Source organism: Meles meles, chromosome 7, assembly GCF_922984935.1.
Source record: "Meles meles chromosome 7, mMelMel3.1 paternal haplotype, whole genome shotgun sequence".
NCBI classification, from domain to species: Eukaryota; Metazoa; Chordata; class Mammalia; order Carnivora; family Mustelidae; genus Meles; species Meles meles.
In genome coordinates, this window is record NC_060072.1 from 85,144,182 (window position 1) to 85,209,341 (window position 65,160).

General features: G+C 38.7%; 1 protein-coding gene across 3 annotated transcripts; it reads right to left on the minus strand.

Annotated features, from left to right (window-relative positions):
* Window positions 1-19,861: 19,861 nt before the first annotated feature.
* Window positions 19,862-60,273, minus strand: RPAP3 (RNA polymerase II associated protein 3). Of its 3 annotated transcripts, none has more exons than XM_046010935.1 (17): window positions 60,174-60,273; window positions 57,166-57,349; window positions 55,874-56,014; window positions 52,806-52,928; window positions 51,863-51,990; window positions 41,388-41,509; window positions 40,524-40,594; window positions 38,810-38,935; window positions 37,693-37,820; window positions 34,642-34,763; window positions 33,029-33,099; window positions 32,808-32,909; window positions 25,543-25,778; window positions 23,555-23,741; window positions 22,643-22,740; window positions 21,927-22,027; window positions 19,862-20,027 (listed from the first exon to the last, which is right to left on the minus strand). In XM_046010935.1, exons 2-17 carry the CDS (start codon window positions 57,316-57,318, stop codon window positions 19,942-19,944), a joined length of 1,995 nt encoding a protein of 664 aa, XP_045866891.1. In that variant the 5' UTR covers window positions 57,319-57,349; window positions 60,174-60,273; the 3' UTR covers window positions 19,862-19,941. The 3 variants fall into 3 exon arrangements, with proteins under 3 accessions (XP_045866891.1, XP_045866893.1, XP_045866892.1); XM_046010937.1 differs by having other exon boundaries at window positions 21,923-22,027; XM_046010936.1 differs by lacking the exon at window positions 60,174-60,273 and adding an exon at window positions 59,960-60,167.
* Between the last annotated feature and the right edge of the window lie 4,887 nt (window positions 60,274-65,160).

Here is a 65,160-nt window from a genome sequence, read left to right on the forward strand (position 1 = left end):
TAGCCTTTCTGCTTTCACATCGCTTCTTCTCTCTGTCTGGAGAGCTCTTATCACCCCTTCTGCACCTGGCAAAATCCTATTCATCTTTGAAGGCCTTGCTCAAATGCTGTATTCTCTGTGAAGCTTTTCAAAATCTTCATCCAACCATCCAGCAAAATCAGTCACACAATTCTGTGTTTTGTTCCTACCTTGAGAATAAGGCTTACTAGTTTATTCACACATCATATTCCAATACAGTTACTGGTTTGTGCTCTGTCTCCCACAACAGACTGTGAGAAATTGGAGGGCAAGAGCCCTCCTTCCTTCATGGGATCACGTATTTTGCTGGGCATATAGTGGCCCTCAGTATGTGATGGTAGAATTGGCTCCATTAACTTTGGGGAAAGTACTGAATCTCCTCAAGCCTCAGTTTCCTCCTTCATAAAAGGTGACCAAGAGATCTACTACAAAAGGTCAGGGTTCAGAGTCTTTATGGCAGATGTGAAAAATTATCTCATACCCAACATAGACTGCTAAATATAATTAGCTCACTAGGAGTTTATTAAATTCATCTAATCAGAAGAAAATATTTCGATACTGTATCTCTAGGGCATCTCAGTAAACAAGATAGGCATTAACCCTGATCTCATGGAGTTTATATCTCATAAGAAGACAACTGATGACTAATTAAAAAATATACCAGGAAATATTAGGGATAGATGTTTTGAAGAAAATTAAACAGAGTGTTGATACAGAAAGTGAGTTAGGTGAGAGAGGTGGTAGGGGAAATCTTCTCAGAGAAGGTGATGTTTAGCTGGAAGCCACATAAGCAAAGGAACCCTGTGAAGATCCAGAAGAACACTCTGGGCTCTGCAATAGCAAGGGCAAAGGCCCCGAGGCAGGTACAAGATAGAAGTATTGAGGAGGAAAAGTGAGGTCTAAGATGGTATCATTTCAATTTAAAGGAGGAGTAAAAGAGATGCAGTTAGAGAGGTAGGCAGGGTGTAGATCATTGGACGCTTAACAGACTAGGGCAAGGAATTCACATTTTATTCAAAATGCAGTGAAAAAAAAACATTTAGAGGCTCTTTTTATTTTAAAGATCTTATTTATTTACTTATTTGAGAGAGAGAGTGAGAGAGCATAAGCAAGGGGAGAAGCAGACCGAGGGAAAAGGAGAAGCAGGTTCCCCACAGAGTGGGGACAGCCTGATATGGGACTTGATCCCAGGACCCCAGTATCATGACCTGAGCCGAAGGCAGTCACTTAACCAACTCCAGCCACTTAACTCCAGTCACTTAACCACTCCAGCCCCCAAACATTTAGAAGTTCTTTTTTTTTTTAAGATTTTATTTATTTATTTGACAGAGATCACAAGTAGGCAGAGAGGCAGGCAGAGAGAGAGAGAGAGAGAGAAGCAGGCTCCCCGCTGAGCAGAGAGCCCGATGTGGGGGCTCGATCCCAGGACCCTGGGATCACGACCTGAGCCGAAGGCAGAGGCTTTAACCCACTGAGCCACCCAGGCACCCCCATTTAGAAGTTCTTAATCAGGGTAGTGACATGAATGATTTATGTTTTTAAAAGTTTACTGTAACAATTGTGTAGAGAATGGGTTGCAGAGGCAAGAATGGAAGCAGGGAGACCTGTTGCTCTTACGTGTAGTAGTCTAGAAAGGAGATCCTGACTTGACCTTGGCTAATGAAAGTGAAGATGGAGAGGAGAGGATCTGAATGTGTTTTGGAGAGAGAGCCAAGAGGATTCACGGAGGGAAAATGAGGGAAAGTGAGAAACTAAGCATGATGCAGAGATTTTGACTTAAGCTTCTGTGAGAGATTAAGTTAGAAAGTACATAAAATATTTTAAAACTATTAGTAGTAGGTATATTTTCCCTAGTTCTCCTGCTAAATACAAATAAAATCTCTGGACATTACTAATGAATCAAATATAAAAAGACTGAAACATAGAATGAGGCAACCTCAGACCAGCTAGGGAGATTAGGACCCTGAGAACACAGTGGCGAATACCCTGGACTTTCTTTTTGCCTCATTATCTCAAACATGTTGCTGAAAAGACCAGCAACCCAGAAACACCAATGGACAAAGACCAAAAGAGGCCCCAAAAGTTTGCCAAGGACTAGGAAAGGAGCAGCCAAACAAGGCAGAAACTTCTAGATAATAGCTGTTTTGCTCCAGACAAACACCACAAAATAATCTGTGGCTCCACCCTCACCCATATCAGCAAAAGCCAAGTAGAGAGCCTAGGCTCCCACCCTAATGAGCCTATAATGAGGAGCTCCCAACATTGAAGGGGACTGGTAAGATAGGACAAATAGGGAGCCAGGAATTTCATCCCCACTGGCCAGTAACAAGCATGCCCACCCCTCATGGTATCAACGGACACCACAGAGCAACTGAACTTCTACCTCCCCCCAGCAATAAGGAGGTGCCCACTCCCCTTCCCAGATGGGATGATGTCAAAGGAGACCTAATGGAGAATCAGGACTTTGACCTCATTCAGCAATAAGGAGACTGCCCCAGGGTGCTTGGGTGGTTCAGTCAGTTGAGCTTCCAACTCTTGATTTCACCTCAGGTCATGATCTCAGGGTCCTGAGATCAAGCCCAAGTCAGGCCCCATGCTCAGGGGGAATCTGCTTAAGATTCTCTCTCCCTCTCCCACTGTCCCTCCCCCAAGCCCCCACCCATGCACACTCTCTAAAATAAATGAATAAATCTTTAAAAAAGAGCGAGAGAGAAATTGCTTCTACCAGTGTCACTACATGAGGAAAACAACACTCCTATCTCCATCATCAGTAATAAGGAATCGCCGCCCTCACCCAGGTGTCAACAGTGGAGAACCCAGAATTCTACCTCCACCTGGCAGTATCAGGGTGGTGGTACCCCCCACTCACGTCCCTACCAGAGAAGTGCCAAATTAAATCAGTTTTTAAAATAAGGTTTAAATAAGACCCAGACTTTCATACATTATATGAATATCCCCAGGTTTCAATTAAAAATCACTTGTTATATGAAGAAAAAGGAAGTGCTCAGACTGAATGAAAAAAGGACTAAATGCCAACCCCAAAATGACAGAGATGTTGGAGTGACCTAACAAAGAATTTCAAGCAGCCATGACTAAATGCTTAAATAAAAAACATGCTTAAGACAAATAAAAATGAAGAAACAGAAGATGTGAAGAAGTGGAAATGGAATCTGAGAACTGAAAAATACAATAACTGAAATGAAAATCTCAGTGGATGGGCTCAACAGCAAGAGGAAACATAGGGGAGAAACAATGAACTGAAAGAACATTAGAAATTGCAGAATAAATGAATTAATAGATTAGAAACCTTGAAAGCAGCCAAAGAAAAATGACAACTTGTCTAGAGGAAAATTACAATGACAGTGGATTTCTTATCACAAACCACAGACACCAAAAAGAAGGGACACAATACTTTCTAGTTCTGAAAGAACTACCAACCAAGAATCTAACAGACTCACTGGATTCTAGTAAAACTACCTTTTAGGAATGATGATGAGATCAAAAAATCCTCACATGAAGGAAAACAGGCCTTACCAGAAGACCTGTCCAAAAGAATGGCTAAAGAAAGTTCTCTAAACAGAAAAAAACAATAGGGTTTCCTACATTATTTTCTTCCACTTTTTCTACATAACATTATTTACTACAACAGGCTTTCTAAATTATGTTTGAAAGTTTAAGCAAAAGTTATAACATTGTCTGATATGGTTCTAAATATATGTAGAGAAGAATATAAGACTGTTACAAATATAGGAGGATAAAGGGACATAAAGGGAGGTAAGATTTCTACACTTAAACTGGTAACATGACAATACAAACAGACTGCAATAAGTTGTGTATATATAATGCAATACTTAAAGCAAGCAATAAAAATGCTATATTAATAACACATACTTTAAAAAAACATATAAATCAAAATGGAATTTTAAAAGATGTTCCAGTAGCACATAAGAAGGCAAGAAAAAGGGCGCCTGGGTGGCTCAGTGGGTTAAGCCTCTGCCTCCAGCTCAGGTCATGATCTCAGGGTCCTGGGATGGAGGCCTGCATCGGGCTCTCTGCTCAACAGGAAGCCTGCTTCCTCTTTCTCTCTCTCTCTCTCTCTCTGCCTCTCTGCCTACTTGTGATCTCTGTCAAATAAATAAAATTTTTAAAACTTTTTTTAAAAAGGCAAGAAAAAGAAAACAGAAATGAAAAACAGTAAGGACATAAAAAAAATAAAATGGCAAACTTATATTCTAATGTATCGATAATTACATTAAATATAAATGGCCTAAATATACAAATTAGAAGAGAGAGATCAACGGACTGGACTATAAAACATGACCTAACTACAGCCTGTCTACAAGAAACTTACTTCAAATATAATGATATAAGAAGTTTGAAAGTGGGGCATCTGGGTGGCTCAGTGGGTTAGGCCTCTGCCTTCAGCTCAGTCATGATCTCAGGGTCCTGGGATCAAGCCCCGCATCAGGCTCTCTGCTCAGCAGGGAGTCTGCTTCCCCCCCTCTCTTTGCCTGCCTCTCTGCCTACTTGTGATCTCTGTCAAATAAATAAAATCTTTTTTTAAAAAAGGAAGTTTGAAAAAAAGGATAGAAAATATTTTATCACACAAACATCAATAAAAGAAAAGCATCAAAGGAGTACTAATATTAAATAGACTTCAGAACAAAGAAAATCACTAGAAACAAGGAGATTACATAATGACAAAAGGATCAATCCCCCAAGAAGACATAGCAATCCTAAATGTGTATGTTCCAAACAGCACAGCTACAAAGTATGTGAAGCAAAAACTGATAGAATTGAAATCAGAAATACATAAATCTGCAATTATAGTAGGAGACTTCAATACTCCTCTCTCAACAATCGACAGAACAACTAGACAAAACAACAAGATATAGAAAAACTCAACACCCTCAACCAACAGGCTGAGCATTTATAAAATACAGATTATTTTAATTTTCACAAGAATCCAGCTTTCTCAAGTGTCCACAAATCATATACCATAGACTGGGCCATAAAACAAACCTAAAGAACTTTAAAATAATTGAAATTATTTCAAGGATAATAAGAGAATGATACAAACAACTCTATACATACAAATTTAACAACTTGGAAGAAATGGATCAAAATGCAAACCACAATTATGAAATAGATCACTTGAATATCTCCATAATACAAAGGAAATTTGTTATCTAAAAATTTCCAAGAAATAAATATACAGACCAAGACTGTTTTACTGGATAATCTGATCTAATGTTTGAGGAAAAATCAGTACCAATTCCACATAATCCCTTCCAAGAACTATTAAGAGGAGAGAACATTTCCCAATTTGTTTTATGAAATCAGTATTACCCTGGTTCCAAAACCAAAGACGATACAAAGACAGACCAAACATTTCTCCTGAATACGAATGTAAAAAATTCTTAACAAAATATTAGCAAATGGAATTCAGCATGATATAAAAAGAATTCTATACCATGAATGGGCTATAACTCCAGGGATGCAAGCTTAGTTCAATATCTGAAAAATAATCAATTGTAATCCACCATATAAAAAGGCTAATGAGAAAAAATTACATGATCTTATTAGTACAGAAAAAGAATTTGAAAAAATTTAATATCCATTCTTGATTTAAAAAACAAACTTTCAGGGGCACCTGGGTGGTATGGTTGGTTAAGCCTCCAACTCTTGGTTTCAGCTCAGGTGTTATCTCAGGGTCAAGATTGAGCCTGCCCACATCCCTTGGGCTCCAGATCAGCATGGAGTATACTTGAGATTCTCTCTCCCTATCGCTCTGGCACTTGTGCTCGCTCACTCTCTCTCTCTCTAAAATAAATAAATCTTTAAAAAAAATAAAATTAAAAAAAAAAAACAGGATAGAGGGGACTTTCCTCAGCTTGATAGAGTATAAACAAACAAAAAGCAAACAAAGCACACCTAGCATTATACTTAATGATGAAACACTGAATGCTTTCCCCCTAAAATCAGGATCAAGGCAGAAAGTTCCCTTTACCACTCTAATTCAGCATAATTTGAGAATATCTGACCAGTATAATTAGCCAGTGAAATTTTCACAAAAACTTAATCAAATGGATCATAGACCTAACTATAGAACACAAAACTTCTAAAACTGAAATACAAAGAGAAAAAAGGAAGACAAAATAGAATATTCCAGAATTGCGGGACAATTACAAAAGGTGTAATACCACATAATAGGAATACCAGAAGGAGAAGAAATAATTTGAATCAATAATGACTGAGAATTTCCCAAAATTAATGATGGACACCTACCCTGCCCTTTCCCTGGTCCCAAGCCTCTGAACCATTCCAGAACACATTCCAGAATACATTCTGATTAGTTTGCTAGTGCTACCATAACAAAGTACCACAGACTACGTGGCTTAAACAACAGAAATTTATATTCTCACAATTCTGGAAGCTACAATTTGGAGACCAAGATCTCAGTAGGGTTGATTTCTACTGGAGGGCTCTCCTTGAGTTGCAGAGAGCTGTTTCTTCCATGTTTCTTCATATGATCTTCCTTCTGTGTGTCCTAATCTTTTTTTAATAAGGACAACAACCATATTGGATAAGAGTCCAATGACTGCATTTTAACTTAACTACCTCTCCAAAGACAGTCACACTTGGAGGTACTGGGGGTTAGGACTTCCACATATGAATTTGGGGAGAATGCAATTCAGCCATAACACCTTATCTCCTTCATGCAAATTCTTTCTATAACTCCCTCCACCTTCATCTTTCCAAAAGATATCCAAAATGATATCTCATTTCCTAAAGCCCTGCTGCCTTTCTTTTTGTTTATAGCTTATTCATTTGTAATCCTTTACTACTATTTTAGTAGGATCTGAGGAGAGAGGGGAAGAAAAAAGAATGTGCTTAGGCCACATCTTTATCCAGAAGTCCCCACCCATCCCTTTAATTACCACCTCTGAGAAGTCTTCTTGCTGATATCAGACCACAGCAATCTCTCCTTTCTTTTTACTCCTAATTCATTTAATACAAGACTGTCATGTTTCACTGTTATTAGCCTTGTGAGTCCACATCTAGGCTTTAAGCTTCTTAAAGCAATGATGGCTTTTTATATTTCTACTCTACCCACTGAAAATCCAGCACAGAGATTAAGCATTCACTATTTGCTTGATTTAAAAAAAAATAAGATTAATTTTATGAATTTAAAATACGACCCCATTCCTATGACTCCAATTCAACGTTTTACTATTATTTTAATATAGTGAATCAATGAACACATTACATCATGGATTTCACAATGCACGACTATATTATATATGCCAGCTCATGGGAGAGGGAGGTAAAAGATGTCACATCCAAGTCCAAAACAAAAAGCATACTGCCATCTTCTGGATCAAAGTTAATAATGCAGCTCTTTTAAAAATGACCATAATACAGCTCTAGCTAAGAAGCGGATCTACAAAAAGTAATTATACATGAAAATGAGACTCTGCTTTCCTTCTAACAAACATTATGGGCAATGTCATTAAAATCAGTATTGATTGGGTGCCTGTGTGGCTCAGTCAGTTAGGCACCTGCCTTTGGCTCAGGTCATGATCCCAGGGTCCTGGGATCGAGCCCTCATCTGGCTCCCTACTCAGTGGGGAATCTGCTTCTCCCACCTCCTCTGCCTCTTCCCCTGGCTTCCGTTCTCTCTCTCAAATAAATAAAATCTTTCTTAAAATATCAATACTGAGGGGCACCTGGCTGGCTCAGTTGGTTAGGTGTCTGCCTTCAACTCAGGCCATGGTCTTGGGGTCCTGGGACTGAGTCCCATGTCAGACTCCGTGCTCAGTGGAGAGTCTGCTTCTCTCTCTCCCCCTGCCCCTCCACCCTGCTTGTGCTCTCTCTCACTCTCTCTCAAATAAGTAAATAAAATCTAGAAAAAAAAATTATTGATCACTATAGTAATGAAAATCTTAGTCCTGAATTCAGATCATTTATGGCTAGTTAAGTTGACCTGTTAACCTGATCTTCCAAGTTCATTTAATAGCCTCATTCCCTTATATCATTTATTCTTTTCCTTAATTTCTACCAGGTCTGGATTCAAAACGCTCTTGTGATGATGCCGTGTGTTCAGTTAGTGACAGCTTTGTTCTGCTTTGCTCTATCAAAAGCAATAACAAATCAAGAGAGATAACGAAAAGGATGGCAAACAGGCATCTGAAACATTTCAGACTGCAAAGACTCAAGTTTACTTAACAGATGACACACTTAATTCGAACATTCTGACTTACTTTGCTTACCTAAATCAGGATTTCTTGGATGCAAAAGAAGGTAAAAAGAGTGAGTAAAAGGGGCTAAGTCAAATTCTAGGTACCCTATGTTAGATACAAAACTAAAAAAAATAAAAATAAAGCCAACAGCCAACATCTGGGGGGAATTACAAGCATTCTCTGCATCCTGTGTATACTGGATTTTTTTCCCTCTTTGGGAAGGTTCTCCTACTGCTCTGAGAAAGACAACTGGTGTTTTGGTCAAGCAGATCTAAGGTTAGGTGCCTACACGCTTCTCCCGGGAAGTCCTGAAAGCAGGCATGGTCCAAGTGCAGGGGTAGAGGCTGCAGACTGAGAGGCTGAGCCTGCGAAGGGAAAAGCCACCTCTGAGGAGGGAACCTGTGCAGAGACTGTAAGAGGAGGGCACCTGGTCTTGGCTTCACCTGGCTTAGGCCAGCTGGGAGAGAATTCTGGCTGGAGGAAGGGTACTGTGCAAGGAAGCAGTGGCCTCCAGGAGCAGGGATGCCTGCTTTCATGTTCTCTCTCCTGTACGGCTCTGATGGCATCCCCAAATGTTCAGTGAAGGCTTGTGTAGCTTTGCCCTCTAGTACCACCTAAATGTTTGGGAGGCTAACATCTCGGTGCCCACACTTGGGGTTGAACAGGCTTTGGGAGGAACAGAAGACAGAAGAAGCTGCAAAGGCCATGGCAGGAAGTCCTGCAACAGCTGTCCACGAAGAGCCAAGGAGGAGAGGACAGGATGGGTTTGCGCATGCGTGCACCCTCCCTGGGTGGGGGCTGCTGGGAACCACTGGAAGATGGTGTCTTCCAGGGACACAAGTAGGAGGCTCAGGCTATGTTTAGGGGAAATCAAAGAAGTGGATGACCTACTAGAGCTGGAACCCTTGGAGATATCGTGGTGACAGGTACCCAAGTCTATTTGAATCGAATCTGCAGTGTGAGGGCTTCAGATGGCCTTGTTCTTTGGTTTCCAAAAGGGTTGAAGGCAGATGGGGGCCACTTACAGCACCCCACTGAACCTTACCTTCCATTAACCTCAGTCTAGTTATTACTGGGGTAACAGAGTACCTAATATTGAACTGACTCAGGAGAATGCTCACCCTGGAGACCCATTACACTTACATCAAGGTTGGGAGCCCAGGACCCCAGTGTCCTGGGGCCCCAGGGAAAACTGTGAGCCTAGGGGAGGTGGACAACATGCATGTGCCTTCCTCTTCTCCTCCATTTCCCTACTTAGGTCACTCTTCACTTCCAGATTACTCGGAACTCCACCGGACTTTGGCATCCCAAGCCTCCCTTTGGATTCCTTCATCCTCTCCAAGGCCTGAGGGTAGTATGGATTTTACCAGATTAAATCATCTCTGCTAAGGGACCAATTAGCTCTTTCAAATGACAATGCTTGGGCCAAGGTAAAACTGTTTCCATGACGTCCAGAATAGGTTTCTCAGGCACCACAGCAAGCCAGTGTGGGGATGTATTTGGCAAAAGGGGCCTTCTGGTGCCTGTTGGTAGCCATCTAATCCAGGCCCAGGGCCGAGGACATGATCAAGCCTATACCCAAGCAGAGTTTGTACCACTGTTAGACTCTAGGGAGAATTATGCCCTGGGTCTCAAATCAGAGGCTCTTAGGGCTAAAATTGGGTCAGTAGCAACTTCAGCTAGAGAAATGGACTGGCACATCACTTTGGTGCTAGGCAATAAATGAATGAGTCCTTCCCTTTGGTCCTCTTGCCATCCTAATAAGCTAATTCCTGCCCAATGAGCAGTGACTAATCACAAAGAATCCAAGGATGTTTAGCACTCAGAAAAGGCTTGATACAAAGTGTAGAAAAGAGGGTTGTACATGGTAGTCTTCAGGATATTGAACCAATTACCACAAAACTACAACAACTTCTCAACTTGGTTTTCTCCTATGGCAAATGCACCACTTTACCATAACGCAGGATCGGCCTTGACTTCATAGTGATCACAGCTTTTGCTTGATGTTTTAGAACACGCATATACCAGTGACAAATCATCCAGTGAGAAATAAATACTCAAATCACCATATATTATTTACTCAAATGGACTCCTTAAAGCAAAAATCAAAACAATTTATTGATGATGGAAAATGGGAGGCAAGGAAACTAGAAGAGAAACAGACCCGAGTATCCTACAGAGACCCTTAGCCATATCCCACATGTACACACACACACATGCGTGCACACATACAAACCCCCCCCTTCACTGTCCCAGGGAAGAACAGACATTTCTACACACTCCCTTCTGATTGTATTTTGTGACATCTCTTCCCTTCAAAGTCTAGTCTGTTATATTTTTTAGATCCAGGTCCTCTGTACTAGAGTTCTGAAGGGAAGAATACCTGCCCCCACCCCTTCCCAGTCAACAGAAAGACTGTGACACTAGAAAAAGGGACTCTACTTGGTATAGGAAGATGGGAACTTCTGATGTGGCCAGAGCTGAGCACTGACTATGATAGATGCTCTCCGGCTCGACATTTGCCTAGGGACTTCACAGAACTCCTTGCATGACCATACCCAGGGATGCCAGACAACTATGGCCAGGACAGTGAGTCCAATGGCTCATAATGGGGGCTAAGTAAACACTAACATCCTTTCCTGTGTGCCAACTACCCAAGCCGACCACCATGGTGCCCAGCACAGAGGAGGTCTGGTCTGCAGGACCTATGTGTTAGTCAAGAGAATTAACTGAAGAACGCATGCAAGACCAGACTCAACAAACTGTTGGCCAAACTCCATTCTTTCACCCTATCCTCCTCCCAGGTTCCAGTACTGGACAACACCATCAAAGCTTAGACCTTCACTTTTGCTAGAAGTATGAGGAGACTTCTACAGACACTGAGGAGTCAGTGTCTTGCTAAGAAATTAAAATTCACTCTCATTCGGATTCCTATCAGCATACTATGTCAAGTTTGTGCTATTTTCCGAAGCTACAGTGGCTGGCAGTGATACCAAAGAAAGGCCAGCGGCCAGCCTGCTTCTCCAGCCACCTACTTTTGTGTTATCAGCAAGGTTGCTTGGCCATGACTGAAGTGTACAAGTGTCTCAGTCAGACTAATCTCCATGTGACTCCCAGCTTTGCAGAACCACCTCTTGTCAAGCCTGTTTCTAGGACTGAGATAATATGTGCAAAGCCCCTGGTACGGTGCCTAGCGCACAGGAGTGCATATAAATGGCAGGTAATATTATCAGTAAGCCTGTTGGAACTGTGAAGAACAATAAGAGAGTTCCCCATGAGAAACAAAATTCCTATTCCCTTTCCACACTCATTGAGAATTCAAAGAACATGGGGGTGAGGTAGAGCTCTCTGAGCATAATCCTATGAAACAGAATTAAAATAATCCCCACTGATGATGAAAAGGTCTTTAATGTTCTAGCAAATACTTTGAGCCAAAGTTAAAAGGCTATTCACTTGGCTACTTCATCTCATTCCACAGTGCTTCAATTTATTCATTCATTTATTCAGCAAATACTTATTAACCTCCTATAATGTGCCAAGTAATGTGCCGTGAAAACACATTGTCTATAATCCCACTGATAGGCAGACTGAATCTAGTTCTCACAGAGTCCACATTCAATGGTTTGTAGTGCTAAAAGTTGAGTCATAATATCACAATATCAGTCATAATATCACTATCACAGTCATGATATCACTATCAATATCATAATATCACTAGATTCCATGAGAGGGGACCCGATAGAAATTTCTAGAACCAACACAAAGTCTTGAGTTATGTTGCTATTCTCATGACTTGGGGCAAGTAATTTAACCTAAGAGCTATCCTATGTATAGTTTCAAGCGTCACAGAGGATAACTGAATGTTAAGAAGACTATGCTGCACCAGAACCCGTTGTGATAAAACAAAAACAAAAACAAAAACCTCTTACCTTCTACCATGGCCCTGATCCTTTGGGACAGAGATCCAGATGTATTCTAAATGGTATTACAAATTCCATTCTGGTACATGATCAGCAGAATGACTGTGAGTCATCTACCCTTGTGTGTTTCCCCCACTCTGGCCATCTAAGGATGGCCATCTTAAAAATTCTCCTCTTGTAAGATCAAATTAATTTAGATTCACTTCTGCCTGCTGTTGGTGGACAAGACACAGCAACAACTGTCTGGAGCTTTGCTCACCTCTTATTCAGTGGATGTTCACTGAGTGCCTACTCTGCTCTGCTCCACGCAAACCGGTTTTCTTCCTGAGGGAGGAAGCAGGCTCATGTAGTGAGACTCGTTACTAAGAGAGCCAGACCAGGTCAGAAAAGCATTTGATATATTCAGGAACTTATGGGCAGCTGAGAAATCTTTGATAATTACGTACATTTTTATATATTTTTCATTACTTCTTCCTGTCTCTACCCAACCTTTATTAATCTTATTCTACCCTGTTCACCCATCCCACAATATCCCCGAAGGATGCCCTCATTTTATAAAACTGCTTTTCCCCCACCAGCGGCCTCAGGGTCATCACCAATGTCAGTCAGTAAGGCAAGCAGTAGGAGTAGATTAAACCAGAACTCAGACACTTCTTCCTCATTTATGCTATTCCCTGAAGAGATAATAAACCAAAAGGAGGATTCTAATGAGGCCTAAATGTATAGTTTTACCCATGTCAATTGCATGACTGTCTGCTTCCTTTGATTTTTCTCTTTGACCCCTCAGGCTGGTATTTCAAAAGGGTGAAGTTTAAATGCTACAGCATCATCAGAGAAAATACAGGAACTTCCACAAGACACACCCGCTGACAACTCTATTACTTATTGTTCTCCCCAAGCCATCTCCGGAGGGACAGGACCCGGCCTTGCTGTGCCACTGGGGAACTATCACTCCCTAGAACTTCCATTCTGCCACTTTGTTGTCCACCTCACTCCCTTCCACCTAACCAGACACTCCGTACCCTGCCCAGCCGCTCAGACCAGCCCCTCCACAGTCTTCCCTGCCTATCCCCGTACCTCCAGCTCCAGAATCATCAGTCCAGTCCCTCCACTGTGTCACATCCAGCAACCTTTCATCACACCCAGCCCTGCCTGCTCTGCCTCCAGCAACGTGGCACCAGTCCCTGCAAGAGCACAGTCCTGAGTCCATGAGCCTCAGAGGATCCACTGTCCTTCCCCCTTCGTTTGACTGGCTGGTTGCAGTCAGAGAGGTCACAAAAACTGAAGAAGTATCTTCTTAGATATGCCACCCGCAGCCCTGTGTCTGGGGAGACACAGAGACCAAGCCCTGCACCCTGCGCCCCGCAGTCCCCAGCAGGGCTGCATCCAGTGATGTTAGTCCCCCAGGGCAGGGCTGTGCACACACACAGGCTTTACCTTGTCGGCAGGGTGTGGGCATGTGTCTTTTTGTCCGTTATTAAATATGGATATTCTAAGAGAAATACAGACTAATAACACTGATTTAATAAAATCATCCAGAGGTTTTTTTCAAACTGCAAAGAAAGCATCAGCCACTGAAGGTTTCCAGATACTTGAGGTGCTCCTACTTTAGAAGCAGCCATTTTCAGAAGAGGGATGGCAAATTCAGACCCCTCGTGAGCAGATTAGAAGCAGGAGTGCACATGGCCTGCTAGATATATGTAAAAGAAGTGATCCGTCTTATTAAGTCTGGCCAGATAGGCTGCTGTTAGGGCAAATTCAAAGCGAGGCTTTCCATCCTTGTGTCTCAGGGGGAAATAAGTGAATTTTTAAACCTACATAAAATTCAAAACAATCATGTTAAAAAGGATTGCTAATCAAGTTCTTTTGTTGCCCCAAATTATTATTTGACAAAATATAATCAAACTGATTTTGGAATAACCTGTACCATGGATAGCTTCATTTTTCTTCTTTTCAAGTGATTACTCTGAAAAGATTGCGAATAGTGCCATTCACCAATAAATTAGAAATTTTGCTCTCTGTTTTAATGTCCCCTGCTTTATAACTCACTTCAGGAGAACAACGGAATCTCTCACATCTTTTTCAAAAGGCAAAAGCTCCTGAAAGCCAACTTTCCACACCATTTCAGGTGTTTAAAAGCATGAAAAGAAGTTTTATTCAACTACCTCTGTAAAGATTAGCTGTCACAAAGTACCTGCCGGCCAAGCCACACCAGGAGCAGCCCCAGAAGAAAGGAGGAGACGGTATACAACAAACTAGATTCAGAGTTTCTTCATGGAGTTGTTTCAGTGTCACTGAATCTTACTAAGGAGAAACCCACTGTTTAGCAAACGGTGTGACACATCTGTAGCAACCCAGGGCCAGGACTTGTGCGACTTGAGCGTCCTGCATTAAACAATCCCAGTGAGAGAAGAAACGCACCAATAACAGTAATAAGGCAGATCCATCACCAATAAACATTAACTCAGCCTCTGTCTTAAGGCCAATGCTAGCAATAACAACATACAAAACCACATCGGGACCTTCACATAGCTTAAAATCTAGTACGGAGTCAGGATATGCTTGTATGAAAAATGAGTAAAAAATGGAAGGAAAATGTAGGCAATCACTCAGACTCTCCCCCACTTGCCACCTCCCATGATGTATGGAACTCCCAAGGCACCCCAGGGCAAATCAAGATGCTCATGACCATGTCATAGGAGTCTTCAGCTATGCTGATCCTTCTGCCTGGACACTTTCCCTCCCTTCTGTGCACCTGGACCATAGCACTCTTCTCTCAGGTCTCCTATCACCCTCTGCCTCCTCCTGCCCCATCCCACCCCATCTGATCCAGAGCTGCCCTCCCCGTGCCCCTTCCGGGCTCTCTCCAAGCCTCTCCCAGGGCCCCAGAAACACTGCACTGTAGCTGTTGCTTAATGACTCCCTAGCTACGCTGGGAGTTACCTGAGGGTAGAAAGCTCTGTCTAGTCTTCCCCACTGCTTAGGCCCCTGTATCACCCTCTGTGATCTCTATTTCAGTGAATGAAACCAACACCCTTTGGGGGAAAAAATCTGGGAAAGTGTTTATTTTTTAAGATTTTATTTATTTATTTGACAGAAAGAAAGACACACAGAGAGAGGAACACAGGCAGGGGGAGTGGGAGAGGGAGAAGTACGCTTCCTGCTGAGCAGGGAGCCCGATTTGGGGCTTGATCCTAGGACCGAGACCACGACCTGAGCCAAAGACAGACACTCAGCGACTGAGCCACCCAGGTGCCCCTCTAGGCATGATCTTCAATGCTTCCTCCTGCTTCTCAACTTGTCTCTCACCTGAATATCCAACCCACACAGGATCAAGAGGTTTCACAAATCAAGAAGCATTCACATGGTCTCCAGAGGGGCTATTCCCTAGACAGCGTGAACAGGTGCTCTTCAGCGTTAAGCCCTGAATGTGGTGGCCCTGACTCCACTACCAAGTCTCACCTATTCTACTTCCTAAATATTTCTCCATTCTTATTACTTCTCTCCCTCCTTATGGCTAGTTCAGAATACTCTCATTCAGAATACCATAATCGTTTGCTTTAATTACCTAAAAAGTCTTCCAACAAGTGTCCCTGACTGGAGTGTCCCCATGCGACTGTTCTCCCACAGCAGCCAAAGTAAACTAGTCACAAAATACAAACCTGACGGTCGCTCCTATCAATCATCACTAGTTCCCCAGCTACCTCGTGATAAAAGTCCGATGTCTGTTATGACCTTGGCCCTGCTTTCTTCTCTAGCTTCATTTCTTACCATTATTTGGCTCCCACTCCCTCCTCCAAATTCATTTGCCAAACATGTCTTACATTTCGCATCTACTATTTCCCATGACCCCCCAGTATTACCTGTCATGGCATTTATCATACTGTTTATTTGTACGTATCCCCCATGCCACTTTCAGCTTTGTAGAGGCAAAATCCATTTTTAGTGCCTGGCATTATATGCACACTCAATAAATACTTGTTAAATTAATAAACGAATGAATGAATGAATCAAACCAATGTTTCATTAACTTTAAATTTTTTAATGTCACTTAAAACAGAATTCTCTGATAAAGGTCAAACATTAAGAAATTGTAAAAAGGTAATCTGAGGTTTGGTACTGTGTTCAGAAATGCCTTCTGTTAACACAGATAATAGATTTATAGGTCAGGAGTAAAATCTTTCTCAAATGCATAAGCACAAATTACTGAAATAGGATTTGTGTAACTCTACTCATTCGTTGAAATTAGTGCAAATAAAAAAGACTGGGAGAAGCCAACAAATGGTAGGCATGGTATTTCTATCAATAATACAAGATTATGATTTAAGTGATGCTATCAAGTAAGAAGGTACTATTAACAGTGAAGAAATACATTTTTAGAAAGAAATCACTTGGGAAACTTCTGCTTTTGTGTCTTTGTCAATTAATGATATTACTATTATTAACAAAAATAATTCAGCACTACATGGCAGGCACTGTATTAAATGCTTATATGTATTAGCACATTTAGATAATGTCCAAGAATGTTTGGAGTAGGCACTTATTATTTTTCTAATTTTATGTGACAGGAAACTGAGGCTTAAGGAGGTTCAGCAATGAGTCCAAAGTCACAAGCTAATTAAGTGCAAACAGGATGTCCACTCAGGTCATGTGACTATTCAAAATGCCTCTATTTACCACCATGCTATTTTGCATGGTGGTAAATAGGCGACAATATGACATTCCCTAAAGACTACTTTATTCCAACAACTTTTAGGACAGGAGGGTAACTCCAGTAATAATAACACCAGTAACTCAGTAAGTGCTTACTACATATTTGGGCACTGCTGCAAACACAAACGTGTCCATTCCTTTAATCCTAGCAGTCGCCCAATGAGGTAGAAACTATCAGTATGCCCACCCAGAGCTTAGGAAACCAAAGCACAGAAAAATGACTGGTCCAAGGCCCGAAAGCCAGATGAAGCCAGAATTCAAATATGAGAAGCCTGATTCCAAAGCCTTTTGTCTTAACCACTACATGAAATTGTCTCTGGGGAAAAACAGGTTAATATTAAAAAAATAGTAATTAATGCAAATTCTAAAGTAAATCTTGGGATCTATACCTCTTCAACCCAGTCTCTACAGAAGTAATACAACATAAATATTGCAGCAGGGAGTAGTTCAAGAGCTGTAGATTATAAGCAGAAGACAGCACATTCTGAACCTGTTCTGCTATTTTTTACCTCTGTAATCATGAAACCATTTACTCTCTGAATCTCCTACTCTTATGTTAAAAAGGGCAATCAGGTGCGCATGGGGATTCAGGTCATGATTCCGGGGTCCTGGATTGAGACCCACATCAGGCTCCTTGCTCAGCAGGAAGCCTACTTCTCCCTCTCCCACTCCCCCTGCTTGTATTCCCTCTTTCACTCTCTCTCTCTGTCAAATAAATAAGTAAAATCTTTAAAAAAAAAAAAAAAAAGGCAATCAGCCAGCAACAGATGAATAGATAACAAAGAGGTAGTATATGTATACAATGGAATATTACTCGGCCATCAAAAAGAATGGAATCTTGCCATTTGCAATGACATGGATGGAGCGAGAGAGCATTGTGCTAATAAGCAAGGAAGTCAGAGAAAGAAAAATGTCTTATGATCTCACTCATGTGTGGAATTTAAGAAACTAAATAAATGAGCAAAGGCAAAAAGAGAGAGAGAGAGAGAGACAAACCAAGAATTAACTATAGGAAACTGATGGTTACCAGAGGGGAGGAGGGTTGGAGGGTGGGTAAAGGGGATTAAGAGTACACCTATCAGGGGCGCCTGGGTGGCTCAGTGGGTTAAAGCCTCTGCCTTTCGCTCAGGTCATGATCCCAGGGTCCTGGGATCGAGCCCCGCATTGGACTCCGTGCTCCGCAGGGAGCCTGCTTCCTCCTCTCTCTCTGCCTGCCTCTCTGTCTAGTTGTGATTTCTCTCTGTCAAATAAATAAAATATATTAAAAAAAAAAAAAAAGAGTACACCTATCATGATGAGCACTGAGTAATGTATGGAAGAGCTGAATCACTATATTGTACACTTGAAACTAATATAATGCTGTACGTTGACCATACTGGAATTAAAATAAAATACTTAAAAAAAAAAAGGCAATCATACTACATGCCCTGACTACTTTGTAAGTTTCTTCTAAGGATCACATAAGAAAATATATGAAAGAACATTTTTGCCTTTGGAAGGTTTTTCTGTACAAAATTCAATACTTGTAGCTCATGTAAAAGCTATACATAAAAGGCTCAATTTCATTACCTTTTCATATGCCACAATACAATTCATTTAGCAATGTATAACACTAACAAACTCTATCCTAAGTGTACTATAAAATACTGAGGCTATACAAGTTATGATTATTTCAGTAATTTATACCGTGAACTGGGGAAATTATCTTTGTAAATAGATTATGATTATTACTCAATATTAAGCATATGTATGATACAACAGAAATAACAACAGTATGAAAGTCTTAAATTGGACAGTCTTACTGATGCTGATAACAGCTAGAGGCTAGTGACTTAATATTTTAACAACCTGGTAGCCTCTAAAATTCACTTGGTTTTAACAATGTTTACAGCACACCCAAAATTTGCTAGGGTGCTATTTTAGACATTTGCTAAAGATGGTCCCTATGGTAAAATTCAATTAAGTTGTATACACATCAAAAGAGCACCTAGCTATGTGCAAAGGACTGTGCCAGGTACTATGCAAAACTAGGAAGAGAATACCAGCCCTGCTTTCAAAACGTACAGACACCACACTCATACACAACACATATACACAAGATACATGCTAATTACTACTTTAGACATTCCTAGTTTTTTAAATTTTTACACTTTGCTTTAGCTTATTACCTGCCTTTAGATGATATACAATGTGGATATTATGAGGGAAAAAAACTGCAGCATGAAAATTTAAGGATGTTGTGACTCTTCAAGTAACCTTCTTAAAGAGTCTAGTTAAAACAACCTGAGGGTTTTGAAGGGTCAGGGGTGGGAGGTTGGGGGAACAGGTGGTGGGTAATAGGGAGGGCACGTTTTGCATGGAGCACTGGGTGTTGTGCAAAAACAATGAATACTGTTATGCTGAAAAAAATAAATAAAATGGGAGATGTTTGGGTGGGTTAAGTGGGCATTTTGACAACATGGCTTCTCTTTTGGCATGTTTAATTGTGATGTTTAATGGACATCCTTGCAGTTTAAGATGACACTTTTAAAATAAAACTCTCCTAATGATGAAAAAAAAAAAAAAAGTCTCCTTTCACTGTAAATACTAAAAACACACATCCTGTAAATAAGTATTTTGGTCAGTGAACTAGCACAATATTAAAACTATAAAGAAACAATCTACTTAACATCCTCTATATAACCATAACTTTATTTGTATGCTAATGAAGCAACCTTAGCACGTGGCTACTAAAACTTATGAAAATGTAATGTTAAAATTACGGGCGACTGAAGAATGCACCTAGATTTAGAATTTCAAATGACATAAAATATTGATCTTTACAAGTATAAGTCATTATTTTTTTATTTTTGGAAAATGTCTTATAAATAGCTCACCTGAGTACATTCTCATTACTTAAGTCACAATTCACATATAGTTAATTAACTTATGTCTAAAGATAATCTTTTCTTGTATGATTTCATTTTCTTAAAAAGCAAAATACTTTATTTTCAATAAAAAAATTTACATATGAAAGTCAAAGACAGTAATTTCAGTAAAAATGAAAATCAACCACCATATCTTTTCTTGAGTTCTTCAACAGACTTATCCTTCAATCCTGATTTGTCTATGTGATTGAACAATACAAGTGCAACTGAAAAAAGAAAAAAAATTCATTTTAATCTCCATTTTTTAAAAACTAAGTGAGACGAAATTAAAGAGAGTAATCTGATTTATCAAATAAAACTTCTCATATTTTAAAGCAATACCCATTATATTTGTAAATTCTAATCCAGATATTTAAAAAGCTAATCTGAGAAAGTTATACAGAAATCTAATAATGTTTCTTACCAGAATATTTTGTAAAAAATATTAACTTAAATTTAATTCATTCTGTCCTACTTTAAACATTTTGCTCTCTGTAACAAGGACAATTTATTTACTTAATATTTCAATTAACTTTTTCAAACTGAAACTATTCTAAAAGAAAATTTTGTATCCACTACTGTAAATTGAAACTTAGCAATAACATCTACAAAATGTTAGCCATACATTTTTATAATATGCAATAAAATACTTAACTATTAAAAATTAAAACAAAACTTGCCTATAAATCATATAAAATCATCTTTTATACCACTGAATGGTCCACACTCAACACTTCGGAAAACTCTGTATAGTTCAACATCAACACTGGCTACTGGTTGTTACTGATAAAAAAAAAGTAACACCAGCTAATATTGATCAAATGCTTATTAGGTACACTCTAGGAACCATTCCAGGTGCTCCCCATGTTTAGCTTAGCTGACAATGGTGACCCAACCAAGACAGGACTGTTGGTAGGGCAGTGTAAAGAACCAACTCACATTCTTTGAGTACATGTCTACTTCTCACATTACAGTAGCAAGAAATTCACTTCCTCAATGCATTTATACGGACAGGCTGTTGCGCTCTAAGAAATGTTCTATGCCCTGAGGCCTAGAGAACAAGGTATACACAGTTCTTGCTCTCTTGGAGCTTTCACTCTATTAGGGAGAGAAACATCATAAACAAATACATGAAATATTTTCAGCTAGTTACGTGTTATGAAGAAAAATAAAGGAGGGTAAGAAGCCAGAGGATGGGGCGCCTGGGGGGCTCAGTGTTAGATTAAGCCTCTGCCTTCGGCTTGGGTCATGATCTCAGGGTCCTGGGATCGAGTCGGGCATCGGGCTCAACTTGAGGAAAGCCCAAAACTCTTACCTAACTGAAGTTCCTGCATAGTCTGATTCTACTTAAGGTTTCCCTAAACTGACACTTCATGGGAAGAACAGAGAAGTAAAAATAAATAAGGAATAGAATTCTGCAGGTTCATCACCTGCCAATTGTCCCCCTGACTCTACAGTCTGCACTGTACTTCTACTAATTTTCTGAAGACAATTTGCTCTTTCCTGCCTCAGAACTTCCACATACATCATTCTCCGGGTCTCACACTCTTCCCCAGCCCTTTCATCTGATTGACTCCCGCACGTCCTTGAGGATTCAGGTCCCATCAAACAAACACAAAGAAACTGGCTCTCACAGAAGGGACTGGACCTCCCTTGTACCCATGCCCGGTGACATGCATCTATGGTAGGAGCCCTTTACGAGTCCCACCAAAGCAAGCTCTCAACCATTATGCTTTACTGAGTTTTCAAGTAGAAGAGTCCAGACATAAAGTCAGACTGCCTAACTTTAAATCCTGGGTCTGAAAAAAAAAAATGAATAAAAATCAGTCAATCAATCCTGGGTCTGGCGTCCTACCTAGATAACCTTGGTCAGGTTCCTTACCTCTCTATGCCTCAGTTTCCATCTCTGTAAAAAGGAATTGATAATCACACTTAAAGCTCACAATGCTGTTGTTGGGGTTAAAAGATTTGATTTTACTTAACTGTAATTCAATTTAACTTGTGATTAATTTAAATTTAATTATATGTATCTTAGAGTAGTATCAATAAATGTCCACTATATTTGTTGAATAAATGAAGGAACATGTCAGAATAAAGATCTGAAGAAGCTTTCTTTACAGACTTACTTTTTTTCTCAGGTTCTGACATAAACATCACTGCCATATCAAACCTTTTTAGTTCGGAAAGTTTTTGTAAGATTTCAAAGATGAGTGATGGCTCTTCTTTCCTGAAACAATCCAAATATAAAACAAATGATTAATTAAAAGTAGCTCATGTAATTCTGTTTTTCTAACACAGTATTTCTAATTATACATAAATAAGGTTTCCATTTATCTTTTTTCCCTGGATGTGGTCTACATTTTAAGTGCCCAAATGAAGAGATTTATCAAGTAACTGAAGAAATTACAATTTTCTTAAATGTGAGGCTTAGCACAGACTTTTAAAAAATTTATTTATTTAAACTCAGTTAATTAACATAGTATATTAATAGTTTCAGGGGTAGAGTTCAGTGATTCATCAGTTGCATATAACACCCAGTGCTCATTACATCTCATAGCACAGACTTTATTAATTTGCTATCACATTTATCACTTCTACACCTCCCCTTCTTTAAAAAAAAAAGTTTTAAAGTCCTTTTTCCTCCTACCTAAACATTTCCCATATTATTGCTTGCACTTGTCATCTCTTCACAACTTCTGCAATGGTGAAATTTACCAGAAAGCTAATTTTGCTATACAGAAGGCAGTAAGTAATATGACATCAAGGAGAATGATTTTCCCAAACCACTACAAATAGCCTAACATTACAATATGCAGGTATAACGAAAAAAAATTCCACTTACTCAATATAAAAGTCATGCAGAATTTTAATGATCTGGTTGAATACATCAGGATCCAGATTTTTCTGAAACAACTTAGGATACATGGATGGTTCAATTTGCTTGGAAAAGATATAAAGAGAAAATTATATCATGGTAACATTCATATATCACAAATTATGTATATAACAACTGCTTAGGTGAATATAGGGAAGAATACTGTTTATGCACTATAGCAGACTGAATAATAATGGGATCACAGCACAATGTAACTACGAGTGAAGAACAAAAGTCGGAGGAAATGTTAGATAAATCGCTCTGTTCGAGGCAGAGAAAAAAAATCCATGAACATAGAGATGTTCCCAAAGACAGACAGGAAACTTGAAGAGAGCTCTCAAGGAGCAATAAAAATAACTAATTTAAAAAACAGAATTACATGAGATAATGCACTTAGAAGTAATTGTATACTAGAAAACTGTAAGGGATTATTACTATAACCACACTTGAAAAGACAATGCTAAAATCCATTATTTGGTAAACTTCCTAAGATGGGATCCTTTTTCTTGGAGCAAGTAAGAGCTCACTTAAGAAAATGATTGTCTAAATATTGCAAGCAGTGCTTGGGGCACATGGAAGGCACTCAATGTGTTTTAACTTCTTTCCCCATCTTGAAGAATGAAGAATTAAATTTAAGTTAGGATTTCTGAAATAAGATCAAGTTATTTTAAGCCACAGAACTTAACACAGAACCTATTTCCAAAGGTTTCCCAGTCGCGAACATTTAAAACAGTCTGGCTGAGGTAATACGCGCAGGCAAGGAAGGGTTCTACAAGCACATCCTACGAAAAGCAGATACAGTACTATTGTACAGTACTAGTGACAAAATAAGTCCTATGACCTTCTACTTAAACTAGAACTACTAGCTTCCTTTCTTACCTTCAAATACCGATACAACATATCCGGAGAATTTTTTAGTTGTCTGAAATCAGATTCAAGCTGGAATGAGTTTGCAGGAACTGGAGGAAGAACAGTTGTGACAAACTTCGCAGGTGTCTTACCTATCTCTACAGAAATCTTCTCACTGAAAGACTGACATACATCCTGTTTCAAGTTGACTGGAGGTCTGAAATATTTCAGAGGCATCAAACAATTAGAAAAGAACCACAAATAGTTAAAGCTTATGCAAGGAAATGTCAATGGAGATTTTCAATTCCTGACTTTATTAATGTAGTATTGTAACTATTTATATTCCACATGTAGTGAACTCTTTCGGCTAATAAAAATACACCTATATTTTGGCAAGGCAGATAATGCTTTTGCCAATTTTTTAAATATTTATTTATTTATGTTCAGTTAGCCACTGTGTAGTACATAATTAGTGCCTGATGCAGTATTCAATGATTCATTAGTTGAGTATAATACTCAGCACTCATCACAGCTCGTGCCCTCCTCAATACCCAACAACCTGTTATCCTCCCACCCCCTTCCCTTTTCACATGCTGGCTATGTAATGACTATTCTCATCTGCTGGGCTAATCTAGCCTGGCCACTTTTTGAAGCACACCATTTCTATATACTGCAGTACTACATCACATGTACTCACAACTTCGCCTTTCAGAAATCCAAATTATGACAGTTTCAGGAAAGATAGTCCCAGACACCGAGAAATGCTTCCTCCTTTTAAAAAAATCTGTCTGTTCAGTGTTTTCCCCAAATCACTAAATAATCACTATCACTTTAAATAAAACCACTAAAATTCAACATTAAAAAAAAAAACTTTTAATAGGATTGCGGAGTGGCAATACAAGAATGTTATGAATAAAGTTTCAACATCCCCTGGGGTGACTGGGTAGGTCAGTCCTTAAATGTCTGCCTTCAGCTCAGGTCATGGTCCCAGGGTCCTGGGATGGAGTCCCATAACCGGCTCCCCGCTCGGCAAGAAGCCTGCTTCTCCCTCTCCCAATTCCCTTGCTTACATTCCCTCTCTCACTGTATCTCTTTCTGTCAAATAAAAATCTTAAAAAAAAAAAAAAGTTTCAACATCCCCAAATAAACCTAGTTAATCTAGATCTTTTATATTCTCACCATTAAGCAAACACATGACTTTTTTTAAAAATTCCACACATCATTTAAAGAGCCCACAAATAATCTTAGATATTAATGGCTAGAATAATGATGACTAATTTCTACATTTTTTATGAAGCTTCCTTTTAAAGATTTTTTTTTGACAGACAGATCACAAGTAGGCAGAGAGGCAGGAAGAGAGAGAGGGGGAAGCAGGCTCCCCACTGAGCAGAGAGCCCAATGCAGGGCTCAATCCCAGGATCCTGGGATCATGACCTGAGCTGAAGGCATAGGCTTTAACCCACTGAGCCACCCAGGTGCCCCTGAAGCTTCCTTTTAAAAAGATTTTTTGCTGAATTACAAAGTGAAATGCAAATACTAACGTTCTAGAATAAAAATGCAGAGAATCAATTTGTTAAGATACTTTCTTACTTCTGAATTTCCCACTATGGTACAGGAATAGTGATCACACCTTAAGCAAAACCTCTCTTATGATTTAAGTACAAATAAAAATCTAGAACATGAAGCTGGGCAGTTCAAAGCACTATGGTAATAAGCATATACCAGAAGTTTCATCAGTAATACCAATTTTCTAGTGCATTATTACCACTCTAGATGAGTATCAAGTAAGAGTATTTCTTCTGGAAAGCCTGGGTGGCGCCATCAGTTAAGCATCCAACTCTCATTTCAGCTCAGGTCATGATCTCAGGGTCATGAGACCAAGCTCCACATGAGGCTTATGGTCAGCGCAGAGTCTACATAAGACTCCCTCTCCCTCTCCCCTTGCTCTCACTCCCTTTCTCTCTCTCTCTCTCAAAATAAATCTTTTTTTTTTTTTAAAGAGTATTTCTTCTACTCACGGCAGGGCTGAAGTATCACTGATTTCTTCTATTTTCAATACTTTTGCTTTCGGAATATCAAACGTGGGCAAAAGGTCATCTTGGCTTGAATTCTTCTTACTCGCAGCGCCTGCACTTGCTATTCCATCTGCCAGGTGACTAGGGTTGTTCTGTGGAGCGGCAGTAGTGCTACCCGGCACGTCAATGGTCTGGATCAAATTACCGGTCTCTTCAATAGTAACTTTCTTGAGTGGTTTCTACAATGATTAAAATCAATTCTTTAAATCAACATTAAAGGTTTCCTATTTTAGGGTCACCAATTAAAAGGCTGCAGTGTTCTTATAACTAGTATCTGCTCCCTATTTAGAGAACGTACTTAGATTTTAAGTTCACAGACTAACAGTTATAAGTCAGTTCACTCTGATGGCAAGATAGACGGGATCATACTCCGAGAATACGAAGAATAAAAAAAGATGCACAGCACCTAGAGTATGTAAGTCTGAATGGGAGAAAGAAGAGCTGTACGTATACATAATTCCAAGGCAATGGGATGCATGCTATAAAAGGAGAAAGCACCACATGCTAAGAGAACACAGGGAAGGAAGACAAACAGTGGCATCAGGGGAGTCATCACAGATAAGTACACATGAATGGCAATGTGGAAGGGCACAGCATGGTTAATGGAAAGACGAGAAGTCCAAAAGGGCTAGGAGCAAGGGGAGGAGTGGGAGGGAACAAAGCCTGAAAGGCTGTTTAAAGACAGCTTATAAAGGAATTGTGTGCCATGTCCAGGAGTCTGGACTTGACCCGAGAGGCAACAAAGCCAAGAATAAGTATGGCCAAACCTACAGTGAACTAACTGAAGGCAAACAGAACAAGGCCAGACAATAACCAGTGCTCTGTATGAAACAGACTAACATTAAAATCTAAGTAGATTTTTAAAATAAATAAATAAAAATAAAAAAACACCTAAACAGATTTTTTTTCTTTTTTTTTTTTTTTAAAGATTTTATTTATTTGACAGACAGAGATTTCAAGTAGGCAGAGAGGCAGGCAGAGAGAGAGAGGAGGAAGCAGGCTCCCCACTGAGCAGAGAACCCGATGCGGGGATCCATCCCAGGACCCTGGGATCATGATGAGCCAAAGGCAGAGGCTTTAACCCACTGAGCCACCCAGGTGCCCCCCTAAGTAGATTTTCTAAACATGCAGTCGCTGGATAAAACCAACCCAGGATTAAAGATCTGCCAAATATGTTCACAAAGTTGGTAAGACCTGACCATAATTAGTTTCTAATGTAACAAAATAAGCAGGATTCACTGTTTATTTCAATCATTACAAATGTCAAACATGTTCAATTTCTTCTTAAGTTTACATATAATACTCTGTTATTTTTAATTTAAAAAACCCTCAATTTATTCCAAGTGTTCATTTCAACTGTATGGGTGAATTATAAATCAAAAAGTTTTAAATATAAAAATTTTAGACATACATATTAAACTCAGTACTAAACCCAAACATTCTATTAACATAGCCAAGATAAGACCTAACAGTTATAACTGAGTGTTACTGGATGAACAAACATAAATTTTAAAAGCTATTAGCAAAACTGTTAATAGAATCCCAGCAGCCGTTCTATTTAAAGTACAATCATGTTAAGCTGAAGCCTTTGCCTTGCTGAGAACTCTCAACAGCAACAGTTTTCTCTGAAGATATTAACCAAGAATGGGCACATGTTAATGCTGCACAAGGGACTATGATTTCTGACAGGCAATAAATCACTGGATTAAATCAATACAGTCCCATTTAAAACAAAATCCTTTCAAAACTAACAACAGATGTGTAAACATGATCCTAATTTAAAAATTCCTTAATCAGTAGTCTCTGTGAAGTGTAGACCAATGAGTGTGTACTAGAAGTCACTAGTGCTGAGGGCTGATGGTTGGGAGCGACGGGGGGGGGGGGGGGGGGGGGGGGGATGACAGTATGGTGGTTAACAGGAGTGAAACACAAAAGATATCACTACAGAAAGATTTAAGAAAACATGAAAGGTTCAACTAACACTTTCTCAAAACTAAGATTTCGATGCATTTTATTTAGCTCTATGCTATGGCCATTTCAAGAAACGGAAGAGAAAAATAAAAATAAACAGGGAGAAAGAGAAGGGGAAGGGCCAAGTAGAAAGATGAAGTTTTGCTATAGGAAAACAGAAAAATGAAAATAAAACAAAATAAAGTATTTCAGCACAGACTATGAGATCAGGAGACCCTTCATTTACTACCACCTATCCAGGAACCCCGGGTCCCAGGAGATCTACATCACTGCTCTCCTAGATGCTCTCTGAAGAAGATTCGCTAAAAGTACCCCCAGGCTGTCAGCCCGTGAAACGGACTTCCCTGGCCTAGGCTCTTATTTGACTCAAGTAATGCTAGGACTCTCCCTCCACTTCCTGGACCTTCCTCTCTTCCCTGACCTTTTCCCCAGTGGCATGGTTCTCTCACAAATATGTGACTGAGAAGGATATTAATATTCATTTCACCTAAAACTGCCTTAGCATTAATGGATATTATTTCCTTCGATCGAAACTAACCTGTAAGTTATCCTCAAGGAGAAAAAGTAAGGATCACACAGGGATTAGGTAACTTGCCCAAGGGGGCTCAAATCAACTCTTAAAAACAGTACACCAAATGGCATCTTCTATCTTTCAAATAATGCCCACATTTTTATTATGAAGACCTACTACAAAAATAAACAGCAATTTTTCCCCTTCCTGCTAAGGTACTGATTTATTTTGTTTGGGAACATTTACAGAATAGTCCACCCCAGGTCTCTCATTTCACAGAGGTGTTTTAAGACCTTGCCACAAAAGACAAAAAAAAAATGCATGTCGCATTTCCAAACTATTAACATAAACTGGTTTTTAAAGTGAGGGAGAAGAGAACCCCACAAATGTATAAAAGTCCTTATATACTGGCCATGGGACATTTGATGTACTACACGGCCATGTTTTTATAATTATGGACAACAAAGTCTGACAAATGCTTTTTTAAACCTTATCAATTTTTTGTGAGAATGTCTTACAAAAGATGTAAAAGTTTAAACCACTTTTTTAAAACCACTTTTCATTAAACATTTGATCACCTTAATTGAAAATAGCAGCACATTAACATAACGTATGAAAATGAATACAATGTATAGAAGCAACTAGATTTATGCCTGTCCTGAAACAAGTATTGTCTCAGAAAATCCAAGAATAAAGTCACAAGAACACTGGAACGGGGTGGGGCGCCTGGCTGGCTCTCAGTAGAGCACGACTCCAGATATCAGGGTCACCAGTTGGAGTGCCTACGCTGGGCAAGGAGCCTACTTAATTTAAAAAAAAAAAAAAAAAAGAAAAGAAAAAAAAAAACACTAGAAAAGCATTTAACTGAAATTCGCTGTTACTAACCTGAAATGCGACCTCGACAAAACAAACTTTCTTTGCTTCATTTTCTTCCTTTGTAAAAGGTAAAAATATCTGCTCTGACTTCCTTATAAAATTAAGGCTCTCAAAGCATCCACCATGCAGAACAGTTACTTCCAGGAGGCAGCGAGAGGATCATGGCCAGTGAGGAGGGCACACAGGGGGATTCTGGAGGCTGACACCTTTCAATTTTTGACTTAGTTGGTGATTTCATGGGTGTTCACTTTATAATTATTTTTAAAATCTTAGTCTTGTGGACTCTTCTGCATATATTAGGTAAATGTTAGAAACTGCCATAGTCATATCATATATATATATATAAAAAACTTACAGATAATAACCAAAGATTCAGCACAAAATAGATTGCTAAATTCAGGCCAGCTACTCTTTCTGTTGTAATATTGCAGAGGAAAAAACTGGCTTTGTTGGACTTAATGAAAAACAGTACGGTATACCAAAAACAATGTGCAATGTATATTTTTAAAGACAATTTGCTTGTATTAGAGCTCTGCCTTAGGTGAATTTTGTTTGTTTTTTTCTGGTTTTGTTTTGTTTTGTTTTAAGATGTAGCCAGGGTACTGAGGGTCTTGCAATGTAAGGGTAAACCTGGCTGAGGACACTGTACCCATCCTCAGGTTTCTCAGGATACCCCTATGATGGCTATGTCACTTCCGCCCACTGAGCTGGAGAACAGGATTCTCTAGCAGAGAAAAAATGAGGCTGTTTAAACAAAGGCAGACATACACCACTTCTGAGGATGTGCACTGTTCCAAGACCCCATGCTGGGTTCTCTGAGCCACGAAGCACACCTCTTTCTTTCCAGCTGATCTGAGCCCCAAGCTGTCCACAGTTGTTTGATGAGTTATGAAAATACCTGAACCAGGGAGGGCCCTGTCGTGTCTTCAAGTATAGACAGGGCTCCCCCTTATCCTTGGGGATCACCTAAGCATGTGGGAAATCCACTGCCAATCAGGGACCAGAGAGTAGGGAAGAGTTCAAGATGGTGGATAAATGAGTGGAGGGTTTGTTTTAATTCTGCAGTCTGCATATCAAAATAAACCTCCATTCCTCCCAGAGCCTTCATGAGATCGAGAAGCTGGTGCCGCTCCCCCTGAGGAACAGCAGCTCTGTCTCTACCAAGGACACAGAGAAGGACAAGGTAAATGCTGTGGCCATTTTCAGCAGCACCCCTTTTTTTTTTTTTTTTTTATTTGACAGAGAGTGATCACAAGTAGGCAGAGAGGCAGGCAGAGAGAGAGGAAGGGAAGAAGGCTCCCTGCTGAGCAGAGAGCCTGATGCGGGACTCGATCCCAGGACCCTGAGATCATGACCTGAGCCGAAGGCAGTGGCTTAACCCACTGAGCCACCCAGGCGCCCCTTCAGCAGTATCCCTTTTGGGAAGCCTTTTTGTACAACACTCTCCCTGGCCTTACCTCTGTTTTGTGTGTGGTGCGAGATGTCTGCTGTGTTACTTATTTTCAAAGTGCAAACTCTCAACCCAAGAGCCTATAGGCTTCTCTATTTTCACTGTGTCATCTTGGCTGTGCCTCAAGAAGCCAAAGTACTTAAAGGCTGAGGACCTTAGAGCTGTGACTATGTATTTCTGGGAATAACATGGAGAGGATGACACCACACTCCATGCTGAAGCCTCCTGACCTGGCTGACTCCTTCCAGAACGCCTCTAGGTGGAATCATTGTTATTTTCCTCCTTTCCTGTTTCCAATTAGGCAACTAACTTATTCAGAATGTCTGCAATAATCCTCTCAACTGGAAAATGTGAAATGCCATCCCTCCAACTTCACATTGTATGCTTTGTGCAATTTTGAATGGTCTTAGAGAAGGTCAACATCCTAACTCATCCCTGCTCCATCTCTGTTGGTAAATATGCTATATGCAGAATCCCTCCAGTTGTACCTTGGGTAAAAATATTCTGAATTATCAGAGGTGACAGATTTGTAGTAGAAAATATACACTAGCAGTGAAGTCATGAAGAGAGAAAAATCAGTTACTACTGCACAGCCAGTTCCACACGAAGTCCTTCTGTTGTGTTCATATGAGCAGGTTCTGTTGTGTCCTGAGTCACTGTTAGAAGTGATCCTGCCTCTCATGATACATCATGGGAATTCTATAGCACACATCCAAACACATTCATGTTCATTGTTATTTACAATTTTTGCCTTTTTCCATACAACATAATTACTATGTGTCTCACAGTGTACTTAAATCAGAACTACCTATGAATTGATAAGATAAACAGAACTGAGCTTAGTTAACATTTATAAGTAACAGGTTCCTCCCAGAAAACACCCTCTTGGTTCCTCTCCAAGACTCCAGACATCCCCACCTCCGAGAGGCCCCTGAGGCCACTGACAGAAATTCCAGAGAGAAGACCCCTTTTGTCAGGGAGGAAAGCAAAGGAAGAAGGTCGTGCGCTGGCAAGCAGAATTTTTCCACAGGAGGGGCTATGATTCCATGTGTGGAATGGGCTTTTTAATCTCACTCATTCTCTCTGTTCTTAATACACAAAGAACCATCTTCTGTAGCCACAGAGGAAGGACACAAGGTTACCCTGGACACAGACGCCTGCCTGACTAGAGTACGTGACTTTGTTAGTTTGAAATTACTTCTGATAATCCTCTAGGATGGAACCCCGGCTGTTCCACACTGGCAGACATGGGCAGTGACATGTGGTGACAGTAATTTAACCTCCTGGTCTCTTTTCCCCCACGCTGCAGGTGGCACCCAGTGGGGGAACAGAGTTTTCTGGCGCTGATGCTGCTCTTTGGGAACCTGGCGGTAGGAGAGATGGCAGGTGCAGACGCCTGCTTTTCTGGGGTTCAGCTGTTGTTGATATTGGCTCTTTTGTCTGTCGTATCAACACAGCTTTCACTTCTGCTCTGCAAGTCAGTATGGTGACCAAAGGACCCCCCCTTACCAGGACCATCCTGCACGTGCTACTCCGTGGGCCCCCCCTTTATCACCATCCATGGGCTCTGAACCACCTCCACCCCCTGCATCTCGGTGGCCCCGGGAACCACCCATACCACCCCACCCGCACCACCTGATAAATAATCTAAGCAGTATGAGTGGACTTGTAAAGCACGTTCATCTTACTTTTGTTGTTGTTGAGCTTAGGTGCTGATTTTAGATCTAACCCCAGAGAAGATGCAAGGCTATTATTATAATAAAATCACAGGGGCGCCTGGGTAGCTCAGTGGGTTAAAGCCTCTGCCTTCAGCTCAGGTCATGATCTCGGGGTCCTGGGATCGAGCCCCACATCAGGCTCTCTGCTTAGTGGGGAGCCTGCTTTCCCCCCTCTCTCTGCCTGCCTCTCTGCCTACTTGTGATCTCTGTTAAGTAAATAAATATCTTGGGGCGCCTGGGTGGCTCAGTGGGTTAAGCCTCTGCCTTTGGCTCAGGTCATGATCTCAGGGTTCTGGGATCGAGCCCCGCATCAGGCTCTCTGCTCAGCAGGGAGCCTGCTTCCTCCTCTCTCTCTGCCTGCCTCTCTGCCTTCTTGTGATCTGTCAAATAAATAAATAAAATCTTTAAAAAAAAATAATAAATAAATAAATATCTTTAAAAATTTTTTAAAAAGAAAATATGTAGAAATTTTTAAATTTGTAGTGTTAAGTCAATGAAAAAGTTATCCCAGAATTCTAAACAGCTGAATTTTCCCCATTTTTATTATATCAATAATCCTAAGAGTGCTCTTTAAAGATTCTAAAAAGAGTTTATTTATTCAACACTTTGTCTCCAACTCTTATTAATATAACACTGATATTTAAAAAGGAAGGAAAAAATGAAAGAAAAGTGTTTCACTTACAGTTGACCCAAGATGAGATGGATTATCAATAGGTTTTATCACATTTTGTTTTTGTGTAGAATCGAGAAAAACATCATCCCAGTGTCCTTTCTCAATTAAGTCCTTGAAAATAAATTTGTAAGCATGACTACCAAAATATATATTCTCAAGCTAGTTATGTAATAGTAATGTGTTTCTATTTCAGAAAATAAGACCATATTTTGGTGAAAAGGATACATTACCTTTTTAATTTTGGAAAGTTCAGTTACTGCTTGCTTATTCCCAGGTTCCAAAAGCAAAACAGTTTCAAAATCTAAAGTGAATTTTTAAGAAACAGAATAAATTAGTGAAAATATTTACAGAGTTTAAGACATGATACATTTAGTTAATAACCCAGGCTTCTCTCTAGAAGTTTTATTTAGGGTGCTAGGAAACAGGTTGAGCAATAAGAAGAGCTAAACATTGACCAGGTGCTCTTCTAGTTACTTTATGTGAATTCTCGTGTGAACCCCATCACAACCCCACTTTTCAGATGATACAACTGAGGTCTAGAGGTCATCTAACTTATCAAAGCTCACACTATTAAAAAATGACAGGGTTACTCACCAAATGTTAAGACAGAATCTAAGAGAATTCCATATAATGGAATATTATTTGGCCTTAAACCTTGAAGACATTAGCTAAGTTAAAGAAGCCAGACACAAAGGGACAAATACTGCATGATTCTACTTATGAGGTACCTAGAACAATCAAATTCATAGAGACAGAAAGCAGAATGATAGTTACCAGGGGCTAAAGGAGGAAGGAATGGGGAGTTTTTATTAATGGGCAGATTTTCAGGACTGGATGATGAAAGAGCGCTGAAGATGCTTGAAGACGTTTGGTGGTGATGCTGATGGCTGCTCAACAGTGTGAATGTACTTAATGCCACTGAATCGTACACTTAAAAATAATTAAGATGGTAAATTTTATGTTATGTATATTTTACTACCATTTTTTAAATGCATGAGCTACAGCTGAAGCCAGGCTTAAAGAGAAACTGTCAGATTTAAATGCACGTATCAGAAAAGAAGGCAGGTAGAAAATCAATAATCTAAGTATTGATGTCAAGATATTAGAAAAACAGCAAATGAAACCTAAACAAAATAGGGGCACCTGGGTGGCTCAGTCTGTCAAGTGTATGCCTTCAGATGAGGTCATGATCCTGGGATCCAGGATCCTGGGATCCCTGGGATCCTGGGATCAAACCTGCATCAGGCTCCCTGAGCAGCAGGGGGCCTGTTTCTCCCTCTCCCTCTGCCCCTTCCCCACTCAAGCCCTCTCTCTCTCAAGTAAATAAAATCTTTAAAATAAAATAAAATAAGCCTAAACAAAACTGAAGGAAAGAAAGAGCAGAAATATGTGAAACAGAAAACACATGCTATAAAACCAGGTTAGTTCTTCAAGAAGGCTAACAGAATGAATACTTAAAAGATCCTGGAAAAACAAAATAACTAGTACCAAGAATAAAAAGGAGCATCACTGCAGATCTCACATTATCCTCTAACCTCAGGATAGAGGGCTGATTCCCTTTCTTTTTGCCTTTTCCTTCTCACCTATAATGCAAATTATTTATTAACTGTGATTGGCAATTAGCCAGATCAGACTGGACACTATTAAAGTAAAAGATAATCTGGTCCACTATGAAAGCTGCATTCCTTCAAATCTGCAAACTATTCACAATCTGAACTGTGAAAGAAAATTTACTTCTGTAAGTTCTGTACCCTTGAACAATGGAAAAGATACACAAATCTCTGCTTCTATAACATGGGAGTCTCATAAGAATGAGTGAGTGACAGTTGTTAAAAAGACATACCTTGTTTGGCCTCATTTAACTTTCCCAAAAATGTTCTTGCTGTTCCTCTTCTGGCAAAAGCTTTAGAGTATGAGCCATCTAATAAAATAGCTTGGGTGCAGTCTTTTTCGGCTTCTTCATATCTATTTAATATGACAAAATTACCAACTGGAAAATGCAGCTTATAGGTAAAACTTAACATAAACTGAGTTTCTAATGTAAAATGCAGGCATATTTATTTTAATTAAAAATTTCCAAATCTGTCTTTGAGAGTAAAGACTATTTTTTTATAAATTGTTCACTCTCACCGAATCTTGGAAACATCTATGAAGGAGGGAAAAGGTACAAGGTTAAAGGAAAGTCAGGATAGAAAGTGCCAGAAGAATGTAAAAAATGGTGGTAAAATACAAGCCAAGCAGACAAAAGAATACCACTGGCTGGAACCCACCCTGCCCCCTGCCAACACTCAATACACACAGGTACTACACTGACAATTAAAACTGGCATTCATTTTCTAATAAAACTTAGTATTTACCCACCTAAGATCACCCAAGCTATACATCACCTAAGGAAAACCAATCTACGCAAAACTCAGGACCTGTTACGTGTGTGATGGCATATCACCTAACACCTTTCCTAAATTCTACTCAACCATGCAACTGGCCATCAATTCAGTCAGACTGGGTAGTGCTCTAAAAAACAAAAAGTTAAGGAGAGCTAAAAACAAAACAAAACAAAAAAGAACAGAAAAACTGAAGACCTCGTATATGTCAAAATGACATTAATGAATTACTGTGGATTTATTTGGCATGATAATAGCACTGCAATTATGTACAAAAGATCCTTTAGGGATAAGACATCATAATGTCTCTAATTTGTTTTATAATAATTCGGAGGGGAAAAAAGCTAACTAAATATAATGACAAAGGTATGGCTTGTTAACACTAGATGATTTGGTACATGGGTTTATTATATTACTTACATGAAAGCTATAAAAGTTTCATAACAAAAAATTCCAAAAAAAGAAAATCTCCTTCAATGACATTCTCCCCAAAGCCTAAAATGAATTCCATCCTACCCTTGAAACAAGACCTCATAAGAACAAAATCAAAATTTTGAGTGAACTTAAACATCTTCTAGTTCTTTACTTCACTTTTCAATGGAAGAAAGAATATGTCTATGCAAGTGCATGTGCCCACGGCCCACTAATATATTCTCTACTTTGCTGATTCTATCATTCTCTCATTCAGACACATGCATGGCCCTCTGTTCCCCCCACCCCAGTTTTCAGGGTAAGGTACTTTAAAGAGCAAAGTCAGGGGCGTCTGGGTGGCTCAGTGGATTGGGCCGCTGCCTTCGGCTCGGGTCATGATCTCAGGGTCCTGGGATCAAGCCCCGCGTCGGGCTCTCTGCTCCGCAGGGAGCCTGTCTCTCTCTCTCTCTCTGCCTACCTCTCTACTTGTGATCTCTCTGTCAAATGAATAAATAAAATCTTAAAAAAAAAAAAAAAAAAAAGAGCAAAGTCAAAGGCCTGCCTGACTCTCCAGCTATGTTAACAGCCATAATATGGACCACTTGCCCTTTCTGGAAGTTACATGAACTTTTCCACTCTTGAGCCTTTAAACCTGTACTGGGACCTGTTTTTCACCACTTACTCTAACCAAAATAATGTATCTCTAATTGTGTCTATTGGTTTAAATGACAATAAATATACAAACAAAATTTACTTCTATGACAGGAGTTTCCTAACCTGAGGTCCTTTGAGAGATCTGAAAAGTGGGATGGGAAAAATATTACATCCTTATTTTCACTAACTTTTATATGGGATTTGGCTTTTCTTTCATTTATGACTATAAACAAGAAACCACAATAGCAAAAGCAGTAGCTATAACTTTGCCCCAATAAATATCGTAGATACTTTCATATCACATTACAACTGTTACAGATATCTCAAAGTATTACTTATGTTCACCACTATTTCAGAATTAGAGTAGTAGTTAATCCTGCTATTTGTATGTGACCACAGCATCCTGGTTTATAAATGCTCCTAGGACCTAAGTGGCCAACTGGTAGGCAACTAAGAACTCTGCCCTTAGTAGTCATCAGATACTAAAGAGCAAAGTCTCATGTTACCATACTGGTAACATAATCATTTGTGTTAATTTTTATTTCCTATTCACACTTATTAGTTCATCAGTATGTGGAAGAAGATGTCACAGATCAGCCCAAATTTAAATTTTCATATTATGTCTTCAAAACAAATTTTTGCTTTATATCTGCCTGTATTTTTAATGTAGTTTCTTATTTCATTGTGTCAATAAAAAAGTATATATACCACTATGCCAAAAATCGCAGTATTTTAAAAACTATATTTCAATATAACTGGATGCCTTTGTAGCCTCAAATGTGTAATTATGCATTCAAAAATATTCTGAGAAAGGTTCCCCATGCAGCTAAATGGGTCCACAGTACCAAAAAAAACTTCAGAATCCCTATTTTAAGTATTCACAGGTTTTTTTCTTAAATTCTGTCACTAAAGTATAAAAGATGATTATAACAGATATAAAGAATTATAAGACACGGTTTCTACCAGCAGATATTATCCTCCTGATTGTTCAACTTGGAACACCTGAGTGCATCCAGAAAAACTGTTAGTATCACAGGACCAAGTTTTTGGCGTATATATAATCAATCAGATGATCTCAATGGCAACAATTCTCTCATGTATGATAATAACAATTCTCTCATGTATGGATATGCATATATAAAACACTGCCAGATAAGAACTTGCCCAAAAGGCTCTGAGGTTAAAAATAATTTTTAAATCACTAATTCAGAATAACATGCATAAAACAAAGAAATGTTAAATTGTATAATGCCACACTATTACAAGTGGGAAAATAATAAGAGCAAACATTTACTGAATACATACTGATACATACTCAATCTCTCTCATTTAAATTTAATGCTCAAGAGCAAATATATTTTATTTTATTACTATTTATCTAATGTGCCAATTTATGGTAAATTTCATTTTCATCCTGAAAAATATTAAGTATGACCAATCCTTACTTCTGAATCTTCAGATAGGCCATTGCTCTGTTAGCTGGAAGAAGGGCATTAGTGCCATCTGCTGCTATCCCCCGAGTATAGCATTCAATTGCTCTTTCATATTTCCCTTCTTTAAAAAATCCATTCCCCTATCATTTTGGAGAGAAGTATAAAGAAGAATTAAAAAAAACAAAAACGCAAAATGTGCAAAAAGAATAAAAAATTAGCTGAATTCAAATCTTAAGTAAACACTATAAGAATACTCATCAATACTCTATTAGTTATTAAAGTATATGTTAATGTTAAATATCCAATCCATGATACATGTTCTAGAATCTGTTAGTTTAGGTTATTTTTTATAGTGGCATTATTCTCTTTTCAGTACTAAAAAGAAAAAAAGTATACTACTATACTACTTTGCACCATTAACCATTATTCTACTAGTTAAATATTTCACAAAACTTAAATCTAAAAAAACACTTTAATAAATACAGGCCCAAATATTACACTCTTCAATATTAGAAGCTGTACAATAGAATTTCATTAACTCAAATAATTTTTGTGAAAGAACAGAGTACAAGAATTGGATACCTCATTCTCTGGTAACATTAACATGTCTAAACATAGGCTAAATTAAACCATACTGGAATGTATATACCAGACATCACTATAAGCACACTTATTTATAATCTGTCAGGTTTCTCACAATCAGTATCATTCCATATGTATTTATCATTCCATAAGTATTTTTCCAAGAAAAGCTACCAATATGTTAAATTAATCTCAACTCAAGATTCTAAAGGAATTTTGATCAGAAACAGTCCAGTATGAATTAATGAAAAAAAAATTCTATATAAGAATGAACTGTAACTTATTTCTATGTTAAATTTATAACCACCTATACATAAGTATGTTAAAATCCTCAAAAGTAGTTTGCTCCCTAAACTATGTTCTATATTTAATTATGTACTAAGTCATCAATTACTCAAATTCTGAATTAGTAAGTTCCAGGGGTTTTTTAGTATAATTTTCAGCTCTTATTGAAGAATTTTAACATTAGAGAAGACAGAAACAAATACACAAGAAACGAAGAGTAAACTCAGCAAAACATATGTATGTTAAAATCCCTCTGGATTACCAGATCTTTCTCTGAAATGGCCTGCTGCTTATTCTGTTGCTCTTCAATTTGTTTCTTCTCTCCTTCAGATGATTTTATCATTGTATCAGCTCCCTTTGGATATGAATTTTCTTTGGATGTTAAAGCCTAGGAGACACAGTAGTCAGCTAAAATAAAACAAGTAATGCAAGATACATATATATTTGACTTTAAAATAGTAAATCACTCAAATGTATTAGAATTTTTGACACATTTCAAATTAATATTGAAATAATAGTTTTTACTCTAATCCAAAGTCTAATTCAAATTAAAAAACAAAATAGTGAATTTTTTTTTTAAATATTTTATTTATTTGACAGAGAGAAATCACAACTAGGCAGAGAGGCAGGCAGAGAGAAAGGAGGAAGCAGGCTTCCTGCTGAGCAGAGAGCCCGACGTGGGGCTCGATCCCAGGACCCTGGGACCATGACCTGAGCCGAAGGCAGCGGCTTTAACCCACTGAGCCACCCAGGCGCCCCCAAAATAGTGAATTTAATATACATCTTATTCCAATGAAAATAACCCATATCCACTAATAGTAGCTGTTCATTTATTTATTCAAGAAATATTTATTGAATTTCTACACAGGCCAGGCACCATTCTAGTAACTATTTTCAAAAATAAAATGGACAATTAAGACCACACACCCAAATTTCTCAAATTTAATATTCAGTCATTATTTAACCTCAGACAAAATACAAATATATATAACAGAAATCACAATTATAAGCAAGTTGATAGATTTATCAGTAGATTAGGAGCAGTAAGTAATAGCAATATTTAAAAGCAGATTTTTGGGGCACCTAGGTGACTTAGTCGTTAAGCGTCTGCCTTTGGGTCAGGTCATGATCCTGGGGTCCTGGGATCAAGCCCCATATCAGGCTCCCTGCTTGGCAGTAACCCTGCTTCTCCTTCTCCCACTCCCCCTACTTGTGTTCCCTCTCTTGCTGTGTCTCACTCTGTCAAATAAATAAAATCTTTAAAAACAAATAAAAAATAAAAAATAAATAAAAGCAGATTTTCCCCAAACATTGTCACTTTTTCCTCCAAGTTTTAACAGATGGCACAATAACTATAACTGACTGAACAGCAAAATGAAAGGAATATGTAACTGTGCAGTATCATTTGACAGCAAATTTTTTAGCTAAGTAATAACTTTCTCACTGTTAAAAAACTAGTATTGTTTTTGCTAAAATATAAACTATAAGGATAGAGCTTATATCAAAGAAATATACAGAAGTTTAATATAGAAGTCAAAGCACAAGTCAATAAAGAAAAATTAGTGGGATAAAGAGAAGTAATTCTATCATCTGGGAAAGAAAAAAGCAGCAGTGGTTAACAGACATCAGGTAACTTTTTTTTTTTAAGACTTTATTTTAAGTAATCACCACACCCAATATGGGGCTCAAACTCACAACCCCGAGATCAAGAGTCACGTGCTCTACCAACTAAGCCAGCCAGGTGCCCCTCAGACAACTTTTTAAGATGATGACTCCTACGGATCTTTAAATATCATTCATTCTACTTCCTCCAGCTTGCAAATCTGTTTAGTAAAACTATACAGTACAAAAAACTAAAATCAGAAAAAGTCTATGTTAAGTACTGTAGATTTACAGTACAAAGACTATGCCAAAACCTTTACACTTCATCAAATAAAGGTAAGTAATGCACTTAAATTTAAGTAACTAGGATTTACCTGATTAATTTTCCTGAGTTCATTCGTTGCTTCAAAGTTATTTGGTTCCAGTTCTAATACTTTTTCATAATCTAGGTAAATTAGAAGATTAATATTTGAAAGACAGGATATTTTTAAAATTCTACAAAAACAATAATTGTTTTGTAGAATAATAAAATTCTACAAAACAATAATCATTTGCTACATGTGACAAACAGGCAAGTGTTCTGCAGCAAAATTAAGAGGAGTAAGAAATATTAACAACAGCAGGCTACTAGACTTTCTCCATTCCCCCTCCCCCAGGACAAACAAAACCCTGACAGAATCCCGTGACAAATCACCTTCTTCCACCAGCCCCAGAAAGGATACTTGCTATCATTAAATTGTATATCATAAAACCAAGGAGCAGTAGAATTGTCAGATTATCAACTTTATTCAGATTTTGTTATTTATAGTACATAAACCTATTTTATGGACTAATACAAGCCCTAGAATTTACAAGTAAAGAAAAATGTGTCAAAAATTTTATATGTAGTGCCTCTGCCTCAAATTATCCAACAAGATGTTTTAATCCTTATTTTACAGACAAACTGAAAATCATAGGAGATCCATCTATAACCTTCCCTTTGGTCACACACCTAATGTGATTGGTGTCTCATTCCACATTAGTGGAATGAGAATTTGAACCAAAGTCTAATTGGAGGCAAATAATGCTTTCTTTCCCAAGTATCAAGATTCTTTTAAAAAGCAAAAATGAGCTTTATTCAAATACAGAATGCTCTCCAAAGGTAAGAACTGTGACTGTCTAGTATTCTTTGTCCAGCATCTGTTAAATTAAATCATTAAAGAACTTTTTAGATATTAAGAACTGAAATACATTAATACCTTTTTTGGCATCCTCTACTTTTTGCAAAGCAACTCGAGCAGCACCTCGCCTTGCATAAGCCTTTGTATAACTTCTATTCAAGGCAATTGCTAAATTACAATCAGACTCAGCAACAGCAAATCTGCAATTTTAAAAAATTAAGGTTAATAAAATTCATTTGTTAACCCAAACTTCAAAATTTGTTTCTGAAACCCCCAAGAAGGGAATTTAGTTCACAATTAAAGGTGTGTTTCCCATCTTCTTTTACTTACTTAATGCTACTGAAAAGCATTAATTTGTGATGGTGAGATATAAGTAACGTTCCCTTTAAAGCAAGGAACAAGAATGCCCACTATCACCGCTTTTTGTCATTATTGTACTAGCGGTCCTGATTAATGCAGTTTCGTAAGGAAGAAAAACAGATAAAAAGACTGGAAAATAAAGGAATAAAACTGACATTCTCACATGATATGATGGTCTACCTAAATCACTCATAACAATCTAGAGACACTGTTAGAAATAATCAAAGTTTGCAAGGTGGCTGCTTTACTAAAGATAAACAACAGAAAACAGAAATAAATCTAACAAAAGATATTTAAAGACCCATACGCAGAAAATTTGAAGACTGTCTTGAAAAACATTAAAGAAGACTTAAGTGGAGATATAGTACATTCATGATCTATAATAAGTCACAAACACATGGCAATATAATTCTCTCCAAACTGAGCTCTAAATCCAAAGCAACTATAATCAAAACCCCAACATAATTTTTCAAGGAATTTGACAAGATGATTCTAATATTCACATTGATAAGCAAAAGTCCAAGAATACCCAAGACATTCCTCAAAAATAAGGTAAGAAAACATGCCCAATGCCATATACAAGGCTTTTAATACTAAAGCAATTAAAGAGGGTATGGAACAAGGAGAAGGATAAGCAGCAGATCAACTGGAAAATACAGTGATATAAAAAAGATCAGTACAAACTTGACACAGAATAATGGTGGCATTGCAGATCCATGGGAAAAGCATGGATAGTCAATAAATAAGACTAGATGACTGAAATATTCATTGAAAAGATATGAAACTGGAATTCTACCTTCAGCATATATTAAGACTTAAACATGAAAAGCAGAACATAAAACCTTTTGAAAGAAAATACAGAAGACTACTATGAGCTCAGGGAAGGAAACTACTTTTTTTTAACAAATCATATTTTTAGAAGTGCTAACCTTTAAAAAAAAGTCAATAAATTGAAATATACTAAAATTAAGAATTTCTGTTCACTGAGACTTCATAGAAAAAGAAAAAAAGCATTGAGAGAAAATTAAAAAAGCAAATTAGGAGAAAATAATTATAAAAAAACCATTGAAGGATTAGTATCCAAAATAAAGAATTTTTAAAAATCATGGCTCAGTGGGTTAAGCCTCTGCCTTCAGCTTGGGTCATGATCACAGGGTCCTGCGATCGAGCCCCGCATCGGGCTCTCTGCTCAGCAGGAAGCCTGCTTCTCCCTCTCTCTCTCTGCCTGCCTCTCTGCCTACTTGTGATCTCTCTCTCTCCATCAAATAAATAAATAAATAATTTTAAAAACCAGCAGAAAAACAGCCTAATAAAAAAGTGGCCAAAAGACAAAACGGGCATTTCACAGGGGAAAAAAAAAATACAAGTGGTAAATAAATATATAAGACAATGTTCCACATTACTAGCAACTGTGGAAATGCAAATTAACCACAGTGAATTACCATTTTACATCCACTAGACTGAAAATAATTAAGAGGGCCGATTCTACCAGTGCTGGTAAAGACAATGGAGCAAGCATTCTTACATGCTCCTAATGGGAATACAAATTCATACAATCACCTTTGTATTACTTATACAATTGGTCATCACCATGTAAAGTTGAACATATATACATCCCGTGACCCAGCCCCAAGAAACACTGCATGCATGTGGGTTTATGTAAAATTATTTCCATAACTTATACATACTAAATTATAGATACATTATAAAATGTAAATATTGTAATTTGACAGGCTATTAATAAGTTTCAAAGACCTAAATATGCCATTTAAGCTATTAAAAAACTAAGATACCCATATAATTTGTATTTCCAAATAATTATTTAACAGTTAAAATTTTTAATATTCAAGAAATATCTTGATGGTATTTGTCTTTTTTTAAATTCTTATGGTTAAGTCCATTCTCTGCTTATGATAAAACTATAACACATTCATGTTCTTCAACATAAATATGTATTTTTAAAGGGTCAGTATGACTTAAAGATAAAGATTAGAACATATTTTAAGTTTTCCATAATGAAAGGTCTCTAGGTTAAAGAGTGGATAAATGATTTTCCAAAATAAGGATATTAAATTCTATACAATATTTACCCAGCTAACTTTCTTTTGTGAATTGGGTAAAGATGTCATTACTCAAATTTTTATTGGAGGAACACCTTGGTAATGTGAACTACAGGAGCATGGTCTGAACATCTGAAACCATTTAAACCACTTAAAATGGTTTGAATAAAATAACTCAATAAAAAGAAGCAAGCCGTTAAGAATTTACAGCTGAAAAGAAATGTAGTATGGGTTTCATCTTTTCACAGGCACTTTGTCACGAAAGATTTTTTTATTCTAATTTTTTTTATTAAGACAAATTTTCTAAAGCAGTTTTAGGCTCACAGCGGTACTGAGGGCAAGGTACAGACACTTCTCATCTGTATACTCCCTGCCTCCACACATGCAGGGTTGTCATTATCAGTATCCCACATCAGAGTGGTACATCTGGACAAAGGATGAACCCACACTGGCACACCATTGTCCTCCAAAGTCCACAGTTTACATTACAGCTTATTCTCGGCGCTGAACATTCTATGGATTTGAAAAAATATAAAATGGCATGTATCTATCATTAGATTATTACAGAGTATTTTCATTGCCCTAAAAATCTCCTGTGCACTGCCCATTCATTTCTCCACCACCCCCAACCCCTGATAACCACTTATCTTTTTAAGGTATCCATCATTTTCCCTTTTCCAGAATGTCACAGAGTTGAAAAATATGAAATCATACAGCATATAGATTTTTCAGATTAGTTTCTTTCACACAGAAATATGCATCTTTAAGGGGAGCTAAGATGGTGGTGTAGCAGGAAGACTGTAGGCTTGCCTCATTCCTCCAACTCAGCTAGATAAATATCAAATATCAAATCATTCTAAATAGTCAAGTACTTGACCTGAGGACTGACAAAATGAACTGTACAACTCAAGGGAGAGAGGAGGCCATATTGAGGAATGTAGACAGTGCAGAAATGTGTTTTGGGAGAGAAACGACCTCAGGTGCTGTGGAGTGGAGGGAGCCCTGATCCTGATCGAGGAGAAAGGTGATAGAGTAGAGTGCTCAGGGACAGGCACAGAGAGAGCAAGTCCCCAAAGTCACTGGCTTGGAAAATGAGAGCAGCTGATTTTCAGGAGTTTTTGCAGCCAGCAGGGCTTGACAACTGGAGTTTTAAAGGTCGGGCTTGGCTGGGATAGAGCCCTGAGGCCGCTGCCCTGCTCCTGGGGAGAAGGCAGGCAAGCTACCTGAGGGCAGAAGTGATCTGAGGTTCGCCTATGGCACACGGGAAAACTGTTGACTCTTCTTGGAGCACTCTTCTTGGAGAGGTGGCATCAGCAAAGACGCCTCTTGAGAGACAAAAAAGCCAGCCGGTGCCATTTCCCTCCCCTGCCCCCCAGGAGAGGCGCAGAGACACCTGCTGGGGGGAGCTAATCCGGATACACTGGCTGTTTAGCCAGCTTTGCTGCAAATCCCACACTCCTGCACTCTGGTGCCACTGCCCTTCTTGGTCAAACCTGCATTCATCCCTGTGCAGCAAGAGCCTCCCCAGAAGACCAGCGCAGGTCCCTGCCCCCGCATGCCTCTAAAGTTTAGAGTTTTAGAAGTCAGCAGGCTTGGCTGGGACAGAATGCAAAGTACACTGCACTGTTTCCAGCAGGAAAGCAACCAGGAGACACACAGCCTGGAAACAGCAACCTGAACACCTGGGAAAACTGCTCTTCTGGGAGTGTTTCCCTGAGAGCAGCAAGTGGAGGCCCCTCTCCAGGTACAAAGGAACCATCCCTCCAACCCCCCTTAGCATAAACCAACTTCAGTCAATAGCACAGCACCAATACTGGCTGCCTAACCTGCTTATTACACCAAGTCCCAGCCTCCTGCGCCCCACTAGTATGGCTTTTCTCAGGCAAGCGTGCCTAAATCCCAGCGCAGCAGGCCCCTTCCCCAGACCACCTGCAGAAACCCCCACATGCACCACGTCTACTGACCAGAGAGTTTTCTGCACAGTTTCAGTTCTAGGGGTAGTAGCAGCAGCAGGTCTCATTTAACAAGCAGACCAGAGCACACCTAGTTAAAACTTGCCATACTCTGGCCAAGGTTCAAACACTACCCACAGCAGGCAAGGAGAACCTCTGCTGATGCCTGACCTGAGGGACAGAGCAACCAAACACAGCAGCAGAGTCCACGCAGCACACACCGGACACTCACGGAGCACCACGCCCTGGACACTATATGACCTCTTCTCCATAAAGCCAGGAAACATCACAGGCTTTTCTAAAATACAGAAGACAGAGACTCAGACAAAATGCCAACACAGAGAAATTCATTCCAAAAGAGAACAAGAAAAGGTCATGGCCAGAGATCTAAATCGAAACAGGTAAGTAACATGCCTGACAGAGAATATAAAGCAACAATCAAGGATACTCACTGGGCTTGAGAAAAGTATAGAAGACATTAGGGAGACCCTTGCCACAGAGATAAGAGTTAAAAAACAATCAGAATAAAAAACATAATAACTGAGATTCGAAACAGACTGGATGTAATGACCCCAGAGAATGAAGATGCAGAGGAACAAATAAGTGATATAGAAGATAGAATATTGGAAAATAAAGAAGCTGAACGAAAGAAAAGAATTATGGATCACAAGAATAGACTTAGGGAACTCAGTGACTCCATCACACATAACATTCATACCATAGGAGTCCTAGATGAAGAAAACAGAGAAAAGGAGAAAGATTTATTTGAGTAAATAATCACTGAAAACTTTCCTAATCTGGGGAAGGAAGCAGATATCAGAACCCAGAAGGCACAAAGAACTCCCACCAAAATCAAAAGAAATAGGCCAACACCAAGACATATTGCAGTTAAATTTGCAAAACCTAGTGAGAAAGAAAAAAATCCTAAAAGCAGGCAAAACAAAAGAAGCACCTAACTTACACAGGAGACCCATAAGGCTAAATGGAGATCTCGCCACAAAAACTTAGCAAGCCAAAAGGGAGTGGAATGATGTATTCAACGTGCTGAATGGGAATATTCTATACAGCAAGGCCGTCATTCAGAATTGAAGAAGAGATTAAAGAGTTTCCCACACAAACAAAAACTAAGGAGTTCATGACCACTAAACCAGCCTTGCAAGAGATATTAAGTGGACCTCTGAGTGGGAAGAAAAGACCAAAGTGACAAAGACTAAAATGTAACAGAGAAAATCTCCAGAAACAACAGAAGTAATAAAATGACACTAAATTCATATCTATCAGTAAATACTCTGAATGTAAATGGACTAAATGCTCCAATCAAAAGACATAGGGTGTTAGAATGCGTTTAAAAAAATAAAAAGACCCATATATATGTGGCTTACAAGAGATTCATTTTAGACCTAAAGACACCTGCAGATTGAAAATGAGGGGATAGACAACCATCTATCATGCAAATAAAATCAAAAGAAAGCTGGAATAGCAACACTTGTATCAGACAAACTACATTTTACACCAAAGACTACAATAAGAGATGAAGAAGGGCACTATATCATAATAAAGTGGACTATCCAAAAAGGAGATCTAACAACTATTAAATATTTATGGCCCCAGTGTGGGAGCACCCAAAAATATAAAATAATTAATAACATAAAGGAACTCGATAATGATGCAATAATAGTAGGGGACTTTAACATAGCACTTACAGCAATGGACAGATCACCTAAGCAGAAAATCAACAAGGAAACAATGGCTTTGAATGACACACAGAACCAGATGGACTTCATAGATATATGCAGAACATTTCATCCTAAAGCAGCAGAATACACGTTCTTTACAAGGGCACAGGGGACATTCTCCAGAACAGATCACATACTACGTCACAAATCAGGCCTCAAAAAGTACAAAAAGACTGAGATCATATCATACCTATTTTCTGACCACAACACTATTAACCTTGAAGTCAACCACAAGAAAACATTTGGAAGGAACACAAATACATGGATGTTATAAACAACACCCTAGTAAAAAATGAATGGATCAACCAGGGTATCACTGAAGAAATAAGAGAATACAAGGGAACAAATGAAAATGAAAACATGATGGTTCAAAAGCTTTGGGATACAGCAAAAGCAGTCCTAAAAGGGAAGTATTCAGCTATGCAGGCCTACCTTAAAAAGCAAGAAAAATCTCACCTACACAACCTAACCTTATACCTAGAAAGGAGCTAGAAAAAGAACAACAAACAAAGCTTAAAGCTAGCAGAAGAAGGGAAATAATAAAGATTAGAGAAGGAATACATGATACAGAAACAACAACAAAAACAGTAGAACAGATCAATGAAACCAGGAGCTGGTTCTTTGAAAGAATTAATAAAATCAATAAACCCCTGGAGAGACTTATCAAAAAAGAAAAGACAGGGGCGCCTGGGTGGCTCAGCGGGTTAAAGCCTCTGCCTTCAGCTCAGGTCATGATCCCGGGGTGCTGGGATCGAGCCCTGCATCGGGCTCTTTGCTTAGCTGGGAGCCTGCTTCCTCCTCTCTCTCTGCCTGCCTCTCTGCCTACTTGTAATCTCTATCTGTCAAATAAATAAATCTTTAAAAAAAAAAAAAAAAAAAGACAAAGGACCCAAATAAAATCACAAAAGAGCGAGGAAACATTAACAACCAAGACCACAGAAATACAATTATAAGAGAACATTATGAAAACTTACATGCCAACAAACTGAACAACCGGAAAGAAGGGTAAATTTCACAGAAACATATAAACTACCAAAACTGAAACAGGAAGAAACAAAAAACTTGAACAGACTGATAACCAGCAAAGAAATAGAATCAGTAATCAAAAATCTCCCAACGGAAGTCCAGGACCAAATAGCTTCCCAGAAGAGTTCTACCAAACATATAAAGAAGAGTTAATACCTACTCTTCTCAAACTCTTCCAAAACAATAGCAATGGAAGGAAAACTTCCAAATTCATTCTATGAACCCAGCATTACCCTGATTCCAAAACCAAAGAGTCCACTAAAAAAGAGAACTACAGGCCAATAACCCTGAAGAATATGGATGCAAAAATTCTCAACAAAATACTAGCAAATCAAATCTAACAGTACATTAAAAGAGTCACCACAACCAAGTGGGATTTATTCCTGGGCTGCAAATATTTCCGTATTTGCAAATCAATCAACATGAAATACCACATTGATATACCACCTCAATAAAAGAAAGGATAAGAAACATATGATCCTCTCAATGGATGCAGAAAAACATTTGACAAAACACAACATCCATTCACGATAAAATCCCTCAACAAAGTGGGAATAGAAGGAACATACCTCAACATCACAAAGGCCATCTATGAAAAACCCACAGCTAACATCCTCCATGGGAAAACACTGAGAGATTTCCTCTACAGTCTGGAAGACGTCAGGGATGTTCACTCTCACCAGTTATGTAACATAGTACTAGAAGTCCTAGCCTCAACAATCAAGACTACAAAAAGAAATAAACAGGATCCAAATCAGCAAGGAAGAAGTCAAACATTCACTTATGCATATGACATGATACATTATATAGAAAACCTCAACAACTCCACCAAAAAATTGCTAGAACTGAAACACAAATTCAGTAAAGTTACAGGATACAAAATCAACATACAGAATACTGTTGCATTTCTATACATCAATAATGAAGCAGCAGAAAGAGAAATCAAGGAATTAATCGCATTTACAATTGCACCAAAAACCATAAGATACCTGGGAATAAACCTAACCAAAGAGGTGAAAGATCTGTACTCTGAAAACTGTTGAACACTTAAGAAAGAAACTGAAGAGGACAAAAAGAAGGGAAAAACATTCCACGTTCATGGATTGGAAAAACAAATATTGTTAAAATGTCTACACCACCCAAAGCAATTCACACATTTAACACAGTCCCTATCAAAATACCAACAGCATTTTTCAGAGAGCTAAAACAAACAATCTTAAAATCTGTGTGGAATCACAAAAGAACCCAAACAGCCAAGGAAATCTTGAAAAAGAACAATAAGGCTGGAGGCATCATAATTCCAGACTTCAAGCTATCTTTCAAAGCTACAGGCTTCAAGACAGTATGACACTGGCATAAAAACAGTCATATAGATCAATGTAACAGAATAGAAAACCCAAAAATGGATCCACAATTCTATGGTCAATTAAAATCTGACAAACTAGGAAAGAATATCCAACGGAAAAAGATAGTCTCTTCAACAAATGGTGTTGGGAAAACTGGACAGTAACATGAAAAAAAAAGAAAGAAAGAAACTGGACCACTTTCTTACACCATACACAAAAATAAAGTCAAAATGTACAAAAGACCTAAATGTGAGACAGGAAACCATCAAATTCCTAGAGGAGAACACATGCAGTAACCTCTCTGACATTGGCTGTAGCAACTTCTTACTAGATGTCTCCAGAGGCAAGCAAAACAAAAGCAAAAATAAACTATACGGACTTCATCAAAATAAGCTTCTGCACAGCAAAGGAAGCCATCAACAAAACTAAAAGGCAACCCAAAGAATGGGAGAAGATTTGCAAATGACACATCTGATAAAGGATTTGTATCCAAAAATCTATAAAGAACTTATAAAACTCATAAAGCACATAATCCAGTTAAGAAATGGGCAGAAGATATGAGTAGACTTTCTCCAAAGACATACAAATGGCCAATAGACACATGACAAGGTGCTCAACATCACTCATCATCACACATTAAAACTACAATGAAATATCGCTTCACATCTGTCAGAAGGGCTAAAATTAACAACACAGGAAATAACAGGTGTTGGTTGAGGATGGGCAGAAAAGGGAACACTCTTACTCTGATGGTGGGAATGGAAACTGGTGCAGCTACTCTGGAAAACAGTATGGAGGTTCCTCAAGTTAAAAACAGAACTACCCTACATTCCAGCAACTGCAGTATTAGCTAGTTACCTAAAGGATACAAAAATACTGATTCAAAGGGTACATGCACCCTGATGTTTATAGCATACCAACAATAGCCAAATTATGGAAAGAGTCCAAAAGTCCACCAATAAATGGGTAAAGAAGATGTAGTATATACACAGCAGAATATTACTCAGCCGTCAAGAATGAAACCTTGCCATTTGCAATGATGTGAGTAGAGCTAGAGTGTATTATGCTAAAGAAAATCAGTCAGAGAAAGACAAATACCACAGGATTTCACTCATGTGGAATTCAAGAAACAACACAAATGAACATGGGCCGGGGGGCAGGGGGGTGCTGGGGGGAACAAACCAAGAAGCAGACTCTTAACTATAGACACAAACTGAGGTTTACTGGAGAGGAGGTAGGCGGGGGAATGGGTTAAGTGATGGGTATTAAGGAGGGCACTTGTGATAAGCACTGAGTCTTGCATGTAAGCAATGAATCACTAAATTTTACACCTGAAACTAGTATTACACTGTGTGTTAACTGGAATTTAAATAACAATTTGGAGGGGGAAAAAATGAAGATTCTACCTCCATTTTCAAGGAAAGAAGAAATAATCTTTTTATGATTTATGATTCCCAAATGCTAGTCTGCAGGCAAGTTCCAGAATTTGGGACAAATTTTTACTACGTTATGATGAAAACTGGGAAAAGACAGGCCATACAGTAAATTCTTAAAATGTCAAATGATTTCCTTAAAAGACCGTTCCAGGGGCGCCTGGGTGGCTCAGTCATTAAACATCTGCCTTCGGCTTAGATCATGATCACAGGGTCCTGGGATCGAGCCCCACGTTGGGCTGCCTGCTTGGCGGGAAGCCTGCTTCTCCCTCTCCCATTCTCCCTGCTATTGTTCCCTCTCTCGCTGTGTCTCTCTGTCAAATAAATAAATAAAATCTTTAAAAAAAATAAAAATAAAAATAAATACTGCCAAACAGCCCTTTGTTCAAGAAATTATAATGACAGCAAATGACCATATGTTTGTTTTACTAGGCTTAGTTATGAGAATAAAAAGTAACACTAAAAAAAGAGAGAGAAGAAATATGCATCTAAGGTTCCTTCATGACTTTCCACAGCTTAGTAACTCAGGTCTTTTTATCGCTCAATATTATGTCACTGCCTGGACGTCTGAAAGATTTTTTTAAAAAATCAGCCTCCATACACAGTTAAAATAGTCACACACATTATGGGAATCCCTTACTTTTTCAACCTAAAGTATGCTGATGCTCTGTTTGTTGGCAACACAGGATTATACGGATCAGCATCCATGCCTTTGGTGTAGCATTCAATTGCTTCATCATATTTTCCTTGTTTGAAGTATTTATTGCCCTGAAAAAGCATATGGGATCAGATATATAGCAGCAGAGAATTGCAGAACCATTTTCTTTCAATATTATGCATCTCTTTCTAACTCATTAGCTCTGTGTTCAAGGTTAATAGGAAAGAAAAGAAAATTAAGCAGAATGGTTTTTCAACAAATGCTGAAATTCACTAGTCACTGTATGAGCATAAGCCAAAGAAGCCTTGGCAGAAAAATGAGTAACACACCTAGCATTATGCACTTTCGATTGACAATAACCCACAGAAATGTAACAAAAGAAAGACATCAAGATGAAGTTTAATCTGTAAAGAATTCCACCTTCTTGAAAAGCAATATAGTTTTATAATGAGCCTTTCTAAAGAGGGATGTTTAACATTTCTAAAAATAACCAAAGATGACCTGTGATATGGAGGAGTGGAATTTAATATTCATGTCAAGATTCACACTCTTGATTTTAAGTTACTTTAGTCTACTACAAAAAAAAAAATCCCTAAAAGGATTCTGTACAGTCCATGCATTTTACATATAATAATTCATTTAACATTCATAACAACCCATTGAAGTTTAGTAATACTATTAATCTTATTTTTACAGTTAAGAAAACTGAAGTACAGGTAATTAAAGAACTTGTCACAAGATCTGAACCCATACAATCTGGTTTCAGAGCATATACTCATAACCAACAAGTTATACTGCCTCTTGATATGGATACAGCCAATAACAAGTTTGAACACTACCTAAACTACATTGAAGAGATACTGAAATCCACATAATTTTCTACATATCCTGCTTACACGAAGGAAACTAATGCTAGCCTAAATACCTTTTCTTTTAGAGCAAGAGCCTTTTGTGTATCTACGTGAATCCCATCTTCTTCTGACTCTGATTCTTGAGACACAGAATCATGGGTATTCTCTTCTTTGTCAAGCTCATCAAGGATACTGTCCTGAAATTATAAGCAGAACAGTGCTCATAATTACATGACCATTAGAAAAAGAAAAAGTACACTCAACAGAACTTAGGTTGTAATGATCTAAGGACCTGAAGGCCTACAGTTGCTTTCAATCCAAGCAGCCTCTAATTGTTAGGATTATCTCCAGAGAAAAATGTACCCTTGTTTAGAAAACCAAGATCCAAACCACTTGAAGAATCTAGCTTTGAAGTCATGAAGTAATAATCTAAGTCAACAGAGTCTATACAACTCCTAAATTACAAACTATTGGTAGTGAGGTATTTATGGCTTGACATATGCAAAGTTTGGAAATAACCCCAAACTAATGTAATAAAGAACCAATAGCCAAGAAAGGGTTTTTACTAAAAACCTTTTTTCTTCCTTATTCTCAAAGCATGAAAAACTGCCTGTAAAGCACATTAACTCCTAATCCTCACAAAAACCTATGAAGTAAGTATAATTCCCCATGTTTTTTTTTTTAACTGAAAGGAAACGAGATACATGAACTGTATCATATATACACTGAAATATCAAATTAAGAATTATCACATGGACTTCTTTTCTGTAAGTCCATGTAAGCAGAGGTTTGTTAACTCAAGAACACTCGGCTAATGAGTGGCCAAGTCAGGATTTGAATCGAGGCAAATCTGCATCCTCTGAAGAGCTCTCAGTGACTATGTTATATTGTCTCTCAGTGAATTCCAAAATTCCAACTGACTCTATCAAAGAAAATACATAATATACTAATCCAACAATTTCCAATCTCTTTTGGATCACATATTCCTCTCATGGTAATAAATCATCTCATAAACCCCATCAGGATTTTTATTTTTTTTATTTTTTTTTAAAGATTTTATTTATTTATTTGACAGACAGAGATCACAAGTAGGCAGAGAGGCAGGCAGAGAGAGAGAGGAGGAAGCAGGCTGTCCGCAGAGCAGAGAGCCCGATGCGGGGCTCGATCCCAGAACCCTGGGATCATGACCTGAGCCAAAGGCAGAGGCTTTAACCCACTGAGCCACCCAGGCGCCCCCCATCAGGATTTTTAAATCATGCTTATCATATATGATAAAAGAATGGTTTTTAGTAAGAGACTTTAAAACCAGTAAGTGTTCAAGAGTTCATTAAAACTCATTTAAACAAAAACCTTGATTATATAAACAAAATTTCTTGCATTTAATACCATACTATTTTATGTCAAAAAACCCCAAATCATTGGTAAACTGAAAAATAGAATAAAATCTATGCTTAGTTTCACTGAATGAACATTAAGAGACTGACACTCAGCTAAGTATTTTAGCATGAAGATTCTACAAATCCCACCAGCCTACCCACATTAAAGAACCAAAACTATCCAACGCTGCTATGCTTGCATGTGTAGACCACTAGCAGCAGCAGCACCTAAAGCAGCTGCTCAGATCTCAACTTGAGTGGAAAGGTAAGTAAACACCTATATCTTGTATAGATAAACGAAAATGACGTCAAGCAATGCAGTACATCATGATGGCACTGGCCACACAAAGGAGTTCAATCGATATCTGTTGAATGAGTAAATGACTGTGTAGAAAGCACCTCTCTCAGAAATGATCTAAGGATGATGGCTCTCAGGAAAAAACGTTATAGAAGATACCACCTTAAGAAAAGGAAAAAGCTATATAATAAGTAGACTACATAATACTCCGCAGAAAAAATATGTTCAGAAAGTATCATTTCCCACAGCAATAAATCCAAGACTAAAATCATACTTCTCTTACATCGCGACAATACTGAAGCAGATGGCAAACTAGTTACTAGTCCTAGCTCTAACTTAAGCCAATTAGCCTTGGCTTCATTAAGAAAAATATAACTCATCTGGAAAACTTTGAGCAGTGTCTTCTAAAACTAAATGTATATTAAACTATGACCTGGCAAATTCTCTCCCAGGTGCTTGTATCCATCAAAAGACAAAGAATGTTCACAGCAGGTTTATTCATAAAGGTCCCAAACTGGAAACAACCCAACTGTATGTTAATAGGAGAAGGAATACACAAATTGTGATATATTCACACAATGGAATTCCGATCAGCCAAGGAAAAAGAACAAATTACTGCAACTTAATAACATGGATCAATCTCAGATAATGCTAGTAAACAAAACCAAACACAAAAGAGTGCATACTGTACGATATATTTATATGAAATTCCAAAACTGACAAAACTGATCTATAATATGAGAGATCACAATAGTGGCTACCTCTGGGAGGTAATCAAATGAAAAGGAAGGCTTCTGGGATGCTGGAAATGTCTTCTATCTTGATGCGCATGGTGGATTCTCAGGTATATACAGGAGAAAAAAATTCGGAAAGCTATACACTTAAGATTTTTGCACTTTACTGTATGTGTATAAGAACATCAAATAAAAATGTTAAACAGAAAAGTCCAAATAAACATAAAAATCAAAAGAGTGGTTAGCTATGGGAGTAGAGGGAAGAAAAGATGGGATGGGGATGCAGTATTTTTGCACTCTGTATGCAATGGTAGTTACCCAAATCTACATGTTAAAAAATGGCACTGAACTATACATACACTGTACCATTATTAATTTCCTGGTTTTTACACTATACTATAATTAAGGAAGATACAACCACTGGGATAAACTGGGCAGGGAGTATGCCGGACCTCTATGTACTATTTTTGCAAAAACAAAAAAGAAAGAAAAAATAGAAAAAAAAGAAACAAATCCTGGCTGTTTTAGTCACTACTCATTGAAAGAGGGCTTCAGGAGAAAAAATAATCTAGTTAACTGAAAAGCACTGTAATTAAATTTGGATTCACATAAAATATTCTTTAAGTGAAAGACACAAAGGTAAGAACTTTATTTTTCATTTAACCCATCACTCTTAGCTAACTCCAAGACAATTTTATTCAAATACTAAGAAGCACATAAGGAGATTAACTCACCACATCAAGTTTTGCCCATGCCTCATAATCATAAGATTTTATCCTGTTTTTTGTGTTTCCATCTTTGGTTTTTTTAGAAGACTCTTTAGGCTTGCCTTTCTTCTTTTTCCTAAAATTCCTGTTTCGAATAGGAGGTAAATTCTACAGATGGGGAAAAAAATAAACACACAATGCTTGAGCACTGCTTTACTACTACTTTCCTGTATAACTACCAATGTTTAAAATTCTCACTAAATTATATTTTCAAGAAGTACTTTTTATTTTTTAAGGGCTTAAATATACCAATTTACCATCTTCACTTAATTCATGCTTGAAAAGCTTAATTCATTCTTTGACAAATGTTGACTATTGTTTAGATACAAGGAAAGTATTATCTAGAAATTTTAATTATACATTTAATTTGCAAACCTAAATTCACACTTCCAAAACTGCCTGATTTTCAGCCTTACTACAATAAATTAGCAGCAGTGCAACAGCAAATTGAACTGACTCTATATCATCAGTATGAAGAAATTATCCATATTTAAATACAGTCTTAAGAAAAACGTTTGGTTGGGGCGCCTGGGTGGCTCAGTGGATTAAGCCGCTGCCTTCGGCTCAGGTCATGATCTCAGGGTCCTGGGATCGAGTCCCACATCGGGCTCCCTGCTCCACAGGGAGCCTGCTTCCTCCTCTCTCTCTGCCTGCCTCTCTGCCTACTTGTGATCTCTCTCTCTGTCAAATAAATAAATAAAATCTTTAAAAAAAAAAGAAAAAAAAACGTTTGGTTGAACATATGTAAGTAATCTACATTTTATGCTAATACTGTGTTAAGATATCATTAAATATATAACTATACATGAACTGTATCATATATACACTTAAATATCAAATTAAGAATTATCACATGGACTTCCTTTCTGTAACTATTGGCTAAGCCTTAAAATGTCTTAATAGAGTTAATACAATTATTACAAAGACTTAAGAAGCAGAATTTTTCAAAATGTTGACAGGTGGCAAATCACTTCATTTTCAGAACTTTTTTTTTTTTAAGATTTTATTTATTTATTTGACAGAGATCACAAGTGGGCAGAGAGGCAGGCAGAGAGAGAGGAGGAAGCAGGCTCCCTGGTGAGCAGAGAGCCCAATGTGGGGCTCGATCCCAGGACCCTGAGATCATGACCTGAGCAGAAGGCAGAGGCTTTAACCCACTGAGCCACCCAGGCGCCCCCAGAACATTTTAAAAGGTTGTGCTTTATTTTAAATTAAATAGTTTGCTGGATTCTAAAGTAGGACTTGATTAAGAAACTTACCTCTTCAGGAACACCATTCTGTCTTCTTAGTTCCATATCCTTCTGTTTAATATCTTTTTCCCAGTTTTCTAAATCCCTCATAAAGTCTTGTAATTCTTCTGCATTTTGTTTCACTTGTAGCTGTAATTCAATTGCTTTATTTGTCGAAGTCATTGTGGCCTGCAGAGTTTTGGCCAACCAATCTCTGACACGAATGAAAAGAATTATTTGTTTTTGAAACATAGCTAATTAATGAGTTTTTACCACTTCATAAATGGCAAAAACATGCATGGGGAGGAGCCTAAAGTGATGATGAAGAAGAAAACATCAGCTTATTATTTAAATGAGTCAATGTTTGCTGAATGAACAAATGAAAAATAGACAAGTCTGGGCATCACTGCAATGCAATATCAATGAAAGGCAATGAGGGGGAAGTCCCTGAAATTTGCAAGTAGCCTATGGTAGCAGACTCTGCTCATCTCCAGTTTATAAATTAATCCGAATTATCTCCTTTACTCCTTTTCAAAATTTATTGAACTTCTGCTATGTGACAGGCCATGTAAAAGCAAGTAAGAGGAGGAGACAAATCATAAGAGACTCAATCTCAGGAAACAGACTGGGGGTGGTTGGAGGGGTGGGGGTGGAAGGGAAGGGGTGGCTGGGTGATGAACATTGGGGAGGGTATGTGCTATGGTGAGTGCTGTGAATTGTGTAGGACTGATGAAACAAATTATACTCATATGTTTAAAACACACACACACACACACACACACACACACACACACACGTAATACAAGGTCCCAGGTCTAGTGGAGAAGGAAACAAAATAATCAAGTACTAAGCCACAAAATATTATGCTAGGCAGGGTTTTTCAGCCTTTGGGCTATTGACATTTTGGGCCAGATTAATTCTTTGTGGTAGAGGGCCTGTCCTATGCACTGTAAGATAGTTGGCAACACCCTTGGCGTGTTCCAACTACGTGGCAGTATTCTTCCTCCCCTCCAGACTGTGACCATCAAAAATGTCTCCAGACATTGTCAAATGTGACCTAGAAGGCATATTAACTCCTGGTTGAGAACAAAATGTGCTAGAGGCACATACAGATGCTGTGGGGCTGACCACAAATGACAGGCATAAATCAGATGGTGGAAAGGGTGGTGGGTTCCAGAAAACGTCTCCAGAGGTGCTATAACTAGCCAAGTTTCAAAGTGGCCAGCCATAGTGATTAACCATGGAGAAGTGGGCAGGCAGACCAAAGGACTAAGAGATGATGGAAGAGATGGCTGAGGTAGCTACGGGACAGATCTCAAAATGCCAGGCCATGAGGTCTGAAAGCTATGAAAAGTATTGTGGAGGTAAAATAAAAAGTAGTTGAGGACTGATTCAGTTGAGGAGTGGGGCACCAGAGAAGGACCTAACCAGTCTTAGATGTCCACCTTGGGAGCCTGGAGAAATTAGTAGTGCTATTTGAATCAGGATCAACAATTTTAAAAAGAAAAGAGGGGAGCACCTGGCTGACTCAGTCAGTCAGGTGAAAGTGCCACTCTTAATCCGGGGTTATGAGATCAAGCCCCAGGTTGGGCATAGAGATTACTTTAAAAAAAAAACACAAAACTTTTTTTTCGAAAAGGAAAGAAAAAGAGGTTTCAGAATTGGAGGACAAAAAGAAAGACAAATATTTCAGTTTGGGATATGCTGAATTGGGTACTTATGGGACATGAGGATGACATATCCAGTAGGTAGTTACAGAAGATAGAGATATAAATTTATAAATTTGGGTGTCAGTAGCATAAAGGTGGAAGTTACAATCAGGGATTTGGACCTGCTTCATCACTGTGACTACTGGGTTGGGTGGGGAGGGGGTGGAGCCTGCAAAACACAACCAGGAAAACTAGGCAGCAACATCTAGAGAGCCTGGAGGAAAACTTGCAGCGTACTGTCACAGAAAAGAATTTCCAAAAAAGAGTTCTCACTTTGAACAAAGGCTGGCAGTGCCTAATGACACATATGTAGCATAAGGGTAAAGAAGGTGCACTGTACTGATTAATCATATAAAGATTTACTGAGAGTTTGGATGAGATTTAAGAAAAGGATGGGCATAAAATGAGCTACTGAGTAAATGAGATTATATGGGGATTAGCATAATTCTGTCTTTAATAATCTAAGATTACTCACGAGTAGAGTCTGGCGGAAGAGGACGAAGAGAATCAAGGTAAAAGAAGATCTAGGAAAAGGGATGACTGATGGGGAAAGTCCGCAAAAAGGTGGGAAGGGACTCAACGCTTAAGAGGAGTGGAGGAGGAGCACGGGAGAGAGAGCGGAAATTAGAAACATCACTTTCCTAATGGTTGCAAATGCAGATAGGTCTTCTGAACCCCTGCTTTGACTTACAACCTAACTTTAACCTTTTCAGACAGTGCCCAAGTTTGATCACACATGTGTATCTCAATAAACGAAATCAGTGAAGTACTTTGCTGGGGACTCAAAAATAGGAATAAACGCAGCAAGGCCCTGAAATGCTGCAAAGGGTCGAACCCCTTTTCCATTTCACTCATCACCTCTTCTGCTCCCAAAAGTACAACTGGTCCCACGGAACCTGCGACGGGGCTGGAGTCCGAGCAGGGAACCAGAAACTTCCAGGGCGGGGGGGTATCGCTTTCACCCTCGGTATCCGGGCGAACACAGGACCCCCACGCCGAAAGGGGGCGGGCGCACCCTCCAAGGAAGGTGGATCTGCGATCGAATCACCGCCAATCGGCCCAATACTCCGGACAGCCGGGGTGGAGGGACGGTTGGCGGAGCAGATCATCCATACCTGGGCGCGCAGGGCGAGCCCCTTCCGGAACGGAACGCTCACCGGGGACGCCGCTACCCTGGACACCTCCGTGCCGCCACGTCCTCGCCTCCCGGCTCCCGCCTTCCTGTCCTCGCCTCCCCCGGGGCCCACGGCCACGCGCCCTCTTTGCGCCAGGCCACCCCCAAAGACTCGACGGCTACTGCAGCCAGCGATAAAGGAAAAGCCGGCTCACCTCACTAGGCCGTTACTGCCCGCAGGGTAAGACCCCACGCCCGCAGCGTCTCACGCCGAGCCCCGCCTTCCCGAGCTTTCCCACAAGTCCCCGCGTGCTCTCGCCCCGCCCCTTGGCTTCCGGGCGGAGCGTGCGCAGAAAGGCGGATAAGGAGCGCTTCTCTTCTGGGGAAACAATTAGAGAATTGATAGGTGTTTTAAAGCCAAATTTGACGCCTTGTCTGCTTCCAATATAGCTAAACTTCACGGGAGACGACCCAAAGCTGCAGAGTCATCCTGACTCGTTCTGATTCCCAAAATAATGACGCCTTGAGTGTTAACTAGGAATCCCCTCAGAACAATTTTGGCCCGAATATTTTCCTTGCGGGTCCTGTCTCTACGTCACGACCTTTGTAAGTATGATGATCATCTCAGAAAGGTACTGTTTCAAACAGACTGTGTAATTTTGGAACTCTGACAGTTATAAAGGTTGGTTTTGTTTTGTTTTTCTTTTCCTTTAAGTACCTAAATTTGTTAGATCAGTTCTTCAGTCTCTTTTCCCCTTTGCAAGTAAACTCTCCTTTTTCTAAGTGTATCTACATCTGAGTCTTTCTTGGACGTGTGCCAGTATTAAGGTCCGTCTTTAGAAGTGCCCTGGCTTACAAAGAAGAAACAATGTGAAGTTTTTAGTGCTTCTTGCTTCTGCTTACCGTATGAGTGAGCTTTTTTTCCTTTTCATGACAACGCTAAAATTGTAAAATAGGGCGCCTGGGTGGCTCAGTTAGTTAAGCAACTGCCTTTGGCTCAGGTCATGATCCTGGAGTCCTGGGATCGTGTCCCACATCAGGCACCCTGCTTGGAAGGGAATCTGCTTCTTCCTCTGATCTCTCCCCTCTCATGCTCTCTCTCTCTCTCTCTCAAATAAATAAAATCTTTACCAAAAAAAAAAATTGTAAAACAAAAATAATGTCAACAGTCCATGAAAACAAACAGAAGCAAACAAACCTGTCAGTTTGAAACAATTCAATGATCTCAAACATTAGCCCCAAAATCCAGTTCAGTGACTCTCAGTCTTGGCTGAACTTTGGAATCATCTATGTGACATCAAAAAAAAAAAAAAAAAAAAAATAGGAGCACCTGGGCGACTCAGTCCATTAAGGCTCCTGCCTCTGTTTTCAGCTCAGGTCATGACCTTGGGGTCCTGAGATGGAGCCCCGGTTAAGGCCCCATGCTCAGCAGGGAGTCTGCTTGGGATTCTCTCTCTCTCCCTCTTCCTTTCCCTCCTACATGCTTTCCTTCTATCTCTCTCTCTCTCTCTCTCTCCAAGATAAATAAATAAATCTTTTTTAAAAATACTGATGTCTAGGTTTTGTCCCTAAAGATTCTGATTTCATTAGTGAAGCCTAGGCATCATCAATTTTAAAGCACAAAGATACAACTGTGCCTTTGAAGCTGGGAATCACTAATCCAGGTAATAGTCAATGAAAAAATACCCTGGGGTCTTCTCTTTCAACGGCATATTATTAGCTCATCTTTCCAACTATAAAATTATACGGTATCTTTGTATTTTAACATCATAGTAGTCAAATCATTAGGTATATGAGGCATAGGAATGCCTTTTTTGGTTTTGTGTTGGAAAACTGAATTTTCAGAGTTATTTTGTGTTTTAAAATTAATCTAATAATAATTTTAAAACAGATATTTATGGATGTTCTTACCAAAAGCAACTGTATATTTTTTTTTAACGAATGCTGTCAGAGTCAGTTGAGATGAGAGAGAAGGGGGCAACCGGCTGCTCTGGTAAGACCTCATAGACCCTTGGGTGAATCCTCCCTTCTCTGTCTCCCTCTTAAGTCACATAATAGATAGTTTCCTAATGAGTTCAGAAGCAAAGTGAAAGGACTTAGTTGAATGGTCTTGATGGCCATTGTTGCTTAATTCTGAGACTTGCATTGTTCTAAAAACAAAACAAAAAAAAAACTATGCTTCAATGATAGCCTTTGCTCTTGTGAGCTCAGACACGGGCCATTCTTTTCTAGATTACAGACCTTCCCACTTCTGTTGACACATCTTCAAATAGTTCTCACCAAGACTGATAAATTGCGCTTTTCTTTTATGTCTCCTTTATTCATTTTTTTCTCTTAGTGTGAATAAACTACAGTCATATCATTTGCATTTATTGTTAGTATCCTATAGTCACTGTTGAAAATATGTCTTCTCAGAGTGGAAATATATATGAATGATATCATCGCAAGAGTAAAATGCTGCAATTAATGATTCTGAATGATGTTAATTTTGTGTTAATGTCCCAAACAATTATTGAGATCTTTCAAGCAGCTAAATAAGGGAACATTCTGGCAGTTAATATGAATCTTAAGAAAGAGAATATGAGCTAAGTAGCTTTATTTAACAAGAACATTTAGGTACCTTGGGGCTTCCTGTTACAAACTGTGTGAGGTCTTCAGCACCTGGCTTCCCTGGTGACTGGATGCTCAAGCTCCCGCCATCTTGTCTTCAATCCAGACAGCAGGAGGGGGCAGAGTAGGATGTAAGTTGTCTGTAATATACCCCCTGGCCTTTAAGAACTCCCTTTTGGGGCGCCTGGGTGGCTCAATGGGTTAAAGCCTCTGCCTTCTGCTCTGGTCATGATCCCAGGGTCCTGGGATCGAGCCCCACATCTGGCTCTCTGCTCGGCGGGGAGCCTGCTTCTCCTCTCTCTCTGCCTGCCTCTCTGCCTACTTGTGATCTTTCTCTGTATGTCAAATAAATAAAGTCTTAAAAAAAAAAAAAAAAAAGAACTCCCTTTTGCCTGCCACTGGCCAGGACTTAGATACATGGCCACTCCTGGCTGCAGGGGAGGTTTTTACTCTTGGAAGTCATGGTGCTCATCTGAAAACTAAGAATTGAATGATTAAGGGAAAACAAGAGGAGAGCAGGTATTGAAGGGAAACCAGTCACTTCGACCACAGGCCTTCATAAGTGTTCTTTGGAAGTTTCCTTCTGTTCTTATGTTTACTGAGAGTTTTTATTATGAATGGGTGTTGGACTTGTGTCAAATGCTTTTTCTGCATTTATTGATATGATTGTGCAATTTCTTGTTTCTAGTCTGTTGATGTGCTAGATTACATTAATTGATTTTTGCATGGCGAGCCAGCTTTGCAGACCTAGCATAAATCCCACTTGGCTGGGGTATGCAATTCTTTTTATATCTTTTTGGATGCTAGTTACCAAAATTTTGTTGAGGATTTTTACATCTATGTTCATGAGATCTATTGGTCTGTAGTTTTCTTTTCTTGTAATGCCTTTGTCTAGTTTTGGTATTAGCATAATGCTGACCTATTAAAATAGTTACAGAGCATTCCCTCTTTTTCTATCCTCTGAATTCCTAACTATTTGGTAGAATTTACCAGGGAACCCATCTGGGACTGGTGTTTTCTCTTTTAGAAGGTTATTAATATTACTTATTTCTTTAATAGATATAGGCCTGTCCAGATCATCTATTTCCTCTTGTGTCATTCAAGGAAATCATTCATCTAGGTTATCAAATTTATGAGCATAGAGTTGTTCACAGTATTCTTTTATTATCCTGTTAACTGCCATAGAGTCTGCAGTGCTGTTCTTCTTTCATTTGGATATAAGTAATTTGTGTCCTCTCCTGTTTTCTTAGTTAGCTTGACTAGAGGCATATCAACTTTATTTATCTTTTCAAAGAACTAGTTTGTACATTCTTGTACATTCATTGATTTTCTCTATTGATTTCCTGTTTTCAATTTCATTCATTTCTGCTCTAATTCTTATTATTTCTTTTCTTCTACTTAGGTTTTATTTTTCTCCGCTTTTTCTAGTTTCCTAAGGTAGAAACTTAGATGATTGATTTTAGATCCTTCTCCTTTTCTAATATATACATTCAGTGCTATAAATTTTCCTCTAAACAATGTATATCACAAAAAAATTTTTTTAAAGATTTTATTTATTTATTTGACAGAGAGAGATCACAAGCAGACAGAGAGGCAGGCAGAGAGAGAGAGAGGGAAGCAGGTTCGCTGCCGAGCAGAGAGCCCAATGCGGGACTCGATCCCAGGACCCTGAGATCGTGACCTGAGCCGAAGGCAGTGGCTTAACCCACTGAGCCACCCAGGCGCCCCTGTATATCACAAATTTTGATGTTATATTTTAATTTTCATTTATTTCAAAATATATTAAAATTTGTCTTGAGATTTTTTTCCCCTTGACTCATGTTATTTAGAAGTGTGTTGTTTAATGTCCATGTATTTTATGGTTTTCCAGTTATCTTTTGTTAGTGATGTCTAGTTTAACTCCATTGTGAGCTGAGAGCAGACATTATAGGATTCTATTCTTTGGAATTTGTTAAGGGGTATTTTGTGACCCAGAATGTGGTCTATCTTGGTGAATGATCCATATGACTTTGAGAAAAATGTGCATTCTATCTTATTCAATGAAATAGTCTATAGATGTCAATTATATTCAGTTGATTGATGATGTGGCTGAGTTTAACTGTATCCTTACTGATTTTCTGCCTACCAGATCTGTTTCTGAGAAAAGGATATTGGCATCTCCAACTATGAAAGCAGATTTATCTATTTCTTCTTTCTGTTTTATCAGTTTTTGCCTCATGTAGTTTCATGCTGTGTTGTTAGATGCATACACATTAAGAATTGTTACATCTTCTTGGACAGTTGACCCATTTAACAGTATGTAACGCCCTTCTTCTTCCCTGATAACTTTCCTTACTTTGAAGTCTGGTCTGTCTGAAATTGAAGCTATACCTGCTTTCTTTTGATTAGTGCTAGCATGGTGTGTTTTTCTCTGTCCATTTACTTGTCATCTATGTGTGTCTTTATATTTAAAGTGTGTTTCTTGTTGACAACATATAGTTGGTTCTTGGTTTTGATCCACTATGACAATCTCTTTTTCATTGTTTGCATTTAGACCATTGACATTCAAAGTAACTATTGAGATAGTTGAATTAATATCTGCCATACTCATTA

Excerpts from the sequence above, each read along its gene's own strand:
- RPAP3 (XM_046010935.1), bottom strand. The coding sequence starts at position 57,318 with ATGACTTCGACAAATAAAGCAATTGAATTACAGCTACAAGTGAAACAA. Across the intron at positions 51,991-52,805 it reads CTCTTGCTCTAAAAGAAAAG|GGCAATAAATACTTCAAACA; the intron begins GTATTTAGGCTA and ends ATGCTTTTTCAG. Across the intron at positions 20,028-21,926 it reads GTCAGAACCTGAGAAAAAAA|TTGCACTTGTATTGTTCAAT; the intron begins GTAAGTCTGTAA and ends TTCTTTTTTCAG.